The sequence below is a fragment of the Drosophila nasuta genome, chromosome 2R, assembly GCF_023558535.2.
Source record: "Drosophila nasuta strain 15112-1781.00 chromosome 2R, ASM2355853v1, whole genome shotgun sequence".
Lineage (NCBI taxonomy): Eukaryota > Metazoa > Arthropoda > Insecta > Diptera > Drosophilidae > Drosophila > Drosophila nasuta.
Window position 1 is genome coordinate 32196211 of NC_083456.1, and position 70492 is coordinate 32266702.

Here is a 70492-nt window from a genome sequence, read left to right on the forward strand (position 1 = left end):
AACTTATTAATTTTTTTGCTTAAGTATGGCTTCAAATTATTTCTCTAAATATTTTTATTGAATTTGATTGCATATTTTACTGATAGGGTCTAAGAACTAGCCTTCACCTCAGTTACAGTTATGGATGTTAATATTTGTACTCAATTGGTTGAACAATAAATTCATTTATTTTTCCTATTCTTTTTATTACCTTTTAAATACACAAATAAATTTGTTGATGTCTTTTGTTTTCTTGTTCAAGTATCAAGCTTGAAGTAGTAAATATTGATTTTAAATTTGTTTGCAAATATGAATTCAACAATTTAGTAGTTCTTTTTCTTATAGAGTAAAAGATCAAGTAGATCTATGAAGCTCCAAATATTTTATATAAATATTTGTTCTAAATTTGTTGATACTTTTGCTTAACTTATTTATTATGAGTAAATATGAATTGGGTAATTGAGCAGTTCTTTTGTTTAAGTGTTTAATAGATAAGCTAGTATATCTATATAGCTTAAAATATGTTATGTAAATATTTATATTAAATTTTGAATGTGTTCTTTATTATTATTTTTCAATAAAAGTCAATATGCATTTGATAATTTGGCTTCAAATATTTTATGTAAATATTTGTACTTTTTGTATATACTTCATTATCTGACAGTTCTTTTATGCCTTATTTATTTTTGATTGATTCATTGATTTTTATTATTGTACAAGGAATTCAAATATATTTTAAATGTGAAATACTTTACATATTTTTTTGTTAGCACTTTTTAACTTCATTGTAAAATATTTCTCATATTTTTTTTTGTTTGTACTTTTCAATTGTCTAAATAACTTGCATAATTTCAGCTGTTCTTGTTCTTATATAGTAAATAAATAAGTTTAATTTTGATTGTAAAATGTATTCTTTTTTTATTAATTATCAAAAGTACGCGCTTCGTAATCTGGCAGTTGTTTTCTTTAATGAATTTTGATTGATTAATTCAGTTGTTAACTATTTCACATAATTTTTTTTTTGTTTGCACTTTTCAATAGTCTAAATAACTTGCATTATTCATTTGTTAAATTATTGCAAATATTTATTAAGTGGGTTAAATTTTGTGGCGCTTTCGCAGTGCTGAGCTGAGCTGCGCGATGTGATGTGGAGTGCGTTCAACCGTTTGGGGCAAATGGGATTATGAGCTTTCAACACTTCACTTCACAATGTGCAACAAAGACATTATTATGGCTACTTTGCTGCTTTTATTTCATTTTTTTTCCAGCGCTCACTTCGTAAATACTCGCACTTCTTTCATTTTCTTTCGGCGCGATTTTTCTTTACGTTTTCTTTTTTTTTCAGCAATTTTCCCACAATTTCCACCATTGTGCAGTGGTGTCCCTTTTTTTTCCCTCGTCTTATGCTTTGCATGAACACGCAGAGGAGGGAGAGAGGGAAGCGAGGGAAAGGTTGGTCTGCTGCGGCACGCTGCTCTTTATCTATTAAAACGCCTTCCAATTTGCATATTTCTGCAGCTGTAACAGCTGTCAACGCTGGACAGCAAAGCTGACTGCGAAGCTGACAGCGACGTCGACGCCGGCAGCGACGTCGACGCAGGACTTATTGTAAGAGCAAACGAGAAGCGGCTCTTAAGATAATGTATCTGCTCGCATTCGCATTCACAGTCGCAGTTCGCATTTGCCACGCTGCTCGAATTCGGTCTCTGCCCAACTGATGAGTCCGAGCATTGCGCGCAAATTAAAGCCCTCGAAGCTGGAATTTCGGGCGTGGCAGATGGGCAGCTTTAAGTTGCGTCGCGACTGGCAGACACCTCTTAAATTGGCCCGAGTTTAGGGACGCTGTGAAAAAGAAAAGTTAAAGAAAAGCCTTTATAAAGAACATATTTAGGAGCATAGAGAGTAAAAGAAAACATTTGCTTAATAGATTATATTAGTTTTGTAAACCCATATAGAAAAACTAGATAATAAATAAATTTGTTTGTTGTTTGTTATGTGTTATTTAACCTCTGATCCAACTGTTCTACAAAGTTTACTCTTCGGTACTATATTTTTAGCTATACTTTTTATCGATATAAGCTATCGATAGTAGTCTCTACTTATGTTTCTCTTAAGTCAACCACCTCATAAAGTAGAGGTGTAAAACTATCGATAGTGGGCGTTATTAATTTTAAGCCACCGATAGTCGCCGGATATACAAATTTTGACGTATTTCCGATTGTTATGTATTCTTTTTGTCGTCTGACCTTTTGAAATACTTTCAGGGTTGTGCAACTTTACTCTTTTTTGTAGTACTCTGCCTCTCTAGTAAAGAATCCTTATCAGAGTCTGTGCTGGTGTAACCGCAGTCCTGCTTGTTTGTACTTGATGCATTAAGTGCGGCGGAAATTTGACGTTGTATCTTAAACTCGTCACATTATCGATAAAAATACTTGTGTATAATACATTAAACATACAATTTTAACAGAAAAGAACAATGCTATCTATGGCACCATAGTTGAGCCACTATCAAATATGTCTGCTGCTTTCGATTGTGGATGGATAGCGCCCAACCTTTGATAGTGTCGATAGTGCCATCCATTGCTCTCCATCTCTACCTTTAAGCGTTCATCTGATTATGAACTATAATCAGTATAATAAATAAACTGAAAAACATATTTTAAACGAAATGGAAACACAAGACTGTCTTCGCATATTATTAGAAAAGCGACTCCATTGACTCAAATCATTTACAGGATATAGACAAAACGAAAGAGGCGTTTGTCCAGTGCCATTATTGCATATTAGAGAATTGAAGCATATTAGCTATTAAGAAAAACTCCAGGAAAGTACAAAAAGTTGCCAAACTGAAGTTAAGGAAATTAACAAATTTAACCAACTTTAAGACACTTTTTGAAATGATTTATCGTGATAGAAATATACAAGTCTGGCTTTAGAGATTTAAGTCTTTAAAAGGGGAGTCAACTCAATACTTTAGGATAAAGAAAAATAAGTTAAATTACAAATAATTGCAAACGAAAGAGGAATTAAAACTGAGAAATTAACCAATGATGGGCTACAAGACTTGTATCTACAAATTTTCTCAGACAAAATTATATGCCACTAGATTTCAAACTTGGCAGAGCATTATCAATTCGTTGTTTACTTGGTTTAATTGTTCAACCTCTTGACTATTTTATTTCGTTTTATTTCGCTTTGTTTGGCCCGGCTTGTTACGCTGTCGCATTACCTACATCAACTGTCACTTTAAAACGCATTTTTCTTGCCGTCCTCGCTCGTTTGAAGTGTTACTCAAAGCTGTCGTCGCCTCCAATGCTCCATGGCTTATCTATAGAGTGAGAGAAAAAGAGAGTCTTTCATCGCATTGTGTTTAGTATTTTAAAATGAAATGGCAGCAAAATGGTCGCGTGGTGGCTTGTAAACAATTCCATGCACATTAAGTTCCAATTAAGTAACATTCAAGGCAAATCGTTGTTCGGTCGCTTGTTTGTTTGTTTGGTTTGGTTTGGCTCGCCAGATTGCTTTGTTAATATTAATTTGTCATTAATTTGAACGACAGCAGCTTACAAGCGGAGCTCGTTTAAAATGCATTGATAAGCCAAGTGGCTGCTGGAATCTCTCTCTCAGCTTACACACACACACACACACACCCAAACACACACTTCCACTCGCAGTCATCAGATAAATTTAATGCGCTTTAAACTGTTTGGGCTTGTGGCTGGCTTTTGTGTGAAGCGAGCAAAGTCTTAAGATCCTTTCAGCAAACTAAACACAACTGTTGCTCAAAGGCAGCAAAAGGGTTAGCTTGCAATCAGTTAAGCAGCTCTTTTCAAGTTCTTTACTAATTGTGTATATTGCAATTAATATACCCGCTACCCATGGGGGGTGAAGGGTATTATAAATGTAATAAATGTAAAAGGAGGTATCTTCGACCCTTTAAAGTACATATGATTTCGATCAGCGTCAACAGGCGAGGCGATATAGCCATGCCCATCTTTCCATCTGTCTGTCTGTTTGTCCGTCCGTCCATACACGTTCATACACGCCTACTTCCGCTCCCGTAAATCGAATAACAAGCCAGAGTCTCGTATTTTCATAATTAGTATATTTTGCACTCTGTGGTATATTTGTAATATACAACCTTTGGTATCTTTTGCACTGACTGGTATATTTTAAATGTATTACTGTGTCAGTATTCCCAATTTAGTACGCGATATAATTTTACTATTTTTGTAGTATATTAATTTGGTATAATTTAAGAATACCGTACGGACAAAGTGGTATATTGCACTCCATAGTACATTTTGGAGTGTACTGCTAACACAAATATACTAAATACAACAGTCGGTATATTTTTTTAGTACTTTTTGTAGTATATTTTAAGAATACCGTACAGACAAAGTGGTATATTTTGCACTCTATGGCACATTTTGGAGTGTAGTGCTACATAAATATACTAAACACAACAGTTGGTATATTTTTAGTATTTTGGTGATATGTTTTAAGAATACCGTACAGATACAGTGATATATACTGCACTCTAGGGTACATTTTTGAGTGTACTGCTAACACAAATATACTAAATACAACAAATGGTATATTTTTAGTATTTTTGTAGTATATTTATGTGGTATATTTTAAGAATACCGTCGGACAAAGTGGTATGTTTTGCACCCCATAGTATATTTTGGAATGTACTGCTAACACAAATATACTAAATACAACAGTTGGTATATTTTTAGTATTTTTGTGATACATTGATGTGGTATATTTTATGAATACCGTATGGACAAAGTATATTCAGCTACACAAATATACTAAATACATCAGATGGTATATTTTTAGTATTTTTTATATATTAATTTGGTATATTTTAATTATACCGTACTGAAAAAAACGGAATATTTTGCACATTCTGGAGTGTACTGCTACACAAATATACTAAATGCAACAGTTGGTATATTTTTAGTATTTTTGTGATATATTGATGTGGCATATCTTTAGAATACCGTACGGACAAGTTAGTATATTTTGCACTACATGGTAGATTTTGGAATATACTGCTTCACAAATATACTAAATACAACATTTGGTATATTTTTAATATTTTTGTAGTATATTAATTTGGTATAATTTAAGTATAATACAGAGCTGGTTTGCTTTAATTAAAAATGAGTAGCGAGTATCTCACAGTCGAGCACACTCGACTGTTTCTTACTTGCTTATCACTAGCTGTTGACGTACTACAACAGTTAACAGTAAATGGCTTAGTTATCGAGTGCCGGCGCGCTTTTCATTTAATGCAACTTCGAGCAAATTGTATAGGTAAACAAACACGTTACATCGAGGTGCAACAACTGAAGGAGCAAGAAGAGCGGCAAGAGGCGTCACTCGGAGGCCACAAAGCGTAAAAATGCATAAAGCTTATGTTGCCTAGCAGCTGGCTCTCTCTCTCTCTCTCTCGCTCTCAACTATTCAACCAGTCCAGTGAGAGTCACGCAATGCCAGCTTAGTTTTGCTTTTGCATTCAGCTTCTCGCCCGGAAATGCAATGCAAAAAAAAAAGCTAGAGTCGGATATATTTTCAATGGAATCACAGCTCATAGAGTGAGCGAAGGAGCGGGGAGCGGGGGCAGCTGCTGGTCTCTGAATAGAAAAAAAGGTGTTATCTGATTGCTATTTTAAACAGAGTGCGGCCGAGCCGAGTCAAACAGAGGCAGAGGTGAGGAGGGGGCAGAGCATTTGAAAGCTGTGAAAAACAAATACGTGCACATAAAAAGTTTAAACACATGAATAGGGCTATTCATGGCTTCTGGTCAGTTAAAGCAATGAGCTGATGGTTCCGAGAGAGGGGGAGAGGGGAGACGGGCAGTGCAAAACTTCTCAGAAAGTACATTAAGAAAAATGCAATTGATGTGGCAAACAGAAAACTAAAAAACAGAAAACAGAGAATAAAAAAGGAATTGAAGGCGCTTATGCTGGTCTGTTTTCAAAGCAGCGATCATTTTGATTGAATGATCGTTCTGTTCGCATTACATTTTTCTCTTTTTTGAGGTTTTACTTTGGTCGTTAAGGCACTAAAGCAGCTTCCATTGGTTTTATTAGGATGATTAAAGTGGCACAGTAAAATTTATTATGTTTCAAATGGTCACTTCATATAAAGTTCTGAAACTGCATTTATTTTTATCGATCTTATTTAACTATCAGACTTTAACTTTCGTTTCTGGCTTCATTTAATTTATGACTCTATTGGCTTTTAAATTTATGGGCACATTTCTTGTTTGCTCATCTTTATTTAACATTTGTTTTGATTCTTAATTTTTGCATATTTATTTCAATTTTAGCTATTTTATTGACTTCAATAAATGTTTAAACAAACTTTAACTTTGATTTCTTAAATTTCTAGGCCTATTTCTTATTTTCGCATGTGTTTTTAATTTTGCATTTTATTATTATTCGGATATTTTGCATATTCATTTTTATATATTTGGATATACGTAAACGCTGACCTATTTTCCTTTCCTTTTCTTTAAAGATTTTATACTTGATTTTAGCACTTATTTTCTTTTTGTGTAGGCATATTTCTGGCTTACTTATGTTTTGATTTAAAATTTTTACATTTCTTTGATTTCAATAAATTTTTTAACAAACTTTAGGTTCGTAAATTTCTGGGCCTATTTCTTATTTTCGCATCTGTTCTTTAATTTTGCATTTTATTTTCATTCTAGTATTTTGCATATTTAGTTTTGTATCTTTCATTTACGCAAACGCTGACCTTTCCGTTCCTTTTCTTTCCTTCATTCTTGTTTCAATTTTCAAATCTTGATTCAAGATTTTATACTTGATCTTAGCACGTTTTTTCTCTCTGTCGCTTTTGCTTTACTCATTTATATTTAAAATATGTTTTGTTATGAAATTTTTGCATTTCTTTGATTTCAATAAATTTATCTTTAGGTTCTTAAATTTCTAGGCCTTTTTCGTATTTTCGCATCTGTTTTAATTTTGTATTTTATTTTGATTCTGGAATTCTGCATATTTGTTCATATAGTTTATATTTGGCAATCTTTAATTTTAAGAACAACTCTGACCTCGTTTCGCATTTTATGATGCGTATTTCTGACTATAACTATCTCCATCTCTAGTTGTTTCACAAGTCTATATCTATGTTAATATCTCTGTTTTCACTCTCTGTTTCTTGGTTTCTCGCCATTTCTCTGTGCAGTTCCCATTTGGCCATTCAGTAGAGGCATCAAAGCATTACTAATACTCCCATCTCTCTCTCTCGCTCTCTTTCTATCTCTGTCTATCTCTGAGTCCGAGTTGTTTATCAAACGGTCTGACGCTTTGACCGACTCTGACTGTTTGCCAACACACAGGATGTGAGGAAGTGAGAGAAGTGCGAAGTGGTGCAACGGTGCGTATGAGTAATGCAGCTTGTCTACAGTCATACTAATTAAATGGCACTAAAACTTGGACTTGACTGGCTGCCGCTTTGCCGCAGTATCGGTAATTAAAATCTAAAAAGAATCCAGTTCAGTCTGTTTGTCTTTCTGTCTGTCTTTCAGACTGTTCTCAACTACTTTGTACTTGCCTCGTGGCATGCTCAGAGTGCTATTTGCTTAAGCTGTAGTTATCGCTCGATGTGTGTGCCACATCTCTCTCTGTGTGTGTGTGTGTGTGTGCACAACCGAGTGCACTTGTTAACGTTGAGGTAAGCAAATAATGAGGTGCGCCACACACACAGAAACACTGAGATACAGACTGAAGCTTTTAATGAACGAAAGCGATAATCGTTGTGAATTGCACTGCAATTAAGCGTGTCAAAGGAAACAAGATTCTCTCCATGAGCACGAACTCGCATAGCTATAAAGAAAGCACACACTGGACGCACACTGTTTATACCCGCTACCCATAGGGTAGAAGGGTATTATAACTTTGTGCCGGCAGGAAATGTATGTAACAGGTAGAAGGAGGCATCTGCGACCCTATAAAGTATATATATTCTTGATCAGCGTCAACAGCTGAGGCGATCTAGCCATGTTCGTCTGTCCGTCTGTCCGTCCGTCCGTATGAAACACTGGATCTCAGAGACTATAAGAGATAAGGCTATCATTTTTTTTCGACAGCATTTGTTATGTTTGCACGCAGATCAAGTTTGTTTCAAATTTTTGCCACGCCCACTTCCGCCCCCGCAAAATCGAATAACAAGCCTAATTTTAAAGCTAGAGTTGCGAGCTTTGGTATATACAATAATTATTATAGTAGTTATGATTCCTGAAAATTTGGTTGCGATCAAATAAAAGTTGTCGAAGTTATTAAAGAAATACTTTTGTATGGGCAAAAACGCATAGTTACTAGGTGTCTTAGTTGCTTTGGCTGACAATCTGGTATATTGTGCCGTCTATGGTATATTTTGAAAGCGGTACTATATCGATATATAAAATATACCATTTGGTATATTTTTAGTATTTCTGCAGTATTTTCGGTATATTTTGAAAATCATACCACAATATTTTGCCTTTATTCAAAATGGTTAGCGGGTATCTCACAGTCGAGTACACTCGACTGTAACTTTCTTACTTGTTAAATATGCGTTTGCCAAGTGAAACACCTTTAGCTTTATGTGTGTAACATTTATTTCGATTCGACATTTAAATGAGCGGATAACCGCCGTATCCATAAGCACGTCCATACAGTCCGCTGCCATAGGAGTAAGGATAACGCAGACCATATCCTGCATAGTTGCCATAGCCTCCGTATCCACCGTATCCTCCATAGCCTCCGTAGCCGCCATAGCCACCATATCCCAAGCCTCCTAGACCACCAATTCCTCCTATGCCTCCTACTCCGCCAATGCCTCCAACTCCTCCAATTCCTCCTATGCCTCCGATGCCTCCAATTCCTCCTATGCCTAGGCCTGTGCCATAGCCTCCCAGTCCGCTGCCGTAGCCCAGTCCAGGATAGCCACCAAAGCCAGCCAGTTGTCTTGAGACTCTTGCTCTTTGTGTCTGCAGCTGCTCCACGGTGGCATCGTCATCATCATCCTGCAGCGGCTTGCCAACTGTTGCTTGGCAGCAGCAGGCGGCGACGATTAGCAGCGCATATAATCCAAATAAGGCGCAGTTCCGCATCGTGTTGCGACTCCTTAAGTTGTTTACCTAGTTTACCTTTTGCTACCTGAAAGTCGAAGTCGCAGTTGGAATTGCGGTTGTGTTGGCGGTGTTATCGTTGTAGTTTTGTGTGGTTGTGACTCGCGGTGTCGTGCAGCCAACTGTGACCTGGCCAGCAAATGTTATGGCCATTTATAGCCTTAGAACTTTGCGCATTAAATAGAAACTTTTGTTTCTTTTTTCGCTGCTGCTTGTTAGCGAAATGAGACGCTAATGTAAACGTCATAAAACAAACTATTTAAATATGCGACGCAACGCAACGCAACTCGACTCCAAATGGAACAAAAAAGGCCAATTCATATCGCTGCCACGAAATGGGCAACTTTTCGTCGTTGGCCAGTTTACAGCCAATGCCATTAGGCCGCACGCTAAGTGGCGTTCATGAAATCGAATGGGCACTGTAACCAAAGGGAGGAGAGAGAGAGGAGGAAGTTTGTTTAAAGAGCTAAAACATTTCACTTTGCGCACAGGTTACTTTACACTGAAAGAAAACAATTGTACTAAAATCAAGAATGAAATCTTCAATCAAGATTAGACGATGTTAAAATTAAGGCAAGAAGCTTTATTCTCAAATCAAGATAGAAAATCTAAATTATATGATGTCAAAATTGAACCCAGAAGGTCTATCTTTAAACACTAAACAAAATTTTAGATTTTCAGTTCTTAAAATTCAATATTATAATCTTGAATGGAAAAAACTTAATGTTGAAAAAAATACAGTAAAATATTAAATCAAGATCAAAAAATCGGAAATTTTTATTGTTAAAAATAAAACAAATAAAAAAACGATTTCGTGTTTTTTTTTATACCAGAAATCTTGTCTAAAAATTGTTTTCAACCTAAAAATCTTGTTTCAAACATATTTATTAAAGCTCGAAGAGTTCTTAACTCAAGATTGGCAATCTTCTTTTCAATCTAGCATAAAACATTCTTTAAGCAAGATTTTAGACTTAACATAAGATGTTTTTAATCTTAAAATAAAAAAATAAAAATCTTGATTTAAGATTCTTTCAACCTTAAAATCTTATTTCAAGATTCAGTAAGAAGTAGAAGTAAGATATTAATCTTAAAAATAATCTTAAAATAAAATGTTTTCAATTCTTAAATTCAAAAATTTTCTAACCTAATAATTGTTTGTCTATTTTGGAGATCAAAAAAATCAACAATTAAAAATTGCAAAAATTTTCAATCTAGATTTTTTCTCTCAGTGTACTCTTCTCACTCTCTCTCTCTGTCGCTCTGTCTGCGGTCAGGTAAGCTGTGCAAATGTGCTAATTTCATTTGAAGGTTAGTTATGCTATTGACCAGGCCAAGACCCCTAAGGCCAAGCGCCAGGCGACCACAGCACACCGCTCACCACACCGCACCGCAGCACACACCGCACCGCAACGCACACGCACACGTCATAAGCATCAAGTTTGGGTGCGTAAGTGTGAATTGCTGTTTGTTGATTGTTGTTGTTCTCCACGATGTTGCTGCTGCTTCTGCTCTTGTTGTTGTTGTTTGGCTATTTACCAGTTTTGTTTGTTTGTTTGTTTGTCTTTGTTTGGCTGTTTAGCTGTTTGTTTTATGCGCGGCCTGACCATTAACAATGCTCGATGATGGCTCTATGCTGCATGCCGCATGTGGCAAGAACTACAAAAAAAAGAATTCTAAAACCCAAGTCAAAGCCAAGCCGCAGCGATATTTATTCATTTATGCAAAACGATCTTTCGCTTAGTCAAATTTTTAAGCACTTAAGCCAGTTCCCGAAAGTGGGTCAATTAATGCCGTCAACATCAAATCAGTCTGCACATCAGTCCAGACTATTTTCTCTGCTCTACGCGACACTGAATAAATTAACGCCTGCACAAACACACAAAACGAATGAATGAAAAGAACAACACAGGAAAAATGTGCTGCATAAATTTGCAACAACTGTGGCCATAATTTTCGCAGCCTAAGGGAAATAGTTATTGCAATTATTCCTAATTAATGGAAACTAGCATAAATAAAATACAAAGTAACTTCATTAAACATATTTTTAATTATCGTTTGTTGCTCAAATGAAATTACCTGCAATATGAAATATTACAAATTAAGTTAAATGTCGATAGAATAAGCAAGCATAAGCACATTATACAAATAAATGAAAGCTGATTAAATTTAACATTACTCATACGTCGCTTTGACATCATTAATGAAAGAAACAAAATCGAATAAGCTAATAGACAAATAATTATTATTTGGCAAACATAACGAAATAGCAAAATACCAGTTAATCAAGTAGGTGTGTGCTCGACTGTGAGATACCTGGTATTTATAATGAAAGCCAAACAGTGCGGTATTAATTTAAAAATATACCAAATTAATATACCACAAAAATACTAAAAGTATACCCATTGCTACATTTGTTATATTAAAATATAAATATATCAAATGAAATATTTAGTATATTGTTAGTATTTTCACGGTATATTAATTTGGTATATTTTGAAATTAATACCACGGTATACCAAAAGCTGGATTTGGTATATAACTATACCAACATACAAAATGAAGCACTCGGTATATTTTTAGTATATTTGCGGTACAAGATTTTGGTATATATTAAAATTAATACCCTACTATATATGCAAAATATACCATAGAAGAAAGAGCGTATCTCTATCTCATGTGGTCTCCGAGATCTAGGGATTGACATGGACGGACGGACGGACAGACAGACGGACATGACTATATAGTCTCGTCTGTTGACCCAGATCAAGAATATATATGCTTTATAGGGTTGGCAGTGCCTCTCTCTTCCTGTTTTATACATTTCCTGGAGGCACAAAGTCAAAATACCTTTCCACTCTAATGCTAACGGGTATAAAAATGCCAAAATACAAGTTAAATAAGTAATAAGTAGCATTTAAGCTCTAAATTTAAACAATTTGTTGGTAAAGACATTACGCATACGCGCCGCAGTCTGTTGAATGACATTCGTGTTGTACGAGACAAAGGTAATTTCAAGACACGACACAATTCAAACTAAACTGACAAATGCTTTGTCTGCACTTGGTTTGGGGTTGTCGAACCTTAAACCGGTTTCTCGGTAGTGTTTAGCGTTAAAATTCCTAAAAAGAACAACACAAAACATTTATCAATTGTATTTTAAAATGCACATTTTTAATTAATTTAATTGTATTGCCCGTTGCGCTTAGAATGATGTGCCCCAGTTTGGCATTTTACGGACAGCCACTTGACCAGCTGCCAGCTGGCTTTCAGTTTCCCTTGCTGTTGTCCTGGGACAGCCAGAAGAGGAGTTTGTCTTGTTGGCCAATAAGTTTGCGTTATTATTATAGACCAGGCTATTGTTGTTGTTGTTTACGCTTAGTTAGACAGTTAATACAAAACTCTCTCGCTCTCTATCCCGCCCCTCTCACATATAAAGTATCCATTTCATTTGGGAGTCGAAAGCCGAAAGCTGAAGGCTGAAAGCCGAAAGTTTAGTCCGGCCCTAACCAAAGCACTTCTAGTTTTATGGCTTGCTGGCGAATTCATATAAATTGGCTGCCCAAATAGCAGCAGCAACAGCAACTCAAACTTTGTGGCCATTAGAACTTGGTCGAAGCTGCTGCTATCGATTGCCAAAGTGGCAAGTGGCAAGGTGAAGATTTCTATAGTACTTAGTTGTTGCCAGAAGAGGCGTTGCCCGTGATTTTCATTGATACACAATACGCTTGCAGTTTTCAGTTTGGATGCTAAATCATTTCACTTGCTGGCTATCGATTACCATTTACCTTTGAATACGAGTATATTGTACTTATTTACCTCAAATGGATTTGAGACAATTACTCTTTCGAGCACATTCAAGGAAACAATTTAATAAATGTTGCGCTTTATAACAAAAAGGTTAATCGCATCAAGTGGCCGTATGTCGATAAAGATTAAACGCCAGCTATAAAATTGCTCGCTTTTGACAAGCCGATTGCATTGTTAAAAAATTAACTCGGCTTTAAATTTACGCCTTTTGTTATCCCTTGACCCATTATCGTACTCTTTCCACTTGGCCTAAAGTTTTGCAGCTTTCGCTTTAAAGGGGAGAGAAAATAAAAGCAGGAAGAAAAGAACGAAAGCAAAGGCATCTTTCTTCTTTCACAGGCTTTGAGCAATGCAAGTAACATTGGCGCAAGAAACTTTTTTGGCCTGAGCAAAAAATAAATGCCTGAAATACAGTTCAGCAAAATTCTTGAGCGACATTAAAAAGTTGATAACAAAGCCGTAAATAGCCAAAAGAGAGAAGAACGAAGAAGTAGAAGAAGGCAAAGGGTGTTGGAGCGTGGCCTTCACTTTGGTTTTGCCTTTGCGTTCATGCCATGACGCTACTTTATTTAGTCTTGTTATTTCTTATCGAATGCGTGTCCCAATAAATCTATAGCAGCACCCAACGTGTGTCATGGCAACGCCCCTAAGAAGGCAGCCAGCCAGCCAGCCAGCTGTTGGGGATGCTCTAACGGATTATCCTTGTTTGACCAAGCTGCTGTGCCAAGGAGCAACGACAGCAGCAGCAGCTGATTGATTTGTTATTGAAAATATTAGGCCTGCTAAGAGCTCAGACAAATGCGAGGGGCGTGCGGAGAGCGAGGGGCAGAAACGTGCTGCTGGATACGCTTGAAACTTTTATAACTTTATGAGGGCGTTGTAATTTGATATCGCAAAGTTTTTTATTGCCTTTTATAGGCTTATAATTTGGCCGCGATGCTGTTGTAGCTACTCTCCTGCTTCTGCTCCTGCTCCGCATCATCCAAGAGTGGCTTCGCCTACGGGGCGTATGCTTGTTGTGCCTGCCTTTTTGTTTACACGTTATTTATGGCTTATAAATACGAATACAAGTGCGACTTCTTCTCGTTGTTGTTGTTGTTGTTTGCGAATTGTGAAACAACAAGAGCAACTCACATGTGGCCTGAGCTAACGCAATCTCTTAATGAGCATTAGAATTGCCGTAATGCTGACAATGAAATTACGTATACGTACGCGAGTATATAATAGGATTAGCGGTCTATGTACTTTGCCGCTTCCACTTCCACTTGCTCGTGCTCTTGCTCTTGTTCCATCTTGACATAATTAGCAGCGACTCAGCTCCCTGAACAGGTTAGTTTTGCCATGCGGCAACGTTGTTATTGTTGATTCCCCCAGAAGCACCGCAGAGAAGCAACAACAACAACAACGAGAACTGCAACAACGACAATAAGCTGGAGGGGATTTTTCTTGGCCATTTGATTATGCTCAGGAAATTTAATTGCTCGAAAGGGTCAGTAGCTCGTTAAGAATTAACTGGCATTCTCTCGCTCTCCGCTCTCTCAGTTCTAGCTGGACTCTTATATAAAGACTGTTTTGGACTTCGTTATGACCAGAAACGTTTCATTCATAGTCAAGGGCAATGCACAGTGTTCTTCTGTACGTGTATCTAATAGTGCTAAGTGCTTGTGCTCTGCTCTCGAGCAGCACCCAACTGGGCGACCCCACAGCGGAAATGAAGCAACTGACTCTGGCGGATGTAAATCAGGCAACGGAGCAGCAGGAGCTAGCGGCTGTACGCTTGGCCAGACAGTTGGGTTTCGGTCGACGCTTTGGCAGATTTGGTCCTGGCGGAGGATTTGGAGGCGGCGGAGGAGGTGGAGGATTCGGTCCCGGTCCGGGCTTTGGTGGTGGAGGCTTTGGCGGTCGGCGATTTCTTGGCAGACGTCGCTTCGCCAACCCTGGTTTCTTTCCACAACCTCTGGGATTTTTCGGCTAAATGCCATCAATTTAATGTGAATGATAAAATCAAATCTAGAAGCGAACAAAAAATTAAACACAACACAATCTGCTCTTTCAATTAGCTTTTGCAATTAGTTCGAGAGTCGCTATATAAATGTCAGCGAATTGTTAGAATCGCGTTTAGTTAAAAACGGAAAGATGAACACTTTTGCTTGGCAGTGCCAAGCTCTCCTGCTGCTCAGCTCGCTGTTGCTGGGCTTTCTTTCTGTGGACGTCGGAGCTCAGGAGCCCGTTGATGTGGATAGTTCAGTGGATCGTCCCGCAGATGCTGAAGTTGATCGCACAGCACGTCAGACTACAGTTCAGAATACCAATGTAAATGCAATCGGTGGATGTCCTTTCAGTAACTGCGGTGGTCCTGGCGGCGGTGGTTCTTCCGGAGGTGGCTCTTCCGGAGGTGGTTCTTCCGGAGGTGGTTCTTCCGGAGGTGGATCTTCCGGAGGTGGCTCTTCAGGAGGTGGCTCCTCAGGTGGTGGATCCTCTGGAGGAAGCGGCTCTTCAGGTGGCGGAGGCGGCTTCGGTGGAGGTGGCGGCGGCTTCGGAGGAGGCGTCGGTGGTGGCGGCGGACTTGGACTGGGCCTTGGACTGGGTCTTGGACTGGGTTAGACAGTTGCCACGTCAAAACTTAAAGCAGAAACAAAGATACTATGCTGTAAAAAATGAAACATTAGCAAAGGAAATACGGGTTAAGGTTTTGGGATTAGAGGTTTTAGGATAAGGGATATGGAATTCGACATATTACGAATGTGCTTTAAGACATGAAGATATTAAAATATTATTACTTTCGATATTACTTAATATTTGGTTTTAGAAGTAGTAAAAGTTATAATAAATGAAATGAATAAACAAAATTTATTAACTGAAGAACGCTTTCATGTTATTATTCTACTTTAATATATACTTTTTATTGAAGAAGCTATATTTATCCATTTGTGCTATTTTTATACCCGCTACCCAAAGCGTAGAAGGGTATTATAACTTTGTGCCGACAGGAAATGTATAGAACGAGGCATCTTCGACCCTATAAAGTATGTATATTCTTGATCAGCATCAATAGCCGTGACGATCTAGCCATGTCCGTCTGTTCGTCTCTCTGTCTGTCCGTCTATCCGAATGAATCAGTGGATGTTAGAGACTATAAGAGATAGAGCTATAATTTTTTTCGACAGCAATTGTTATGTTTGCACGTAGATTAAGTTTGTTTCAAATTTTTGCCACGCCCCTTCCGCCCCCGCAAATCCTGGAGAAGGATTTGGAGGCGGTGGCGGCGGAGGAGGATTCGGTCCCGGTCCGGGTTTTGGTGGTGGAGGCTTTCGCAGTCGGCGATTTCTTGGCAGACGTCGCTTTGCCAGCCCTGGTTTCTTTCCACAATCTCTGGGATTTTTCGGCTAAATGCCATAAATCTAATGTAAATGATAAAATCAAATCTAAAAGCGAACAAAAACAAAAAAAAACACAACACACTACTCTTTCAATTAGCTCTTGTAATTAGTTCGAGAGTCGCTATATAAATGCCAGCGAACTGCATCGAGTTTAGTTAGAAACGGAAAGATGAACACTTTAGCTTGGCAGTGCCAAGCTCTCCTGCTGCTCAGCTCGCTGTTGCTGGGCGTTGTTTCGGTGGACGTCGGAGCTCAGGAACCCGTTGATGTGGATAGTTCAGTGGTTCGTCCAGCGGATCGTCCCGCAGATGCTGCAGTTGATCGCACAGCACGTCAGATTTCAGTTCAGAATACCAATGTAAATGCTATTGGTGGATGTCCTTTCCGTAACTGCGGAGGTCCTGGCGGCGGTGGTTCTTCCGGAGGTGGCTCTTCAGGAGGTGGTTCCTCAGGTGGAGGTTCCTCTGGTGGAGGTTCTTCAGGAGGTGGTTCCTCAGGTGGTGGCTCCTCAGGAGGTGGTTCCTCAGGTGGTGGCTCCTCAGGTGGAGGCTCTTCAGGAGGAGGCTCCTCAGGTGGTGGCTCCTCAGGTAGTGGATCCTCCGGAGGAAGCGGCTCTTCAGGTGGAGGCAGCTCTTCTGGAGGAAGTTCCTCTGGAGGAGGATCTTCTGGCGGTCGTGGAGGTGGCCGTAGAGGATGTCGTGGTGGCCGTGGATCACGCTGTCGGGGAGGCGGACGTGGAGGTGGCGGCGGTCGTGGAGGTGGCGGACGTGGTGGAGGTGGCCGTGGTGGAGGTGGTCGTGGAGGAGGAGGTGGACGACCTGGGCGTCCTGGCAGTGGCGGAGGCGGCTTCGGTGGAGGTGGCGGTGGCTTCGGAGGAGGCGTCGGTGGTGGCGGTGGATTTGGACTGGGCCTTGGACTGGGTCTTGGTTAGACAGTTGCCACGTCAAAACTTAAAGCAAAAACAAAGATACTATGCTGTAAAAAGTGAAACATTAGCAAAGGAATGACGGGTTAAGGTTTTGGGACTAAAGGTTTTAGGATTAGGGATACGGAATTCGACATATTGCGAATGTGCTTTAATACATAATGATATTAAACTAGTATTAATTTCGATATTACTTGATATTGGGTTTTAAAAGTAGTGAAAGTTGTCATAAATAAAGTGAATAAACAAAATATATTAACTGAAGAACGCTTTCATGTTATTACTCGACTTTAATACATATTTTTATATTGAAGAAGCTATATTTAGTCATTTGTGCTATTTTTATTACTATGCCATCTTCAAATCTTAAAGACAACTAAAAGGCAACCAATAATAAAGTGTGTCTTCGCAGTCTTCAGTTGTTATTGTGAATTTTGTGTAGGACGCTACCGGAAACAAGTGTTTCTTTTGATTTAGTTTTAAAACAATGGTAGCGCGTGCGCTTTTGTTCTCTTTTTTTTTTGAGTCTAATGCGAATATAGAGGCTATTTTTGGCACAGATGTTGTGTAAAATTGGCAGAGCGCATTGCCGAAAAGTCAGCAGTTGTGTAAATATTAAATGACTCTCTATTGAAGGGCAATTGCTCGAACTCTAACGACGCGTTCTGTGACGCAGGTTCTATGTAAGCTTCTAAACAAAAATATCATCGATGTTATTGTGACAGCTGCAGAGGAACTTTCCACTCACTATCAGAGATCTAACTGAGATATATTAGCCTATATAAAGAGTAGGTTCATCTGCAACTAATCATAGCTTGTCTTCCGACTCAGCTTAAACATGAGAGTTCTAACTTTGATTCTGGGCTGTGCCATCCTGACCATCTGCCTGGTGAAGAGGGCCGACGGTGTGGCATGCACCTCGACGGATCCCGACACTCCGACTGGTTGCACGGATTGCTCCCTGACGGCAAATGCCTCGGCTGCTGACTGCACAACCACGACGACCACAACCACGACAACAACAACTGAATCCAGCGCCTCAGGCTCCGATCCCACATCCACATCCACTACCGAATCTTCTAGCGCCACCACCAGCACAACTGCTAGCTCTAGCTCCTCCAGCTCCGGTTCTAGCTCTAGTTCCAGCTCGGATGCCGCAACTATTGCTAGGTTGAGGAGGAGGATAGCTCGTCTGAGGCGCCTGCAGCGTCTGAGGGCCGCCAGACAAAGGGAACTCCGTCGCAAGCGTGCGGCTGCTGCAAGGAGGAGGGCAGCCAGGAGAGCAGCTGCTTCCAGGAGAAACAGCAACAGGAGGAGGAATCGCAGAGGTTAGGGAAATTGTAAAGCAATAAACATAGAATATAGCAGCAGTTTGTTATCTAAAGTTCTTTATACTAGAGGGTGGAAGAGTATTAAAAATCTCTGTTAACTGGAGGTTCCAGAAGGAACCAACTTTCTTTATATTCTTGACTAGAAGAAAAGGGACATCAGTCTATCTCTATACGGACAGATCTCACGTCTAGATCTCATATACTATAAAAGATAAAGGATCAATTTGAAAAGAGCAAGATCAGTTTATTTTAAATTTTGTCCGTCCCCGCAAAACGAATGACAAGCATAATATTAAAGCTGTATTGTGCTACCCACAAAATAACTGATGTCTTTAAACTTGTAAGTTATCCCTAAAATTAAATCTTATATTGGAAGAAATCGATACAGCTGCCGATGTGTTCTTACGGTTATTATTTTGGTATTTTTTAATATATTGTTAAAATACATATTATGGTATATTTTAGTCTTTTTAGAAACAAACTTCATGATATTTGGTATATTTTTGTATATTGGCATACCTGAGTACTTTTTGCATATTGGCATAACTTAGCAATTCAACAGCCAATTCATTACTGACTTATGCCATTCTACAATTATATACAAAAATATACCAAATATTTATATTTAGTATTCTAGATCAGCACACAAAAGTGTACCACGAAGTTTGGTTCTACATTTTTCATCACATTGCATCCAAATTTTGTAAATCATTAGAATTTCAGAGATTATTGTGGGTATCAGAACATTGCTTTCAAATTACGCTTGTCATTCCTTTTGCGTGGGCTTGGAAAAATTTAAATCGCAACAATAACAAGTGTTATCATATATGATGTCATATCTTATATAGTCTTGAGGTGTTTATATGGACAGACAAAAAGACATCTCACGATTTGTCCCTTTTTATACCCGAGGCATCTCCGACCCTATAAAGTATATACATTCTTGATCAGCATCAATAGCCGTGACGATCTAGCCATGTCCGTCTGTCCGTCCGTATGAACACCTAGATCTCAGAGACTATAAGAGATAGAGCTATAATTTTTTTCGACAGCGTTTGTTATGTTTGCACGCAGATCAAGTTTGTTTCAAATTTTTGCCACGCCCCCTTTCGCCCCCGAAAATCAAAAAAATCGAATAACAAGCGTAATTTTAAAGTTGGAGCTTCGAATTTTGGTGTATACAATAATAACTATAGTATTTATGAGTCCTGAAAATTTGGTTGCGATCAGATAAAACACTTTTGTATGTGCAAAAACGCCTACTTACTAGGGGTTTTTGTTGCTTTGGCCGACAATCTGGTATATTGTGCCGTCTATTGTATATTTTGAATGTGGTACTATATCGATATACCAAACATACCATTTGGTATATTTTTAGTATTTTCGGTATATTTTGAAAATAATACCGCAATATTTAGCTTTTATTCAAAATGGGTAGCGGGTATCTCACGGTCGAGCACACTCGACTGTAGCTTTCTAACTTGTTAATTATTAAGAATATGTGTACATACTAATGTGTTTGTAAAGTCATAACAGAGTTTTATTAAATGTATAATAGAAGTTCTGCAAATAATTGGGGGGAAGATAAACAAATCCCATAATTTGATATAAAGAAGGTCTGAGCTAAACTTATTTGGAATTTAAAAAAAATTATACAACTTCCAAGAAAATTAGAATCAAGATCTAATTATAAGCAAAAATGCTAAACCTATTAAAATAGTAAGAATATATATTCTTATTTTCTTATTTTATTACTTCTGATCAATAAATGAAGGAGCTTAGGACTACCAATAGGCCTTCAGATATTCCTTTAGAATTCGTTAAAAGAAGATTACTAGATGAAAATAATATAATGGGAAAATATATATAAAACTTACTACAATATGCATTTTATATCTGATCACATGCTGAATAAATCGTATTGTTTTAATCTACTTTGCTAATTGTGTAAAAAACGAGACTTGTTGTAAAAAGTACAACAAGGATTAGGGTCGCCGAATTCAACAAATTGTGAATGTGCTTTAATACATAAAGACCTTAAACTATTATTATTTTCGATATTACTTGATATTTTGTTTCAGAAGAAGTGAAAGTTATCATAAATAAAATGAATAAACAAAATTTATTACCTGAAGAACGCTTTCATGTTATTACTCGACTTTAATACATATTTTTATATTGAAGAAGCTATATTTAGTCATTTGTGCTATTTTTATTACTATGCCATCTTCAAATCTTAAAGACAACTAAAAGGCAACCGATAATAAAGTGTGTCTTCACAGTCTTCAGTTGTTATTGTGAATTTTGTGTAGGACGCTACCGAAAACAAGTGTTTCTTTTGATTTAGTTTTAAAACAATGGTAGCGCGTGCGCTTTTGTTCTCTTTTTTTGAGTCTAATGCGAATATAGAGGCTATTCAGACTAACTATTTTTGGCACAGATGTTGTGTAAAATTGGAAGAGCGCTTTGCCCAAAAGTCAGCAGTTGTGTAAATATTAAATGACTCTCTATTGAAGGGCAATTGCTCGAACTCTTAACGACGCGTTCTGTGACGCAGGTTCTATGTAAGCTTCTAAACAAAAATATCATCGATGTTATTGTGACAGCTGCAGAGGAACTTTCCACTCACTATCAGAGATCTAACTGAGATATATTAGCCTATATAAAGAGTAGGTTCATCTGCAACTAATCATAGCTTGTCTTCCGACTCAGCTTAAACATGAGAGTTCTAACTTTGATTCTGGGCTGTGCCATCCTGACCATCTGCCTGGTGAAGAGGGCCGACGGTGTGGCATGCACCTCGACGGATCCCGACACTCCGACTGGTTGCACGGATTGCTCCCTGACGGCAAATGCCTCGGCTGCTGACTGCACAACCACGACGACCACAACCACGACAACAACAACTGAATCCAGCGCCTCAGGCTCCGATCCCACATCCACATCCACTACCGAATCTTCTAGCGCCACCACCAGCACAACTGCTAGCTCTAGCTCCTCCAGCTCCGGTTCTAGCTCTAGTTCCAGCTCGGATGCCGCAACTATTGCTAGGTTGAGGAGGAGGATAGCTCGTCTGAGGCGCCTACAGCGTCTGAGGGCCGCTAGACAAAGGGAACTCCGTCGCAAGCGTGCGGCTGCTGCAAGGAGGAGGGCAGCCAGGAGAGCAGCTGCTTCCAGGAGAAACAGCAACAGGAGGAGGAATCGCAGAGGTTAGGGAAATTGTAAAGCAATAAACATAGAATATAGCAGCAGTTTGTCATCTAGAGTTGTTTATACTGGAGGGTGGAAGGGTATTAAAAATCTCTATTAACCGGAGGATCCAGAAGGAGGCATCTCTCTCTTTATATTCTTGATTAATAGAAAAGGGACATCAGTCTGTTTGTTCGTATGAATGTTTAGATCTCATATACTATAAAAGATAGAGGATCAATTGAAGTGATCAAGATCAAGTTTATTTAAAACTTTGCCCGCCCACGCAAAACAAATAACAAGCATATTGTGCTACCCACAAAATTACGGATGCCTAGTGTTAAAAAACACCATTTGGTTTCAATGCGATAACAAACTTGTAAGTTATCCCTAAAATTATGTTATATTTGAAAAAGCCTATACGGCTGTCGATGTTTACTTACAGTTTTATTTGGTATTTTTTAGTATATTGTTAAAATACACATTATGGTATATTTAAGTCTTTTTAGAAACAGACTTTGTGATATTCATATATGTGCTGATCTAAAATACCAAATATAATTATTTGGTATATTTTTGTTCATCACTGACTTATACCATTCTACAAAAATATTAAAAAAATATACCAAATATTTATATTATTATTATTTTTGATCAGCACACAAAAGAGTGCCACGAAGTTTGGTTCTACATTTTCCATCTCATTGCAACCAAATGTTGATGAATCATAAAGATTTCAGGTATTATTGTGGATATCTGAACATAACTTTAAAATTATCATTATTATCATTCGTTTTGTGTGGGTGTGCAAAGTGATATAATATTATATATCTTATAGTCTTTGAGCTGTTCATGTGGATAGACATACAGACAGACTGAAATGGCCATATTATCTCACCATTCTATTCATCTATATTCTTGACCAGCGTCAACAGCCGAGAAGATCTAGCCATGTCCGTCTGTCTGTCTGTCCGTCCGTGTGAACACCTAGATCTCAGAGACTATAAGAGATAGAGCTATAATTTTTTTTTCGACAGCATTTATGTTTGCACGCAGATCAAGTTTGTTTCAAATTTTCGTAATTTTCAAGCTACAGCTGCGAATTTTGGTGTATACAATAATAACTATAGTATTTGATTGCGATCAGATAAAAATTGTGGAAGTTATAGAAGAAATACTTTTGTATGGGTTGCTTTGGCTGATAATCTGGTATATTTTGAATGCGGTATTCGATATACCAAATATACCATTTGGTATATTTTTAGTATATTTGTATATTCGGTATATTTTATTTTTATTCAAAATGGGTAGCGGGTATCTCACAGTCGAGCACACTCGACTGTAATTTTCTTACTTGTTACTTATTAAAAAAATACATTTTTAATGTGTTCGGATGAACTCCTTTCTGACTGCTACATATATTTTGACATGTCAGAAAGTCATACACTTATTAAAATAATAAGAATATATTTTCTTATCTTCTCATTTTATTATTTCTGATTAATAAATTATGGAGCTTAAGACTGCCGGTAGACCTTCAGCTATGAAGGGGTTATTTATGCATTTCAGATTCGTTCAAAGAAGATTACTAGATCAAAATAAAGTAATGGAAGAGTATATATAAAACTTACTTCAATATGAATTTCATATCTGATCACATGCTGAATAAATCGTATCGATTTTATCTACTTTGCTAATTGTGAGAACATCAGACTTTAACACGAAATTTTGCAGGGAACGTTGTTAATGTTCCCTAGTCGGTGCGTTTGATAAAATTCTTTTTTAAAGTTTTTTTTTTAGAATGAGTCCTTATTTCAGAAATATTTTTAGGACCACTTATAATGTTATTAAAATTTTTTTGATGTTATTTTGTCTACTTAAGCATAACTTATAGACGTATTTTAAATTATTTAAATTGGATTATTAAAACTTAGGCGGGGTTGCACTTTTATATAAATACCTCAATTTGTATACACTAGCTGCTCCTATATCTGTTCGTTATGCCATCGCCAAATCCTTCAGACAACTAACTTTTCAAGAAAAATAACAAGCTATTAAAATGCTGAAGTTTTGAGAAACACCTTTTGTGAAGAACATATGCTTTTTTCAACTGACGTACAAAGCGATATTTGCGTCTATACTTATTGTGAGCCTAATAAACCGGAACAAAAGCCTTACGTACTAACTTATTTTGGAAAACCCAATTTTGCTCTAAACAAAAATATGTAAAATATGCTGTAAGAAAATGTCAGCAACCCGTTGTGCATTGCCGAAAAGTTCTTTCACGGCCAACAGTTGAGTAAATATTAAATGATTCTATTACATATTGCGACAGCTGTCGAGACTTACAATTTAGTATGTGAGATGGGTATATAAAGATCAAGTCAGATTACAGCTAATCATACGTGGTCATCGATTCAGTGTGAACATGAAGGCCCTAACATTACTTCTGAGCTGTGTTATCCTGGCTGTTTGTCTGGTGCAGCAGACAGGAGGTACCAGCTCGTCAACAACTACGACGACGACAACAACAACAACAACGACGACAGAATCTTCTTCGGATACCACAACTACTACTGAATCTTCTAGTGACACCACCAGCACCACTTCAAGCTCCAGTTCCAGCTCTAGCTCTAGTTCTAGCGCTGCTGCCAAGGCTCTTCGTCGATTGAGAAGGCAGCTGAGACGTCTGAGGCGTTTGCAACGTCTGAGGGCCGCCAGAGAGAGAAGGAGAATCCGCAGGCTGAGGGCTCTCGTGAGGAGAAGGCGCACAAACAGAGGCTAGACGGTACTACCATGATTAAGATTGTGTTGAGAAGTAAACAAAATCATTTGTTCTTGTACCAATAAATATTGAATGCATCATTAATTTGTGAAGTTAATTTTTGTAGCCACTACTAGTTGAGCAAAAAGGAATTCTATTCTACTATTTTTTTTAGAGATGTATGCAGATCACGTCGTTCATGAAATGCTCTTACTTGAAAAAATAATAATTAAGTATTGACACGAGTAAAGTACGACTGTGAGATACCCGCAAACCATTTTGAGTAAAACCAAAATACTGCGGTGATATTCTCAAAATGTACCAAAATAATATGCCACAAAAATACTTAAAACTATGATAAATTGTATATTTGCTATATTATCTAATCGTAACTAAATTTTCAGGAATCACAATTACTATAGCTATTATTGTAACATACATATATACTAAAATTCGCGGCTCTAGCCTTAATATTACGATAGTTATTTGTTGATTTGCGGGGGCGGAAGTTGGCGTGGCAAAAATTTTAAACAAACTTGATCTGCATGCAAACATAACAAATGCTATCGAAAAAAATTAGATCTCTATCTCTTATAGTCTCTGAGATCCAGTGTTTCATACGAACAGACGGACAGACAGACAGACGGGCAGACGAACATGGCTAGATCGTCTCGGCTGTTCACGCTGATCAAGAACACAGATGATGCCTCATTCTACCTGTTACATACATTTCTTGCCGGTATAAAGTTTTATGTAATACTCTTCTACCTTCTATGGGTATCGGGTATGAAAACAGTTTCTGCTGTCGGGTTTTAGTTGTTTTGACAATTTATGGCATATTTTGATTAAAATGGTTTATAGATATATTAATTATAACCTTCTGTATTGTTAAGTATTTTCTCAGTATATTAATTTGATATATTTTTATACCAATTCCGGAATAATTAGATCTTATGGGAAATGGGTAACTGGTATTTCACAGTCACGCACACTCGACTATAGCTTTCTTATTTATTTTTAATTGACGTCCAAAGATATTTTGCGTCTACGCGTTGTAGCAAATTATTGTGATCCTAATAAACCGGAACAAAAACATTACGTACTAACTAATTTTGGAAAATCCAATTTTATTGAAAACAAAAATAAGTATGTAAAATAAGTTGTGAGAAAGACTGCTTCCCATTGTGCATTAACGAAAAATTCTTTCACGGCCAACAATTGAGTAAATACTAAATGATTCTATTACATATTGAGACAGCTGCCGAGAATTACAATCCAGTATGTGAGCTGTGTATATAAAGATCAGATAAATTAATAGCTAATCATACTTGGTCATCGATTCAGTGTGAACATGAAGGCCCTAACATTAATTCTGAGCTGTGTTATCCTGGCTGTTTGTCTGGTGCAGCAGACAGGAGGTACCAGCTCGTCAACAACTACGACGACGACAACAACAACAACCACGACGACAGAATCTTCTTCGGATACCACAACTACGACTGAATCGTCTAGTGACACCACCAGCACCACTTCAAGCTCCAGCTCCAGCTCTAGCTCTAGTTCTAGTGCTGCTGCCAAGGCTCTTCGTCGGTTGAGAAGGCAGCTGAGACGTCTGAGGCGTTTGCAACGTCTGAGGGCCGCCCGTGAGAGAAGGAGAATCCGCAGGCTGAGGGCTCTTGTGAGGAGAAGGCGCACAAACAGAGGCTAGACGGTACTAGCAGGAAAAGAATTGTGTTGAGAGCTAAACAAAATCACTTCTTCTTGTACCAATAAACAATGATTTCAGCATTAATTTGTTAACTTCAAATTCTTATATCAACTGGGGGTGTTAATTTTATATAAGAACAAGTAAGAAAGTTACAGTCGAGTGTGCTCGAATATGAGATACCCGCTACCCATTTTTAATAAAGGCAAAATATTGCGGTATTATTTTCAAAATATACCGAAAATACTAAAAATATACTCAGTGGTATATTTGGTATATCGATAAAGTACCGCATTCAAAATATACCATAGACGGCACAATACACGAGATTGTCAGCCAAACCAACTAAGACCCCTAGTAAGTAGGCGTTTTTGCCCATACAAAAGTATTTTTTTAATAACTTCGACAATTTTTATCTGATTGCAACCAAATTTTCAGGAATCATAGCTACTATAGTTATTATTGTATATACCAAAATCGCAAATCTAGCTTTAATCTAGCTTGATTTTTTTAATTTGCTTGGGCAGAAGTGGGCGTGGCAAAAATTTAAAACAAACTTGATCTGCGTGCAAACAGAACAAACGCTGTCGAAAAAAAATTATAGCTCTATCTCTTATAGTTTCTGAGATCCAGTGTTTCATACGGACAGACGGACAGACACACAGACGGACAAACACACAGACGGACAGACCGACATGGCTATATCGTCTCGGCTGTTGACGCTGATCAAGAATATATATACTTTATAGGGTCGGAGATGCCTCCTTCTACCTGTTACATACATTTCCTGCCGGCACAAAGTTATAATACCCTTCTACCCTATGGGTAGCGGGTATAAAAATATATAAAAGAGCAAGCGGAATTTTAAAGTTAGATTCGCAATTTATGGTACTTACAATCATAACTACAGTCCTCATGATTCAGATAAAAATTATATTATTATTGCAAAAAAAAAACGGCTGCTTCAGTCGGGTGTACTTTATAGATATACCAATTATTGCCTTCCGTGTATTTTGGTATTTTTTCGGCAAACCCATTTGTTCCTTGGCTTCGATGATAATCTAGTATATTTTGTACTCTATGTATTACTTTGAATGTAGTAGTATATAGATATACCAATTAAAGCATTGAAAATATATATAAGTATTTTTTGATAAATTTATTCGGTATTTTTTAGAATAATACCGCAATATGATGGCATCTGATGGCATCTCATTGGCGACTGTGCTCGACTATAGTCTTTTTAACATACTTAACAACAAGTAAGAACGGCTTTCAAAGCGGTGTTTAGACCGGAACACAAATCTTACGTAGTAACTTGATTTGGAAAACCCCATCTATGTAAAATAAGTTATGAGAAACTGACTTCTCATTGTTCATTCCCAAAAAGATCTTTCACGGCCGACAGTTGAGTAAATATTAAATGATTCTATTACATATTGAGACAGCTGTCGAGACTTACAATTTAGTATGTGAGCTGGGTATATAAAGATCAAGTCAGATTACAGCTAATCATACTTGGTCATCGATTCAGTGTGAACATGAAGGCCCTAACATTAATTCTGAGCTGTGTTATCCTGGCTGTTTGTCTGGTGCAGCAGACAGGAGGTACCAGCTCGTCAACAACTACGACGACGACAACAACAACAACCACGACGACAGAATCTTCTTCGGATACCACAACTACTACTGAATCTTCTAGTGACACCACCAGCACCACTTCAAGCTCCAGCTCCAGCTCTAGCTCTAGTTCTAGTGCTGCTGCCAAGGCTCTTCGGCGGTTGAGACGGCAGCTGAGACGTCTGAGGCGTTTGCAACGTCTGAGGGCTGCCCGAGAGAGAAGGAGAATCCGCAAACTGAGGGCTCTCTTGAGGAGAAGGCGCGCAAACAGAGGCTAGACGGTACTACCGGGAGAAGAATTGTGTTGAGAGCTAAACAAAATCACTTGTTCTTGTGCCAATAAACAATGATTTCAGCATTAATTTGTTAACTTGAAATGTTTATACTCGCAAGGAAGAGAGGAATATATTTTTATTTTTTCCTCTACAAGTTTTGTTAGTGTTGCTGATCGGATGATTCAGGAAATAATTTTATACTAGAAAAACTAGCTTAAATGCATGACAATTTCGTATCTTTGGCAAAACATAGAATATTTTTCATGTGGCAGTATTTATAGTATATTTCAGTATTTTTGCGGTATACTAATTTTAACAATAGACTTCCACTGATTTTTATTTCATACCCGTGACCCATAGGGTAGATAGGTATTAAAACTCTGCTCCTCAAGAAAATGTATGTAACCGGCAGAAGGAGTCATCTCTGACCCCATAAAATATATATATTTTCTTGATCAGTGTCTAGAGCTGAATCGACATGGCGTCATTTGTCATTTGTCCTATGAAACACTGGATCTCATCAACTATAAGCATTTGTTAATGTCGCTCGTAGATAAACGAAAATATAAAATAGCATTCATAATTTAATAGTTTGAATCGTGATTAGTAGTTACAGTCATAACTACAGTCTATATGATTCAGCTAATAACTTTGTGCCGACATGAAATGTATGTAACAGGTAGAAGAAGGCATCTCCGACCCTATAAAGTATATATATTCTTGATCAGCGTCAACAATCGAGACGATCTAGCCATGTCCGTCTGTCAGTCTGTCAGTCTGCCCGTCCGTCCGTATGAAACACTGAATCTCAGAGACTATAAGAGATAGAGCTATAATTTTTTTTTCGACAGCAATTGTTATGTTTGCACGTAGATGAAGTTCGTTTCAAATTTTTGCCACGCCCATTTCCGCCCCCGCAAATCAAAAAAATTGAATAACAAGCGTAATTTTAAAGATAGAGTTGGTATATTTTCTATATATAATAATTACTATAGTTGTTATGATTCCAGAAAATTTAATTGCGATCAGATAAAAATTGTCGAATTTATTAAGGAAATAATTTTTGTATGGGCAAAAACGCCTACTTACTAGGAGTCTTAGTTGCTTTGGCTGACAATCTCGTGTATTGTGCCGTCTATGGTATATTTTGAATGGGATACTATATCGATATACCAAATATACCATTTGGTATATTTTTAGTATTTGTGCAGTATATTCTGTATATTTTGAGAAAAATACCGCAAAATATATTTCTTTTATTAAAAATGGGTGGCGGGTATCTCACAGTCGAGTACACTCGACTGTAGCTCTTACTTGTTTGTACTCTTTGGAATACTTTGAATATAGTTATATATAGATATACCAAATATAGTCTTCCGTATATTTTAGTATATTGTTAAAAAAAATTCATTTAGTATATTTTTAGAATATTTTTTTCAATATTAGGTATGTTATAGTGGTTTATAGCAGGCTTTCTTACTTGTTTTTAGTTGGCATTCATAGCGATGTTTATGTCATTGCCCAAAAACAAATTTTATATACTAACGTGATTTGGAAAACACAATCTTCTTGCAGTCGAAAATAAGTCAAATAGATTGTGAGAAAATTATAGCTTCTCGTAGTAAATTGCCCAAAAGAAATTTCACGGCCAACAGTTGAGCAAATATTAATATTCTATTACATATTGCGACAGCTGTCGAGACTTACAATTTAGTATGTGAGCTGGGTATATAAAGATCAAGTCAGATTACAGATAATCATACTTGGTCATCGATTCAGTTTGAACATGAAGGCCCTAACATTAATTCTGAGCTGTGTTATCCTGGCTGTTTGTCTGGTGCAGCAGGCACAAGGTACCAGCTCGTCAACAACTACGACGACGACAACAACAACAACCACGACGACAGAATCTTCTTCGGATACCACAACTACTACTGAATCTTCTAGTGACACCACCAGCACCACTTCAAGCTCCAGCTCCAGCTCTAGCTCTAGTTCTAGTGCTGCTGCCAAGGCTCTTCGTCGGTTGAGAAGGCAGCTGAGACGTCTGAGGCGTTTGCAACGTCTGAGGGCCGCCCGTGAGAGAAGGAGAATACGCAAACTGAGGGCTCTCTTGAGGAGAAGGCGCGCAAACAGAGGCTAGACGGTACTACCAGGAGAAGGATTGTGTTGAAAGCTAAACAAAATCACTTGTTCTTGTACCAATAAACAACGAATGCAACATCAATTTAATTTGTTTACTTTAAATGTTTATAACTGATACCACTAGAGTATAAGGTTATTATTAGCCTCTACCCATCCGTCCGACTTTCTGTCTGTTCTGCTTCTGACCCCGCAAATCGAAAAGAATCCAATCGAATCGATACATATAATTATAACTACAGTATTTATGATTCCTGAAAATTTCGTTAAAATAAATAATAATCTTATATAGACAACGTCTGCTGCTGTCGGGTCTTAATTCCTTTGGAATACAATTTGCTAAGCTACATTTTGAATGTAGTAAAATAAAAATATATCAAGATACCCAATATATGCTTAGACATCTTTTATATGTTTCTCAGAAAATCAGTTTGGTAGTTTAAACCTTTTTTAGAACAAGATCTCGTTTCAATGTAATGAATGTTTTCTTTCTATGTAAACATATATTCAATTTTAATTAGGAGTTAAGTTGCAATAATTACCAAAATATAATTTCGCTCCCGTTTCACTTTGTTATAAATACCTTTATTTTTATATAGTTAATATTCTTTAACTATCTTTAGCTTTGCTTTTATGCCAACGCTAAAACCTTCAAGCAACTAAAATTTCAGGAAATATAACATGTTATTAAAATGAAAACATTATATGACTTCTAAGCCTTCTTCTATCTTTTTAAAAAAGTCACATGCTTTCACTTAAATGATGCTCATAATGAGGCCTTAATTACCATAACAAAAACCTTATTGCAAACGAAGCTTTGCAAAAATATATTATGTGAAAATGGCAACAAGAGGTTTTGCATTACCAAAAAGATCTTTCACGGCCGACAGTTGAGTAAATATTAAATGATTCTATTACATATTGAGACAGCTGTCGAGACTTACAATTTAGTATGTGAGCTGGGTATATAAAGATCAAGTCAGATTACAGCTAATCATACTTGGTCATCGATTCAGTGTGAACATGAAGGCCCTAACATTAATTCTGAGCTGTGTTATCCTGGCTGTTTGCCTGGTGCAGCAGACCGGAGGTACCAGCTCGTCAACAACTACGACGACAACGACAACAACAACAACGACGACAGAATCTTCTTCGGATACCACAACTACTACTGAATCTTCTAGTGACACCACCAGCACCACTTCAAGCTCCAGCTCCAGCTCTAGCTCTAGTTCTAGTGCTGCTGCCAAGGCTCTTCGGCGGTTGAGACGGCAGCTGAGACGTCTGAGGCGTTTGCAACGTTTGAGGGCTGCTAGAGAGAGAAGGAGAATCCGCAAGCTGAGGGCTCTCCTGAGGAGAAGGCGCGCAAACAGAGGTTAGACAGGTACTACCAGGAAAAAATTGTGTTGAGAGCTAAACAAAATCACTTGTTCTTGTACCAATAAATATTGAATGCAACATCATTTTAATTTGTTTACTTTAAATGTTTACAACCGATACCACTAGAGTATAAGGTTATTAATAGCCTCTACCCATCTGTCCGTCTTTCTGTCTGTACTGCAATATATCTGTCTGTCTGTCCGTCTGTTCGTATTGAACACTAGATTTCGATAAGTGAAAAAGCAAATAAATTGTTGATTGCAATAAACATTGCTTTTACGTTGCATTCATTATACCCGCTATCCGTAGTATATATATTCTTGATCAGCGTCAACAGCCGAGACGATCTAGCCATGTCCGTCTGTCCGTCCGTCCGTATGAAACACTGGATCTCAGAGACTATAAGAGATAGAGCTATATTTTTTTTTCGACAGCATTTGTTATGTTTGCACGCAGATCAAGTTTTTTCAAATTTTTGCCACGCCCACCTCTGCCCCCGCAAGTCAATAAATTCGAATAACAAGCGTAATTTTAATGCTAGAGTTGCGAATTTTGGTATATACAATAATAGCTATAGTAGTTATGATTCCTGAATTTGGTTGCGATCAGATAAAAATTGTCGAAGTTATTAAATAAATACTTTTGTATGGGCAAAAACGCCTACTTATTTGGGGTCTTAGTTGCTTTGGCTGGCAATCTGGTATATCGTGCCGTCTATGGTATATTTTAATGCGGTACTATATCGATATACCACATATACCATTTGGTATATTTTTAGAATTTGTGCAGTATATTTGGTATATTTCGAGATTAGACCCGCAAAATATATTGCTTTTACTCAAAATGGGTAGCGGGTATCTCACAGTCGAGTACACTCGACTGTAGCTTTCGTACTTGTTTTAAAGATAATACTGCACTGTTTTGCTTTTTACCCGTCACCCATAGGGTAGAAGGTTATTATATCTTTGTACCTCCATAAAATGTGCCTGTGTTTCTGGTGCGTAGAATCAGAACTGAAATCTTTACGATTTATATACAAATTTTAGAAGTTTTATTAATATGGCAAAAATAGTTGCTGCGGTCTGCTCTTTGGTCTTGTTGACGATGTGATATTTTTTGTACTTTATGGTTGCTTTAAAGGTCGTAGTATACTGATATTTTAATTATATGTTAGCCTTTGCTATATTTCAGTACCTTTTCGGTATATTAATTCAGTATATTTTGGAATAATACCCCAACATTTGGTATTGTGTAGTGGTATCTCACAGTCGAGTGTGCTCGACTGTAGTTGTCGTACTTTCTGTTAGTTGACTTTGAAAGCGGATCACAAATTTTACGTACTAACTTGATTTGGAAAATCCAATCTATTTGCTGACGAAAATATGTAAAATAAGTTATGAGAAACTGACTTCTCATTGTACATTACCAAAAAGATATTTCACGGCCAACAATTGAGTAAATACTAAATGATTCTATTACATATTGAGACAGCTGCCGAGAATTACAATCCAGTATGTGAGCTGGGTATATAAAGATCAAGTCAGATTACAGCTAATCATACTTGGTCATCGATTCAGTGTGAACATGAAGGCCCTAACATTAATTCTGAGCTGTGTTATCCTGGCTGTTTGTCTGGTGCAGCAGACCGGAGGTACCAGCTCGTCAACAACTACGACGACGACAACAACAACAACCACGACGACAGAATCTTCTTCGGATACCACAACTACTACTGAATCTTCTAGTGACACCACCAGCACCACTTCAAGCTCCAGCTCCAGCTCTAGCTCTAGTTCTAGTGCTGCTGCCAAGGCTCTTCGTCGGTTGAGAAGGCAGCTGAGACGTCTGAGGCGTTTGCAACGTCTGAGGGCCGCCCGTGAGAGAAGGAGAATACGCAAACTGAGGGCTCTCTTGAGGAGAAGGCGCGCAAACAGAGGCTAGACGGTACTACCAGGAGAAGGATTGTGTTGAGAGCTAAACAAAATCATTTTTTCCTGTACCAATAAACAATGATTGCAGCATTAATTTGTGAACTTGAAATCTTAATACCCGCAAGGGAGAGTGGAATATATTTTTATACCCACTACCCATAGGGTAGAAGGGTATTATAACATTGTGCCGGCAGGAAATGTATGTAACAGGTAGAAGGAGGCATCTCCGACCCAATAAAGTATATATATATTGTTGATCAGTGTCAGCAGCCGAGACGATCTAGCCATGTCCCGCTCCTTGAAATCAATAATAACAAAAGTAATATTAAAGCTAGATGTGCGAATTTTGGTATATACAATAATAAGTAGCTATGATTCCTGAAAAATTGGTTGCGATCAGAAAAAAATGTCGGAGTTATTAAGGAAATACTTTTGTATGGGCAAAAACGCCTACTTACTAGGGGTCTTAGTTGCTTTGGCTGACAATCTGGTATATTGTGCCGTCTTTGGTATATTTTGAATGCGGTACTATATCGATATACCAAATATACCATTTGGTATAATTTTAATATTATGCAGTATATTCGGTATATTTTGAGAATAACACCGCGAAACATATTGATTTTATTCAAAATGGGTAGCGGGTATCTCACAGTCGAGTACACTCGACTGTAGCTTTCTTACTTGTTTCGACAGCACTTGTTATTGTTGCTTGGATATCAAGTTTGTTTCAGATTTTTACCAGATTTTTACCACTTCTAACCCCGCAAATTATAAGGAATCGAATCTATACATACAACACAGTATTTATGATACTGAAAATTTGGTTGCAATTAGATAAAAGTTGTAAATGTTATTTAAAAAAATAACAATGTTTTGCAATACGCAAAATGCAGCTCGGCATTCGGGTCTTCGTTGCTTGAGCTGACAAACTGGTATATATTTTTCTCTATGGTATATTTTGAATATATTATAATAATTCATCGAGGGTACAAAAACAAGTTAAAAACTCTGTAATTTCGTTATTTCTGTCAACTACGAAACAATGAAATAATTTAAATTTTTAGAAGACATTCTGGTATAGTTTGTACCTCATGCTAGATTTTGAATGTAGTATTATATTTATATATATAATATAGCCTTTTAAATTTCTTATTATTTTATCAGAAAATCAAATTGATAGCTTCCTGTATTTTCTAACTTATTTAGAACAAGATCTTGTTTCAAGATTTATTTAAGATCCAAACGATTTCATTCTAGTTTTTATAATGGAAGTTTTCCTTATATGTATTTATTTATATTACATTTTAATTAGAAATCAAGTTATCATAATTACCAAACTATAATTTCGCCTGCGTTGCACTTTGGTATTAATACCATTATTTTTGTATACTTGATATTCTTTAACTGCTTCGTGTTTTGCTGTTATGCCAACACTAAATCCTTCAAACAACTAAAATTTCAAGAAAAATAACATGCTATTAAAATGGCAAAATTATTATATAATTATCTCAGCCTTCTTCTACCTTTGTAAAAAAGACACATGCTTTCATTTAAATGACGCTCAAAGCGCTTTGTTGCAAATTATAATGAGCCTTAAGTGCCATAACAAAAGCATAAATACTAACTTATTTTGGAAAAACCACGAAACTTTGCAAAAATATTATGTGAAAATGGCAACAACCCGTTTTGCATTGCCAAAAAGTTCTTTCACGGCCAACAGTTGGGCAAATATTAAATGACTCTTTTGAGGAGTTCTTAGAGATTATTATGACAGGTGCAGCGATTTTCAATTCCGTATGCGGTCTGCCTATATAAAGCTCAGGACAGATTGCAAAAATCATACCAGGTCATCGATTCAGTGTGAACATGAAAGCCCTAACATTAATTCTGAGTTGTGTTATCCTGGCTGTTTGTCTGGTGCAGCACGCAGGAGGCGCCAGCACGGCAGTATCTACGACGACAACGACAACAACAACAACAACAACCACGGAATCTTCCTCTTCATCTGACACCACAACTACTGAATCATCTAGTGACACCACCAGCACCACTTCAAGCTCCAGCTCTAGCTCTAGCTCCAGTTCTTCTAGCTCTTCCTCAGCACTTAAGCGGTTGAGAAGGAGGCTGAGACGTCTCAGGCGTTTGCAACGTCTGAGGTTGGCTAGACAGAGGAGGAGATACAACAGGCTTTTGGCTGCCGAAAGGAGAAGGCTAGCTAGGAGAACAACTGGTACCAGGAGCGGTTCTTCCAGGAGGAGCGGTACCTCTAGGAGGAGCGGTACCTCCAGGAGAAGCGGTACTACCAGGAGAAGGATTGTATTGTGAACTTAAGGATGTCGAACATTTAAATATGAAGCAATAAACATTGAATGCAGCATAAAATTATCATCTTGAAATGATTAAGCCAGCTACCCGTAGAAGGGTATTATATTATACTTCAGTCCAATCAATTAATGTAGGAACACCGCGATTTAGTGGACTGTTAAAGATAGAGATACATTTTTTTGACAACTCTTGTTATTATTGCACGCAAATAGAGTTTGTTTTTAGATTTAGTTTCTCTTTCTTCCGTCCACGCAAATAAGACTTCTGTTGCGGTTTTTAACGCAATAATAAGAACAATCTTGATACCTGAAAGTTTGGTTGCTTTTAGATAACCACCTAAGAGTTAAGTTATTCATGATATACTAAAAACTGGCTGCAGCTTAATACTTTTGGTTGAAAATCTAGTATATTTTTTTAATCCATGGTATATTTTGTTTGAATATCCTGTATATTTTATATTCCATGGTATATTTTGCATGGAATAGTATATTGGAAATATAGCTTATGGTATATTTTAGGATATTTTTTGGTATACTAAGTTTTGTTTTTATTAAGTAAAACACTGTTTCGCTTAATACTTGTGGTTGAAAATCTAGTATATTTTTTAATCCATGGTATTTTCTGTTATGGTATATTTCAGGATTTTTTTTTTTTGATATACTAAGTTTGGTATATTAGGTTAAACACTGTTTCGCTTTTTTGAAATGGGGTAGCGGGTATATCACAGGCGAGCCCCTACGACTTTGTCATTAATATTTGTTATTTTACTTTTTAGTATGTTATTATTCTTTTGTGATAAATATTTACATATATATAAAGTGTGCTTTTATTAACTAATTCTTTTCAAACGAGAACCTAGTGTGTCACTTTGTTATACAATGTACCATTATTTTTAAGATGTTTTTTTGGCGGCCTCTTATTTACGTTATGCCATTGCAAACTCCATCAAAGAAATATAATTTAAAAGAATAAGCCACTAAAATGACACAGTTCGTTTTGTGACGTCACAGTCTACCGCTAGTTTGGCGAACACATATGTTTTAGTTTAAAAATAGGTATAAAAAAAAATAATGTTTGCGTACTCGACTTGTGGCAAATTTTAACGAGCCTAATATGAGGGAACAAAAGATTTTTCATTCTAAATAATTTAGGAAAACCCAGAAACATCAAAATATGCAAAATACGGAATGGAAAATTGGCACTAACCGGTAGTCCAAAAGTTCTTTTACGGCCAACAGTTGAGTAAATATTAAATGGCTCTATTGAAGGCTACATTATTATGACAGCTGCAGAAATTTGAAATTTGAAATTTCGCAAGTGAGCTGGCTATATAAAGAACAGGTCAACTTGCAGCTAATCATACTTGGTCATCCACTAAGCGGGAATATGAGGGCTTTAACGTTAGTTCTGAGTTGTGTTATCCTGGCTGTTTGTTTGGTGCAGCACGCAGGAGGCGCCAGCACGGCAGTATCTACTACTACAACGACAACAACAACAACAACCACGGAATCCTCCTCCGACACCACAACTACTACTGAATCATCTAGTGACACTACCAGTACCACTTCAAGCTCCAGCTCTAGCTCTAGCTCCAGCTCTTCTAGCTCCTCTTCTGCAGCACTTAAACGGTTGAGAAGGAGGCTGAAGCGTCTCAGACGTTTGGAACGTCTGAGGGCTGCCAGAGAGAGAAGGAGAATCCGCAGGCTTTTGGCTGCCGAAAGGAGAAGGCTTGCTAGGAGATCAACTGGTACCAGGAGAGAAGGTACTACCAGGAGAAGGATTGTGTTGTGAACTTAAAGATATCGAACTTTTGAATATGAACCAATAAACATTAAGTGCAGCAATACTTAATTTGTCAGTTTTTATTGGTGTGTTACTGAAAGGAATAACAGAAGTCTGTACGAATTGCAAACTTGGCAGTTATTTACAAAATTATTTTGTGTTTAAATATGGTAAAACAGTTTTTAGGCGCAGGGGTGTAATGTCATTGGTATATTCCTGTAGCAATTATGCCTTTTGGTATATTTCAATGTATTTTGGTATATTGTGTTGATACTATATATACTATAGTATATATTATTATTTTTGGTATATTATTTTGTCACACATGCATCAAAAATATACCAAAAATACACTGAACGAATTGTTTGGTAACAATATACCAAAAATATATACCATATTTTAAATTTACATTTTAATGTAAATGTGATATCAATATACCAAATATTATATTTGGTATATTTTTCGTATATTTATGGTATCTCTCTTGATACTACATATATCTTGATACTATATATTGCTATACTATATATATTTATTTTTGGTATATTATTTTATAACACACGCATCAAAAAAATATACCAAAAATGTACTGAAATAATTGTTTGGTATATTGATTGAAAATTATACCATATTGAATATTTACATTTTAATGTAAATGCAATATCAATATACCAAATATTATATTTGGTATATTTTTCGTATATTTATGGTATCTTTCAATCGAGCACTCTAGACTGTAGCTTTCTAACTCAACTTGCTGTTTCTAAAAGAATTTGGGGAGAGGGCTTGTCAAAATGTCAAACTAATTTTATTATATATATCATAATATATAGCTAGCTTGTCTCACAGTTTCTAGTTTTTTACGTTTCGCCATTGTAAAATTTATAAAACTAATACCACATGCCAAAAACAACTTCCTTTTAAATGACGAAGTTCATTACGTCAGTAGACTATCCAGAACACGTACGTCATTGTTTTATTTACGTTGAAAATCTTGTTTACTTCAGTACTTTATGGCTGTATATTATATTTAGTATATTTAAAACCAAATGGTTCTATTTTTAGCCCAATTGCACATAAAATGTTGTTTGTGAAAATAACAGCTCTAAGCATTATTTTGCGATGCGCATTATTTGAAAGTTCTTTGACGTCCAACAGTTGAGTAAATATTGAAGGGCATTCACTCGACCTCGAAAGTTGCTTGAACTATGTAAAGCGAAGAATATTTTACCACTCAAATTATTTTATAATAATATGTTTGTTAATTGTATATTATTGTAACAGCTGCAGAAATTTTGATTTTTCGCTAGCTATATAAAGATGAGATTCAATTTCAGCAAATCACATCTGGTCATCGATTCAGCTTGAGTATGAGAGTCCTAACGATAATTCTGGGCTGTGTTATCCTGGCAGTTTGTCTGGTACATTACGTCGAAGGCGCCAGCACAACTACGACGACGACAACAACAACAACGACTGAAGCCACAACCTCCACAACCACGGACTCATCAGATACAACCAGCACCACTTCGAGCTCGGCTGCCGCTCAGGCCCAGCTGAGACAACAGCTAGTTAAACTGAAGCTATTGCTTAGTTTGAGGGCCGCTAAAAAGAAAGCAACTGCCAAGCGTAAGGCGGCTGCCAAGCGTAAAGCTGCTGCCAAGAAAAAGGCCGCCAGGAGAAGGGCAGCCAGGAGAAGGGCCGCCAGGAGAAGAGCATCTGCTTCCAGAAGATCGTCTTCTTCTACAAGATCAGGTGCAAGCAGGAGAAAGAATCGCAGAGGTTAAATAAAATGAATTCATTCTTAACTATGTTAACATTTGAACCAATTTACATTAATTGCCTTTTCAAATTCTTAAATTTTACTATCTGAAAGCAGCTTCATCGTTAAAATCTTTTCTTTAAATACAAAATTATATTGGACTTAACAAAACAGCATGAAGTACAAAATATACCACAGTGTACAAAATATACCATAGAGTACAAAATATACCATAGTGTACAAAATATACCAAGGTGTTTTATTTATATAAAATTGAAGTTTTCTAAGTTTTTTTATGCGATCGCAAGCAAACTTTTGCGTGTCATAAAAAACAGTCGTCTTTATAGCGAGTTTTGTGTTTCATCTTTAAAGTTACACTTTTCTTTATTCGTTTCTTGATTTGCTTCGACAGTAGGAACATATCTAAAACTATCTACCTACTTTTATTATGCGCATGATCCGACACATATGGTTTCGTTTAATTGACGTTCAAAGTCGTGATTACGTCTGCGAAATATAAAGAGAGACAAAGGCTTTTCATGTTAGCAAATTTTGAAAAGCTTAGCCTTGTTGTCAATCACATTTTGCCTTAACTTTAAAAGACGCTTGTAGTATGTGAGCGGCTATAAACAAAAGAACAAATCCTGGCCATTTGCCTGGTTAAGCATGCCGAAGGTACCTCTACGACTTCAACTACGTCAACCACAACCACAACAACGACTGAAGACACAACTTCCACAACCACGGACTCATCTGATACCACCAGCACCACTTCCAGCTCTGAAGCAGATTTGGCTCGGCTGAAAATAAAGCTAGCTCGACTGAAGCGATTGGCTCGTCTGAGGACTGCTAGAAGGAAAAGAATTGCTGCCAAGCGTAAGGCTGCTGCCAAGAAAAGAGCAGCCAGAAGAGAAGCTGCTTCCAAATACTTCCGGCAGATCAGGTGCTTCCAGAAGATCATCATCTTCTCGGAGATCGTCTGATTCTACGAGATTGACTGCAATCAGAAGAAGTAATCGCAGAGGCTAAACGGAATTCACTCATAAATAACTCATGAACCAAAGAACATTGAATATATTTTCAATTTGCCTAATTTTACTACCTGACAGCACCACTAATAATAATAAATAAAATATACCCACAAATAAAGAAATATAATATATGTATATAAATTATATTTAATTTAACAATATACCATTCCATAGAAAATATACCATATAGAATAAAATATACCAATCTTATTATTTCTACCCGCTTCTCATTTTGACCACATAGCGACAAAGCGTTGTATTAGTTTTAAAATATACCATTATTAAATGTAAAATCATATATTTTAAAATATACCAAATTCATATACCACAAAAATTTTAAAATATATTAACGGCTATTTTAAGTATATTGTTACAGTACTGCATTACTACATAGAGTGCAAAATATACCAGATTGTCAGCCAAAGCAACTAAGACCCGTAGGAAGTAATAACTCTAAGAACTCCTATAATTTTAATCTGATCGCAAACAAATATTCAGGAATCATAAAGACTATAGTTAATACTGTATGTACCAAAAAAAAAGCTTCAAAAGTACGTTTATTACTCGATTTTTATCGATTTTGCATAAATATTATAACAATGACTGCCAAAGAAAATGGTATCTCTATCTACTACAGTCTCTGAGGCCTAAGTGTTCATACGGGCGGACAGACAGACAGTCGAACAGAGGGACAGAGGGACATGGCTATACTGGCTGAGACGAGTTCAGAATATATGTATATAATCTATAGGGTCGGAGATGCCTCCTTCTTCCTGCTGGTACAAAGTTATAATACCCTTCTACCCTATGGGTAGCTCGTATAATAATTTTAGTGTATGAATAAAAATAAATTTCTCACAAATTAAACAAAATGGAGTTCTTTTCTGTTCTGTTGCATGCCCTCTAAATTTTTTTTAGAATTTTAACCTGAAATTTAGCATTTTACCTACTTTTATAATGTGTCTGAGCAGACACATCTGGTTTTGTTTAATTCACGTTCAAAGTCGTGATTGTGTCTGCGAAATATAAAGAGAGACAAAGGCTTTTCTTTTCTATCTAATTTTGCAAAGCTTAGCCTTGTTGTCAGTCACATTTTTCAATGAAAGTTGGGTAAAAATAGAAGCTCCTTGTTTCCTTTTTGTGTTGTGCATTGTCCCAAAGTTCTTTCACGGTCAGCAGTTGAGTAAATATTAAAACGTTCCATTGAAGGGCATTTGCTCAAACTTCTACGCTCACAATAGAAGTGTGACACATGATCTTGTATCTAAATTTAGTTGTTAGCTGTCTATCTATAAAAAGAACAGCTCAAATTTCAGTTAATCACACTTGGACATCAACTCAACTTGAACATGAGAATCCTAACGATAATTGTGGGCTGTGTTATCCTGGCCAGTTGCTTGGATAATGTCTCTTCGACGTCATCATCAGTATCAACGACGACATCGTCATCGACGACGACAACTACTGAATCTAGCACTTCCACTTCCACAGAATCGTCTGCAGATTCAGATTCAGATTCATCCACCAGCACCTCAACCAGTACCACAACCACAACCGCCTCTAGTTCTAGCTCTAGCTCCAGCTCCAGCTCCAGCGCTTTGGCTGCTGCTGTGGCAAGGTTGAAGAGCAGGCTTGCTAAACTGAAACTGCAACGTTTGAGGGCAGCCAGAAGGAAGAGGATAGCTGCCAAGAAAAGGGCTGCTGCCAGGAGAAGAGCTGCAGCCAACAGGAGGAGATCGGGTTAAAGAAATAGAAGAAGTTCCAGGAATCGCAGAGGTTAACTAAAGTGTGTTTTCAATTGTGAAAAAAATGAATATTATGATGTAGCTAACAGCCAAAAAAAAATGTAAGATATATTTGTACAAAATAAAAACCTAAATTGAAATCGAAATTCTTTAAAAAAATGCATGTTTTATATTTGAATTGATTTGTATTTGGAATTTGAAAATCATATTTAAGATAGTGAAGAAATGCTTCGAAGGTGAAAATCCTAGACTTCCATTTGGAGTTCAAAAATCATATTTAAGGACAGTGAACAAATGCTTCGAAAGTGGAAATCTTAGACTTATAATTGGAATTCAAAAATTATTTTTAAGGACAGTGAACAAATGCTTCTAAGGTGGCAAGCTTAGACTTATAATTGGAATTAAAAAATGCATATTTTAACAAATGCTCTGAAGGTGAAAATTCGAGACATATAATTGGAATTCAAAAATGATATTGAAAGACAGTTAACAAATAATGCGAAGTTGAAAATCGTAGACTTTTATTTGGAATTCAAAAATCATATAAAAAGCCAATGAACAAATGGTCCAAAAGTGGAAATCCTAGACTTTTAATTGGAATTTGAAAATCATATTTAAGAACACTGAGGAAAAGCACCAAGAGTTCGAAGCTGTGGGGAAATAACAATTCTCACAACATCGAGGAAGAGGCCGACTTGAATTGGGCATCTTTGTAAGGGTTTGGTATCAATGGTTAGAGAGGAGTCAAAAGTTGAAGCAAAGATAAAGACAACAAGCGGCATAAAGTAAAACATGAGTAAAAGTAACTGATGCACAAGCGGGTTAATGTTTTAGGGTTAGAGGTTTAAGGGTTAGGGATTGAGGACTCAGGATTCGGGATGCGAGTTTAGGGATTCAAGCTGAGCTGCGGGCGCTGTAAATTTTTATTTCAAATCACGTTGAGTGACACAGGACAAGAAACTTAATCAGCGATGTTAACGATGTGAGACGGAATGGCAGAATGTTAGAATGGTTGCCTGACTCTCTCTCTCTCTCACTCTCTGACTCTCTGATTCTGACTGTGTTCCCTATAAAAAGGGGAGTCTGGTGTGTTCCGGGTCGCGTTGCCGTATTTTTTCTAATTCATATGCGTTTCAAGTTTTAATTACGTGGTGCAAAAAAAGAGAGAGAGAGAGCGAGAATAGACGAGTAGCTGCCGGGCTGGCAGGACGTCTGCTGGAGTTGGCTTGACTGACAGCCGAGCAGAATGAAGCAGGCAGAAGGCGGCGGCGACGTTGCACCAACATGAAAATAACAAAATACGCCCAATCAGCGCAGCAAGAACGGAAGCACACACACACACAGTGAGCTGAAGATACAGATACAGAAGCAGATACAGATACAGATACAGCTCACAGATGGCACAGGCACAAAAAAGGCGAAAAAATTAAGTAGCGAAATCAGCGGGCGAAACAAAACAAAAAAAAAAGCAAACAAACAACAGCTTCAAGAATGACTGAGTGGAAGTTTTTGATGTGCCAAATACCCTGTAAGTGAAATGAACTTGAAGATGCAATTGCTTTAGAGTATCTTTGATTAAAATGAAAAATGCAAAAGGCAGCAAAAAATGCAATTCTAATTCTGAGCTGCCTGTTGCATTTCTCTTTCAAACTCTTTGCAGCATACCTTGCTGTGGCACTTTAATGATTAAACAGTATGAAAAAGTTACGAGTGGCATGAACTGGAAACGAAGAGAAGAGATGAGAGAGAAGAGAACACAAGTATAACAGGATAAAGGCGTTGCATGCCAAGGATTATCAGCAGCAAAGGATGGGTGGGTGGTATGGGGGAGGACAGAATGGAAAAAGAAAAATGGTAGCACGCAAAATTGTGAACTCACTTGACGTGGCTCATTCTGGTTGAGCTGCCAGAGAGGGAGAGAGACAAGAAGAAGACGTAGAAGAGAAGCTCACCCGATGCCAAACGGCATGACAACGTCGTTTGGCGATGACGGCAATGCTTCTGTTCGCTATGAGGAACAAATCAGCAACAGCAACAGGAACAAAACGCACAAGATTTTTCGCTAACAGCATAAATATGCACAAGGCAGATGGCAGCTGGCAGTCGAAAGATGGCAGATGGCGGCATCCCAATGATGATGGGGGCATCCCAAAGATGGCAACAGCAGCTGTTCCCACACACACACACACACACACACACACACACACACACACACATCTGCGATCGGCAAGCGTGCGTGTTGCCACAGTCCCTAAAAAAGAATGTGGCATACAAATTTGTTAGTAAGTAATTAACAATTACAATGATGCGATGGCAAAGCTTAACTGCTTGGTCAGAGTTTCAGCATGCTTGAATGCCCAACGCAGAACTTGATTGACCGTCAGCTGCTATCAAAATGAAACCTCTTGTTTCCTTATCTGTCTGCCTGTCTGTCTGTCTGCGGCTGTGGTTGGTTGTTGGTTGTGCAATGTGCGAATAGGCTCGTCAATTTATTTCCCTTTTTTATGCCCGAATAAATACTCAATTTGTGCTTTGCTTTTACCAACAATTTTCAATTTGCTGTAACTATTACGCCCATAATGGGGCCATCGATGCAAGCTGCCCTTATTTTACCAAATATTTCATCGATTGGCCAAGGTATTTTTACACATTTACTGTGTGAGGACTTAAAGTATTAGTCAGGCTTAAATTCGATTACAAATTTCATTCTAAAAGTGGAAATTATAACAAAAATAAAAGATTAATTAGAATTATTACACCTTGATATGTGTTAAAGACATTATCATGTGCCACAGTATATTTTTCTTCTTCTTAATCTTCTTCTTATTATTATTTGTATAATTCCCCAAAATTTCAGTTTGATTGCTCTATAAACACCTGAGTTACCATCTAAAGATCATCTCTTAGTCGCATACCCAAATTCATCTTCTCCATTTTTTGTGTAATTTTGTAATTTTCATAAAAATTTAATATTTTTCTAAATGGCTTTATCTCTCGCTCACCATCAGAAACAATTCTATTGTTAATTTGTTGAGTGTGTTGTAATATTTAATTATATTTGCGGCACAACGCAAGCAATGAAAGGGAGGCTGAGACAGAGAAGAAAAGAGACGCACGTAGCTCATACAAAAAAGTTTGCCATTGAAAAATCTTGGGGCAAAAAAATCCCTAATTAAACAGTTTGTCAGTAATGCAAATAAACTTTGTTAAACTTTTGCCGTACCGCCGCCAACTTGTCGCTTTGGCTCCAGCTTCGGCTCCGACTCCAGCACAATAAAGAAGAATTTTCGCCTTGCCTTCGCTTTGCTCCTCTCGCTGTTTGCCTTTGTTGCTTATTATTTTCACTTTTTGGTCAAACACACAAAAATGTAATTATTAAAAAAATTATGCTAAACACGCAATAAAAAAGTTGCTAAGTAAAAAATTAACAAAAAAATACAAAAAAAGCGAAAACGAGCAAACGGATGAAAAGCGAAAAAATGTATTTTTAAAAGGCAAACGGTCAGTCGTCAGGTTTATTCTTTTTTTTTTGTATTTCTGCGTTGCTCGCATAGACGCAGAAAAAAAAATGGAAAAGAAAACGACAACAAGAAGAGCGAAAAAAAGAACAAAAAATTAACAATTGTTAATTTGAAAATTGCACACAAATGCGTAATGTGAAAGTTTTTGCGTTCGCCGGACTTCGCAGTTGGACTTGGACTTGGACTTGGCTGCTTCCTTGGGCCACTTGTTAAGTGTTAATGAAATAATTATGCCAACTTTTGCCAGCCACCATTCTCTGGCAAAACGACTTCTATATAAATACATACATATAGATGTAAGTAGATCCACAAATATATATATGTATATGTATGTGTGTGTGTGAATAAATGTCCTGGGGGGGCAAGAACCCCTCGAGCCACTTCAGTTTTATTGTGGCGCACATGAAGTTTGAGTGAGTTTTGGGCAACGGGTATAATAAGCAGATAAGCATTTTGGTATATTTCAGTATTTTTTTAATATATTAATATATATTTTCGGTATATTTATTTGACATATTTTTAAAATTTAATAAATTCTGTCCATATGGAAGTATGGTATTAGCACCAGAAAAACTTTTTGGTACATTTCAGTATTTTTTTGGTATATTAATTTGGTATATTTAAATGACAATAGTTTTACATTTTAATAGTTTGTTAAGTTATAGCTATAGGAAGAAGTGCATTTATCACCGGATAGACATTTCGGTATATTTCAGTATTTTTTGGTATATTTGGTATATTTTTAAATTTTAATAATTTAAAAAACTCTTTCTTAGGGAAGAAGGGTATTACCACCATAAAAACATTTAGGTATATTTCAGTATTTTTTTTTGGTACATTGATTTGGTATAAATTTGATAGTTTGATCAATTTTTGTACCCTATAACCATAGGATAGAGGAGTATTATAAGTTTTATCACCATAAAAACATTTTGATATATTTCAGTATTTTTTTTGGTATATTGATTTGGTATATTTTAATGATAAAAGTTTTCAAATTTGAAGGTTTCATCAATTTTTATACCCGATACCCATAGGACACAGGAGCATTATAAGTAGCCATATGTTATGGCATATTTCAGTATTTTTTCGGTATTAAAATTTAGTATATTTAAGATAGTATAAACGCACTGTTTTCTTTTTATTGAGAATGCGTGACAGGTATCTCATAGTCGAGCACACACGACTGTAGCTTGCTTACTTCTGCTTCCCCTCACTGTTTTTTCTGTTTTCTTTATAATTCGATCAACTGCCCTCTAAAGACGCAAAGGACAACAATGAGGGCGACCTTGTGCTGAGGCTGCGCCTAAAAGCAGGCAATGCTTTTGTTGTTTGTTACTTGCGAGGCCGTCTAAGCCGCTTAATTACAATGAGTTGGGCCTAAGGGGCGACCCTGTTGTTGTTACTGTTGTGGGTTAGAGAGGCCTGCGTAGGCGTGTTTACTTAAGACGCGAAAATGTGATTAACAAGTGTGAAAAGCCGCGCTCCACTCTTGATTTTTTTTCATTTAATTTTATTATTCGCGTTTTCCTGTGTCTTCTTGTTGCAAGTTTTTGCCAGGCGGAAGTTTCGCTTTTGCTCGAATAACTTTAATTGATTTACTGTGTGCGAGTGTGTGTGCTAGTGTGTGTGTGTGTGTGGTGTGCGTGTATTCAATTACTTAAAAATGGCTTGCCAAAGTGTCGAGGAGTTTGACTTAAAAATTAGCGCAAGTTTTTGGGGCCCCACAATGCTGCATGGACAAAGTTGGGCTGACAACAAAGTTTTCTTCTTTAATTCATTTTTTTTTGTTGGTGGCGTGGCCGGAACACCACATGCATCATTATCAAGCCGAATGACAGGTGTGCGCATGCCAATTTGAGCAGCTCTAATTGAATTTAGTAAACTATATATACTTTATATATATATCTCTATCTCCCATTCGGCTTTTGTGTGTGTTTCCCTGCTGTCTGCACTCGATTGTCGACTGTGTCTTTGGCCAGGAAACTTTCACGCTGTCATTGTAATACACACCTTATCCAGACAGAGATAGAGAGACAGACTTGCCTTCAACGGCGGTTCATTGTTGAACCGTCGTGCAAATCCCAGGCAAGTTGTTGCCACGCCTCCCCCGCCACCCTCCTCTCTGTGGCAGGCTGATGCCGCCAAACAATTAACGTTAATGGATCATGGTAACTTTTTCGCCTTTTTCCACTGTGCAATCCCAGCGGTGCGTGTAAACTGGCAAAAGTAGCAAAAGCAACAAACTGGGGCAGCAGCATCACAGCTTTTGGTGGCATATGAGAGACGATGCTGCTTCCTCTCTTGCCTCTTGTTGCCACAGCTTTGCTGCAGAGCATCTTTCGACACCGTCGCATCGTTGCCAAGTTTTTCTGCTGTCTTTTGCTGTTTTGCGTGCTCCCTCTACAAGTTTTCTGGGGCACTTTTCGCTCTTCACTCTTCGCTTTTCGCATTTTCTTTGCTTTTCTTTCACTTTTCGATCAGCAGCAGAGGAGTGAAGAGAAGAGAAGCGGAGGGAAGGGGAGGGGAGACGCGGAGCGACGCAATGAGCGAACGAACGCGTTCAACTTTTAACACACTCAAGTGTCGTAATTTTGGCTGCTTTTTCGCACACAAAACAATATTAATGCTGGTAGTTTGCTCACTCCTCACACTCCCACTCCTTCCTCTACTATATAGTATGATTGTAGCCTTGCCTCAGGCTTTGGCCTGGCCCTAGACTCAGCAGCCACCCAAATAGAAGTTAAATGAAAAGTTTTGCTTGCGCTGCAAACACGTTGCTTCCTGTCGTCTGCCGCTTTTGCTATGCGTCGCTGATTTTGCTGACTGACTTTTAGGCTTTGAGTCGAGTTACAAACACACCAACACACACACTAATACACACAACGGTAGACGACAGTGCGTGGGCTAGGCAATAGCTGAATATGAATGTGTGTGAGCCAACTATTGAGCATGTTTTCAAGAGGTTTCTTTGGTTGCCCAAAACTCCCGCAGCGCAGCGAAATTAAGCTAAGACAAGAAGCAGGTCTTTTCGCCGTGGATAGACGAATATTTAATATACTAACTATTATATAATATACTAAATTTGTACTTAGTACTGTTGTACTTTTTTTAATATACTGACTATTACATATTATACTAAATTTGTACTTAGTACTCTTGTCCTTTCTTTAATATACTGAGTATTAAATAATAAGTTTATATTTGGTAATATACTGACTATTACATAATATACTAAAATTTGTATTTGGTTCTCTCAACTTTAGTTGACTAACTATTAAATAATATACTAATTTTATACTTAGTACTCTTTTACTTTATTTAATGTACTAATTATTGAATAATTTACTAAATTGTGATAAGAACTCGCGAACTTTATTTAATATACTAATTATTATATAATGTACTAAATTTGTACTTAGTTTAGTGTAAATAGTTTTCAGGAATATTTTTTTTAAATACTGACTAATATTTGCTAATTACAACTAATTGATAATGAAAATTGTTTGCCATGTTTTAAATAGAGAACTTTTTTTACATACTAACTATGTACATAGTTGACATATGAATAATAAAAACTTTTTAACAGCTTGGAATAGTAGCGAACTTTTCTAACTTTAATAAATGATTATTACATACTGAATACTTACTTAACAATTTGGTTGAAGAAAATATTTTATTAGATTCCAAATAACGCTTTTGCGTTGTGGATAGAGGAATATTTTATATACTAACTATTATATAATTGTACTAAATTGTACTTAGTTTAGTATATATAATTTTAAGGAGTATTTTATTTAAATACTGATTATCTGCTTACGAATGGATAAAGAAAATAGTATATCATGTTTTATAAGAGTTTTGCTTATAAAGAGCTTTAATAACTTTAAAGAATGGAAATGTGCAGAAATCATTATGATCCTTAAGCCAAACAAGCCAGAAGCTGAACTATCATCCTACCGTCCCATTAGTCTGTTGACAATATTCTCGAAAGTATTTGAAAAAATACTACTTAAGAGGATGTTGCCAATTTTGGACGAACTTGACATCATTCCAGAATATCAATTCGGATTTAGAAGAGGCCACGGCACCACTGAACAATGTCACAGGGTTATTAATGAAATTGTATATGCACTTGAGAACAAAAAATACTGTACTGCTACGTTTCTCGATGTTCAACAAGCGTTTGATCGTGTTTGGCACAATGGATTGCTCTTCAAGATAAAGAATTGGCTACCTGCCCCATACTATCTATTACTGAGATCCTACTTGTCGAAAAGATGCTTCTACGTTCAGCAGAGAAATGATACGTCAACACTATTTCTCATAAACGCAGGCGTTCCTCAAGGGAGTGTACTGGGACCAGTCCTCTACACTCTATACACGGCAGATATGCCAGCAACAAACAATTGCACCATTGCAACATATGCTGACGATACAGCCATTCTGGCAACAAGCTCTTCTCGAGACGAAGCATCTCAGCTGTTGCAAAGTGAGCTCAGTCTGATTGAAGCCTGGTTTCTTCGCTGGAAAATTAAAATAAATTCCCTGAAGTCTGTCCAAATAACTTTTGCACTAAGACCAGGAAGATGCCCAAATGTAACACTATACGGCTCAGCAATTCCAGAAGATACCTGTGTGAAGTATCTTGGCATGCACCCCGACCGCAGACTAACATGGAAACCGCACTTAAAAGCGAAATGTCAACAACTTAAAATAAAAACACTGAAAATGTCCTGGGTACTAAGTAGAAAATCAGCGGTTACTTTGGAAAACAAAATTCTCCTCTACAAAGCCATTTTGAAGCCTGTTTGGACATACGCTATTCAGCTCTGGGGAACAACTAGCAATTCAAATATTGAAATACTTCAGCGCTACCAATCAAAAACATTGCGACAAATTGTTAACGCTCCATTTTATGTAACCAATGCAAATATTCACAGAGATTTAAATATTCCAACTATAAAAGAAGAGATTAAGAAATATAGTAAAAAATACACAGACAGACTTCACAATCATGAAAATAATTTAGCCCTAGCTCTTTTAGACAATAGCTCAACTGTTAGAAGACTTAAAAGATTTCACATTCTTGATCTCCCTGATAGGTAAATTTTAAGTAAACAAGATGTTATATTTAATAGCAGGTTTCACTGGAAATCTGCTATTCCTGTTATGTAAATATTAGTCATAAAATTTTCTTATTGTCTTAAGACAGATTGTAAATAAAAAATTAAACGAAAAAAAAAAAAAAGAATGTTTTTACATTCAAACTCTTTGCTAAATTCGACTAATGAGTAAATACATTTTTTTACTCTTTCGTATAATAAACATATTTTATTTTAATTCAAAATTGGAATTGAAATTTTGGCGAAACTCAAAAATTTCAAACTAAGGTTAGCAGTTATGTAAGTAAGTTTGTTGAATATTTTTTTTGGTAATACAAAGTTGCTCATATCAGCATTTAGTTAGTTGTAAAATATGTAAATAACAAGTTTTGTACAACTAAAGTTTTGCCGAGTTACCACAAGGAATACTCGTATTTTCAAACAATAGACTTCAGCAAGTTTGTTAACTTTGAAGAATATTTAACATGTTAAAATTGACTAAAGTTTAATGTTAAATATGTACAACTTTATACCAAAAAGAACATTGTTATTTAGAGCTTAAATTACGAATTAAGTTAAGTAATGTTTAATGCTAACTTTTAATTATATAATGTCGAGTTTCCACCTCAACTTATTGTGTTATAATAAACACATGAGATACACTAATTGTTAAATAATTATTTTTAAATGTTTCTGTACATTTTTGTATTAATTTAAATACAAATTTGATGTTCATGGAAATACAAAGTTATGAAAGCTGAAGTTGTAAATCTGAAGTTTGTTGTGAAATTTAAATCTGTCGGTTTTATGTACTTTTTTTTTAGATATGTTGTTGAAAAGAAAATACACTTTATAAAAAATTTTACTTAGACAATAAAAAGTGACAAAATTGTGTTATTTTTAAAGCTATTTTTAAGTAAATGTTCATTGAATTATTTTTAGTTCTTTTCAAGTGCTTAATTTCAAAATTATACATTTAATATGAACTTTATTCGTGAATAAAAAACTTGGGTGGAATGCGTTGCTTTATAAGTTGTATTTTCAAGCAAGAAACTTAAGAATTTCCCACGCATTTGGCAACTTTTAAAGCAATCTGATTTCACTCAGAGTTGTGCTATAAAAAGCTGAAGCAGCTCTGTTAAATTTCAATTGCTAAAGAATTTCGAAGAAAAGAAGCAGGTGGACAGACAGTGGAAGACGTCTGAAAGGACTCAGCTGTTGACCTTGTGAGCGGAAAGCGGAAGGCGGGAGGGAGTGTGGCACGCCCCCTGCAATGGTAATGGCATAACACATTTCGTGACAAAACTATAATACCCCGTTGCAGAGGGTATAATGAATGGCAAATGGGCCAAAGCGGAAGTTGCGTCGTCAGGCACGAAGGAGCCGCAGAGGTAGAGAGAGGTATAGAGAAAGAGATGTGGCATGCAGCAAAAAGGGGGGAGAGGCAGGCAAAAAAAGTTTTTGGGCGCAGCTTAAAAGTTATTAGCGTGGTATTTCCCCTCTCTGTCTCCCACTCTCTCTCTCTCTCTCTGTTGGTCGCTGAGGTGAGACGAGGAATTCCCGGACCGGAGTTGCCTTCTGCTATTCATATTTGTGTGCTGAGGCTTAGTACGTTATTAAGTTGTTACGTTTTTGGCCTGTTACAAGAGCAAAACCAACTACCAATAGCACTGAAAAGCAAAGTCGAAAGCAACAGCGAACAGTCGAGTGTGCTCGACAGTGAGATACCCGCTACCCATTTTTAGTAAAGGCGAAATATTGCGGTATTATTTTCAAAATATACCGAAAATACTAAAAATACTAAAAATATACCAAAAGGTATGTTTGGTATATCGATATAGTACACCATTCAAAATATACCATTGACGGCACAAAACACCAGATTGTTAGCCAAAGCAACTAAGAGTAAGTAGGCGTTTTTGCTCGATTTATTTTAATTGCGGGGGCGGAAGTGGGCGTGGCAAAAATTTGAAACAAACTTGATCTGCGTGCAAACATAACAAATGCTGTCGAAAAAAAATTATAGCTCTATCTCTTATAGTCTCTGAGATCCAGTGTTTCTTACGGACGGACGGACAGACGGACAGACGGACATGGCTAGATCGACTTGGCTGTTGACGCTGCTCAAGAATATATATACTTTATAGGGTTGGAGATGCCTCGTTCTACCTGTTACATATATTTCCTGCCGGCACAAAGTTATAATATCCTTCTACCCTATGGGTACCGGGTATAAACAGCGAAACATCGACATCGCGTGGAGCAAACGTTGCTGTTGCTGTTGCTGCTGCTGTGGTTGCTCTCTCAAAGGTATTGCGTGATATTTCAATTTGTTTTTAGTTGTAAGTGGCTTAAAATGATTTAATAACTCATCAAGGGATTTACTTGTTGTTGTTGTTGGTTATTTGCTTTAGTTTCTTCCCTTTCCCTTGCCAATTCTCATTTAGCTACTATTTGCTTAGAGCGTTCTTACCTCAGCATGTCAAACTTTTTAAGTAGTTTTGATGTTGCCATATTAAAGAAGTTTTCTATTAGTTTTTGCGCATTTGCGAGGCATCATTAATACATTCAGTAAACTTACGAGTATGCATATATTTACACAGTCCTCTCCCTCCTCTTCTAGGTGTATTTAACATTCATAATGAGCAATATTCGAAGGGGGGGCGAGCGCATACTTTTTGCGTGTGCTGTGTAAATATTTTAAATGCCATTTTAGGGCTATACGATAAATGCGCCCCAGGGATGCTCAGCCAGCCGCCAAAACTATTTGTGTGTTAACACACACACCCACACACACCCATACACACCCACACACACACTTCAACACACTCCCACACACACTCACACACCCTCGAAAACTGTTTAAAATTTGCACAAATTAAGCGAAATCAATTTTTGGGGCACATTTTGATGGAATTTCGATTTAGTTTTGTTATTGTGCCACATCACGCATAACCCTAGAGGAATAACATCCCCCCAACCGTCCCCTCTCTCCACCTACTTCATTTCAGAAAACAGTGTGACCAGTCACGTAGCACAAATGTATCGAGTGGGGCTGCAAATGTGGCATTAAACTGTTGACCAGTTGCCTGTTTGACCCCGAAAACAAAACCCCAACAAACTGTGGCAGCTTGTGGTGTAAGCATAGGGGAGGGGAAAGCGGGGGAGGGAAGATGTGTTGCAATGTGAAATTTGACAACTTGGGAAATTCTCTGACAGCCCGAGTTAAGCGCAGCAAACAAACTTGTTTGGCATTTTCTTTCTTGGCATTGGCCAAAAAACATTCAATACGGCTAATTACACAGCATCGTGAGCGGTCAACAGTGTTTGGCACAGTGGGGCAAAATCAGCTTAAAACTACTCACAAAATATTTGAATGGTTGCACATTTTATGGACTGACTTCATAAACAAATTTATGCCTATTTACGCTGGCCAAATGTTTGCGAAATTTAAACGATTTGTTTGTCAACTAACACGTTAAAATATATGGTAAATAAATACCGAATGAATTTATGCATTATTTCTGTGCATTGGAAATGGAGATGGACTGAAGTCTCTCAGAGCGAGAGAGAGAGAGAAACAAAGTGTTATATATGTGGAAATGAAATTTGAATTTATGTCGCATTTTGTTAGCCTAATTCTCAGATCGTTATAGCTCTTTCAAGCTAATGGCTTTCGTTTTGGCACCCATTGTTTTAAATTTGTCTGGACTTTGCTGCCAGTTCTCTAAGTATGTGTGTGTGTGTGTTCTATGTGTGTGTGTGTGTGTAGTGCAAGTTTCTGTCGTCGTCTTCATTGTAGTCGTCACAAAAGTTTCGACGCCATGTGCCTGCTGGCGGCATGTGTTCAAGAGTTAAGTTGCGCCAAGTGTGCGGGTTCTCTCTGTGCTGCACAGCAACTTCGTTCTCTATGCTCCATCTATGCACTGAGAGAAAATCCCAGTACTTTCGTCCTTGAATTAAGTATTGAAAGATTGCAAATTCTTCATTGGAGATCGAGAGTAGATGAAAGATTCATAATTTCTGATTTAAGATGAAAATTACCTACTTATTTTCTCAGGATGTACATACAATAGAGATTGAGGTTTGAGGTGTGTATTGAAAGATTAAAAATTCTTGATTCAAGAAGAAATTTCTACTTCCAAAAGTTGTTAAAATTCTATTTTATGTGGAAAAGATACTTGTTTGAATTGAGTCTTAGTTGCTAAGGTTTCAATCTGGCATATTTTGTATGGTATGTATTCTGGTACATTGTCTGGTATATTTTCTGGTATGGATATACCACATATAGTCTTCGGTATATATTAGTATTTTTATCATTTTATTAATTCTTTATTATCGGTATAATAATTGGACAATTTGGTATAATTTGAGCTCTATGGTATATTTTGGGCGTAATAGTATATGAATATACCAAATTAGGTATATTAATTAGTTACATTTTCGGAATAACACAGCACTGTTATGCTTTTATTGAAAATGGTTAACGAGCATAATCAACCGCAACGTTCCCCACTTGATTTTAATAATAGTTACAAAGACATTTCAGATTTATCGTCTAACATTTATAGGAAGAGAATTTCTAGAGCAATCGCTCTGTCTAGATTGTAAAATTTGTAGAAAGTCATTTTATCTTTCTTATTTCTTTTGGTTATAAAGTAATTTCACTTAATCTAAGAATCCATCGTTATTAAGTTTATCATAATTTATCTAAAAAGAAGTATTAATAGATAATTCTTTATAAATAGATAATTTTTTATTGAAGAAGTTTGATCTCATGATAAAGCTTATAACTGATGATTTACTTTTATGAATATAAGAAGAGAGCAGAGTTGTAATTTTTTTTTGTTTCTTTTGTAGAATAAATTTCACTTCTTTTCTCTGAGTGTATCTACACATATAAGTATGTGGTACTCATATTCGGTAGAAATTTAAAGCTATGTAGCACACACAAGATGTTGGCGCTGCCTTTTTTGTTTTTATTTTTTTTCTTATGACTTTTTGCAGCAAGCTGATTACTTTGGCATTTGTTTTCGGTGTCACGTCACATGGAGGCTAAGACCTGAGCAAAAATCAATGCTTGGCAAGAGGCTAAGAAATTGTTTGCTTTATTGCCATAAAGAAATCATAAAAACGTATCATTATTGGGGAAGTCCCGACCACTCCACAAACTTGTGACTGTTGACGCATTAGCCACCAAAGTCCTTGGCCATGACAGTGAGAGACTGAGAGACTGAAAGACTGAAAGACTGTGAGACAGTGACAATGACAACGTAAAGTGCCCTGTCATAATAACAACAAAAACAACTGTAATAATAATTAAGCGATATCAAATTGAAAAAGTAACTTTTTCTCCAGCATTGACTGTTGTTGTTTGTGGGGATTGTTTACACGCTAACGATGACTTGCCATAAAGCGTTATAGATTGTAGATAATAATTTCGTATATACACAATCACATATATCATACATTCATATTCATATACTATATGAAATGCCTTCGCACTTAGCTGCGCTGCGAACACAAATTAACGTTAATTAAATAAAAATTTGCTGTCACGCTGCATGGGCGGAGGCAAGAGGGGCAGTAAGAGGGAGAGAGAGTAAGTGCTAGAGAGAGAGAGAGAGAAAGACAGAAAGTAAGAGAAAGAGAGAGTGAAAGAGTGAGCTAGAGAGAGACAGAGAGACGTGGCGACTTTGTCAACTTCTGCATAAATAACAATTATGCGGCATCCAATGAAAATACAAGTTGAAAACTTTTGTCGTCATTTGTTTTGCCTGGTATTATTATACCCGCTACCCATAGGCTAGAAGGGTATTATAATTTGTGACCGCTGGAAGCAACTACGACACCTTGAAGTATATTCTTGATCAACGTCAATGAGACAAGCTGGCAAACTGGTATATTTTGTGTTGTGTGGTATATTTTGAATGCAGTTGTATATTGACATACCAAACGTAACCTTGGGTATATTTTAGTATTTTGTACTCTATGGTATATATTGAACTTAGAAATATATCGATGTACCAAATATAACCTTTGGTATATCTTATTAAGTCTTCACTACATTATTGTGGTATATTTTAAGAATATACTTTTATTGAATATTGTGGTATAATATAATAATTTGGTCTATTTTGAACTCTATGATATATTTGCAGTGCAGAAGTATGTTGATATACAAAAAAAACCTTTGGTATATTTTAGTATATGTTGAATTCAGAAATATATCGATGTACCATATATATCTTATTAAATCTTCACTATATTTTGGTTCACTATATTTTGGTACACTATATATTTGGTATATTTTAAGAATATACTTTTATTGAATATTGTGTGACAATATGGTATATTTTAGTATTTTGTACTCTATGGTATATTTGGAATGTAGAAGTATGTTAATATACCAAATATAACCTTTGGTATATGACAGTATTTTGCACTCTAACAAATATAACATATGGTATATTTTAGTATTTTGTATCCTATGGTATATTTTGAATGTAGGAGTATATTACGTATGCTACCTAGATAGAGCTTAGTATTTTTTGGTACATTACTTTGGTATATTTTTATAAAATGCTTTTATTGACAATGTGTAGCGTGTATTCCACAGTACCATGTATACCATTTAGTATATTTAGTATTTTTTCCGTATACGACTTTGATGAAAACAGCTTGCGGGTATCTCACAGTCGAGCACACTCGACAGTAGCTTTCTTACTTATTTTATTATTATTTTTATTTGCTGTCATCGGCAAAATAAATGCGTTTTTAATAAAGCGCGACATTGTACGATTATGCGATACGCTTAATAGGTAAATAAGCATTCATTCAAATTATGAAATAATTGCACAAACATAAAAACATATGCGACAATTGTTTGATGAAATGCCAGAGATTTAACCACTCAATAAACTATGGCAACTATTATGAAAGTATTTTCGGCATTTGATAAACAATCTGTTAAGCAAATTTCGGTCATTTTTGTTATGTATTGTGATAACCTGATCTGTGTGTCCAGCCGCAAGTTGAGAGCGTATAGTTTATGTTTGAGTTGGCAACATTTAATTAACTGAACTCAAGTCTTCGACTCCGACTCCGAAGTTAACTCTCAAACTTGGCCGAAATGAATACATTTGTCTTGTTTACTTTGGCTTATTGGCCTTTCCCTTTACCAAGCTTCTTTTTTTTCCTTCGTTCCTTTGGTTTTTTGGCAAGTGGCGAGACCACAACTATGGCAAGATGGGTTCGTTATATCTTTGTTTGGCCATCAGAGAGAGAAGGAGAGAGAGAGAGAGAGAGTTGCCTACTCGCAACCCTTATCAACTTGCGCCACTGCACTTTTGCTTAACTTTGCTTATAAATTTCATTCGAGCCATTTGTTGACACACACACAAATACAGTCTTGAAGTCGCGAAAGTTTTACCAAAATGCGACGCAGTTGATTGTTGTTATCGGCTGGCAAAAAAAAAAGAAAGAGAAACGAAGTCAAAGTCGCATTCGAATTCGCAAATAGAATTAAAACGCAAATGAAGGTTGGGGGATTTTTTCTTTCCCTCAATATTCAACAGCAGCGACTTGCTAATGGGGAAAAGGCACAAAAGAGTCGCCGTCATAACTTTGAATGACAAATATATTCATTTCATGCTTGTTCAAACCAGTAAATCGCGTGACGCGCTGACAGCGCAAATTGTTCTTGTTCTTGTTGTTGTTGTTGACCCTGCTGCCTGCCACTGTTGCTTGCAACATTGACAGCGCGTCGAGTGGCAAGTGTAAAAAAAACAAGTAAGAAAGTCGAAGTGGTCGACTATGAGATACTCGCTACCCATTTTCGATGATAGCATATTCTGAAAATATACCAAAATAATATACCGAAAAAATACTAAAATATGCCAAATGTTATATTCGGTATATCAATATACTTCTACACTCCAAATGAACCATCGTGTACAAAATACTAAAATATACCGAAGGTTGTGTTTGGTATATCGATATACTTATGCGTTAAAAATATACTAAAATACAAAATACTAAAATATACCGAAGGATTTACTTAGTATATTAATATACATCTACTTTCCAAATATGTTATATAGTAGTGTAAAATATACCGAATGATATATTTGATATATCGATATACTTACACATTCGAAATGAACAAAATACTAAAATATACCGAAGGTTGTGTTTGGTATATCGATATACTCCTGCGTTAAAAATATACCAAAGAGTACAAAGTACTAAAATATACCGAAGGATTTACTTGGTATATTAATATACTTCTACTTTCTAAATATATCATAGTGTAAAATATACCGAATTTTAGTATTTTGTTCATTTGGAATGTGTAAGTATATCGATATACCAAATATTAATATACTTACACATTCCAAATGAAAAAAATACTAAAATATACCGATGGTTGTGTTTGGTATATCAATATACTTCTGCGTTAAAAATATACTAAAATACAAAATACTTAATATATACCGAAGGGTTTACTTGGTATATCAATATACTTCTACTTTCCAAATATTATATACCATAAGAAAAAAAAACTGTAAAAATATACCATTTAGTCAGCCAACGTTTCTAAGACGCAATATATCGTCTCGACTATTAACGCTGATCAAGAATATATATACTTTATAGGGGATGCCTGCAAACTTATAATACCCTTCTACCCTTCTTGTGTATCGGGTATAAAAAGGGAGAAACAAAAAAAAAAAAGCAGCCCAACTATTGTCTTCATTTTTCTTGCAAATCATGCAACGCAATCAAAGCCGTTGACACATCGTCGTCTCGTGTTCTCATGTGTCGCAGCTGCCACTTGACACTGTCATTCAAGTTCAAGGTTCACACCCGTCCCTTCCCCCTTGCCCCTTCTTCTTCGCCCTTTGCCCTTTCCGTTTTTCTCAATTGGCAATTGCCAAGTCGGCGCTTTGTCTCTTGCTCATCAGCAACAACAAATGAGAACACAGAGAAAAAATTACAATAATTGTTATTTACGCATATTTGAACATCAAATGTGTCAATTGGCAACCGACGAGCAAACGACAGCGACAGCGACAACGACATCGAGTCGTTCAACGCTGCGTATGCGTAATGTGTAATGTGTAAAATGTTTCATTCTGTGCATTCGTGTGTGCACAGCAGATACATGTTTGGCCATGGCTTAGTAATTTTTTTCCACCCGCAACACACTTTTTCTACATTATCTATATTTACATTAAGCAAACGAGCTTTAACTGTTCCCAAAAAAAAACAAAAAATACAAAATTGAATGCCACAAAAATTTGTTAGAAAAAAACATTGAATTTTTTTTGTAGATTGTTGTTGATATAATCTACAAACCATTTAAGCTATATTGTAGTTAAGAAATTATTTGAAACGTTATTGAAAAAGCGAACATAATCCAATGAGTTTATTGGCTATTCAATTGCGTAGTTTATAAATTTTATTTGAGCTCTTTTAATGTGCAAATCTTATTGATTGATTTATGATACAGTAAAAAAAACTTTGAATTCCGTTTTTTTTGTAGGGAATATTGCTTACTTGTTGTATAATTACATTAAATATAGTTTTACATTTCACAAAATTAAGGCGTTAATAATATGTATTGATTGTTAACCCTATTAAATAAGTGTTATTTTATCTATAACAAGTAGGAAAGCTGCAGTCGAGTGTGTTTTAATTTTAATTTTAAAATATACCAAACTAATATACCCGAAAAATACTAAAAATATACCAAATGCTACCTTTGGTATATTGACTAAGTAATACAAATTTTATAATATATCATAGAGTACAAAATATACCAAAGGCTATATTTGATATACTGTCAAATGTAGCCTTTAGTATATTTTTAGTATTTTTGGGGAATATTATTTTGGTATATTTTAAGATGAATACCGCCCTTTTTTTCGTTTTAAATGGGCAGCGGGTATTTTTATTTTTTATTCGTTTTTCCTTAACTTGCTTAATTCAGATTTTCTTTTTATTTTATTCAATTTTAAATTTTACACGCAAACTTAGATCTTTTTTTCAGTTTTCTGATTTCTTGTCGAATTTAAATGAAATTGATTTAATCATTTTTGCATTTTGAATTTTTTAATAGCTTATCATAATAAATTGGTCTGCTCTTCCAAGTTCGCTTTACAAATTTTTCCGTTTCGGTTTTTATAAATAACTATTTATATTTATATTTTATATTTTGGTAAACATAATTTTATTATATCTTATAGGAGTACAATTTCACTAGAATTCCATTCACAGAACTAGATTGCTTATAGAACTTCTTGATATCTTAAATTATTAAATTCAAATGCATTTATTTATTTCGTTTTGCCTTGAGTAAAATTTAGTCATTTAGTCATGTTCTATTTATGTTATCTATTTACAAATTCGCGGAGTTTTACACACAAAATTAGATAGTTTATAAAATTTACTGATTTCTTATCAAATTTAAAAAAAAATCATTCAATCATCATTTTTGCATTTTGCATTCTCTAATAGCTTATCATGTTAAATTGGTCTGCTCTTCATTTTTAAAACTAACTATTTAAGTTCATTTTTCTGGTTTTGCTTTCTATAATATACTTTACGTTTTTTCTTGATTTTCTTTGTCTATTTTACCCTGCACTTTATCAAAGGCAACATCACAGTTTCGTTTTCAATAATTTACTTTATCACTTTTTCTAGTTAGAGCATCTGCTTTTCGCTTTAATGAGTTCACAACTCGGTTGTGTTAAAGGTTCTTTTTGGTGTTGCTGTTAATATCAGTTAGCACAGACAATTGTTGTTGCCTCGGTGTTGTTTTTATTTCTGATTAAAGCAATTTGCGCTGATTCAAATTAGCAGAGCATCATCAAAAGAGAATCCGAGTTGAGCTTTCGCTCCATATAAATATGAAATATTTGCGGCCTTTGGGCTGACAGTCGAGCGTGCGTTAAGCAGCGAGTTGGCTGAGTTATCATCGTCGTGGTTTGTTACAATTGCTGTAAAAGAATTGAAAAAAAAAAACATACTCTGAGTATTATTTAAATATGCGTGGAATGTGCTTGAACATGCCGCTGGCAACGATGTTGCTGTTGTTGTTGCTCTCGATGCTGCTGCTGGGCACGCACTTGACTGAAGCGACTGTCAACGACGTCGACGTCGCTGCAGCTGTTGACAAGGATGTGGCACCAGCTGGTGGCGTTGTTAAAACGGATCTGCTGTCATTGGAGCAGGAAATTGGCGGCAATCCGGCGGCGACACAAGGCGCTCGACGAGCTCGTTTCTTGCTGGGATTGGGCGTGGGAATTGGACCAGGACTTGGACTGGGAATTGGACCTGGCTATGGCTATGGCTATGGAGGATATGGTGCTGGCTATGGCTGGGGTTATCCTTCATATGGTGGCTACTACAGTTCACCTTACTACGGTGCAGGATATTATCCTTATAAGCAAATTATCATTGGCTGAAAAAAGTTCTCCAGCTTCCCAAGTTCAATGTGAGATTATAAATAATGTGTTGTTGTTATTATAAGACAGTTTTAAATTAATTTGCCGGACATAAAAAGTTGAAGAAAAAAACATGAAATTGCACAATTTATATTCATTTTTTTTTTCTTTTTTTTTTGTTGGTTAGGGCACAGATTTTGCATAAATCATTTCACAGCCACCAAAATGAAACGCGTAACATAATTTTTAACCCTTGATAAATTTTTATGACAAGCATTTTCGTTATTTTCCCCTTTGTTGTTGCTGTTCTTTTCTTTTTTTGTTGTTGTTGTTGTTGTTGTTTTGCCGTTTCCATTTTTCTGTTTGTGTTTGCGCCACAGTGAAATGCAAATAAAGCGGATCAAAAGTTTGCTGTTAAAAGAAGATTAATTGCAATTTGGTGGCAGGTCCGCGACCCTCTTCCCCCCACCCCCCTCCTCTCTCCTCCTTCCCCTGCTGTCCACTGACCCTCATGTCCGACCCACTTTGTGCCATTCCAACGAAGCAATCGGGATTTTTTTTGTTGTTTGAAGGGGGCGCGGCCAGAGGCGGGTAATTAAATATTTTTAAGCTGTTAATGGTTTCCATTTGCTTGTTGTTGTTTTAAGTAGTTGTTTCAATTATTTATTTATTCTTCTCTGCGTCTGTTTTTTTGTTGTTATTGTATTATTATTATTTTTCCTGCTCTTCTTGCATTGATTTTTTGATTTGTTTTTTAATCAATTAATACAATAGCCAGAACAATTCGACAGGTAGCTACAGTTTGCGATGGCATTACATTTTCCACTTTTCCACTTTTCTACTTTTCCACTTTGCCATTTTCACAATTTTCAATTGCACTTGGCAGTTAGTTGTTGCTGTCGCTTATTGTTTCTATTATTTTCGAGTGCATACTTTGCAAGCTTTTATTCATATTGAACAGCGGTCGATTTTTGTTTATAATCATGCAAATGATACCAGGAATTCATAAATTAAATATTTAATTCGACACATTCCAATTTGTTGTGTGTTTTATTCAGCATATTAAATAAACATAACTGAAATTTCCATCGTTTTTTTGATCAACTAACTGCGAGTAACTCAACTGCTTGATTTTACACTGCTTGGGTGTAAAAGTTCTATTGATATCAACTGCTTATCGACCACTATGTAAACACCATGTCAAGTTCAATTGAACTGCTTGCGTTTACAAGTTTAGACTATCTTTTACTTTGTCCTATGCTTTCTAAGGATTTATTCAATCATCAGTAGTTGATTTTTGTTTATAATAATGCAAATGATACCAGGAGTTCATATATTAAATATTTAATTTCAACGCATTCCAATTTGTTGTGTGCCTTATTCAGCACATTAAATAAACATAACTTAAATTTCCATTGCATTTTTACTGTGAGTAAATCAACTGCTTGCTATGATACTGCTTGTGTGTAAAAGTTCTATTGATATCAACTGCTTATCGATCACCATGTCAAGTTCAAGTGAACTGCTTGCGTTTACAAGTTTAGACTATCACTTACTTTGTCCTATGCTTTCTGAGGATTTATTCAATCATCAGTAGTTGATTTTTGTTTATAATAATGCAAATGATACCAGGAATTCATATATTAAATATTTAATTCAACGCATTCCAATTTGTTCTGTGTTTTATTCAGTATATTAAATAAATATAACTTAAATTTCCATTGCATTTTTGTTCAACTGCGAGTAACTCAACTGCTTGCTGTGGCACTGCTTGTGTGTTCAAGTTATCTTTTAAACTACTTTGTCCCATGTCAAGCCCTATTTCACTGCTTGCTTGTAATAGTTATCGATATCGATACCGTTTAAACTGTCACCAACTTTGTCCCATGCTCGAGTGACAATCTCATTGCTCATAATTTAAACAAGGTCAACATTGCTGTTGGAAGCTCATTAAAAATTGAATTATTTAATTTTCATTTGATTTAATTAAGTTATTTGTTGGTCAATTAACCCTTTTTTGCGGTTTGATATTTCATTGTATGAACATGTATTTTTAAATTCCCTTAGCTCTTGTTGCGCCAACTGTTTGAGTGTGTGTGTGTGTGCGTTGTCGACTTGCGCTTTATTTGTTTGTTCTGCATTTTATAATGTAATTGTTCCAGCCGTGCCCACGGCCATCGTTTGCTGTTGATGTAAGCCTATAAAAAAAAATTAAAACAATTTAATGCCTACTTGTAATTATGTGGGGTCAAGTGTTGACATTTTATTAATTAAAAATAGTTTTCAATTAAAGTTAATGCGCTCAATATGCATGTAATTCTATTATGTAACTCCGATTAAATAGTTGTGCAAATATGTAAGAGGAAATAATGTACAAAATAGCAAACAATATTTTGCACTTGACTCTTCTGAGCGGGGGCACTTGTAACTGTTTCCAGTTTTGATTCAAGCAAATGAGTGAGATGGGAACACTGCTTACACTATTTAATTTCGTTGCAGAGAAAACGTTCGCATCAAACTGCTCCCACCGTAGATCTATGCAAATGAGTGAGATACTTGCACTGCTTGATTCTTCTGACAGCTGAAGTGCTTGAGCAAACTGTTCCCACTTTTGAATTGCGCACATAAGATAGATGTGTACACTGCTTGCACTGCTTTATTACTCTGGCACTTCAGATCTATGTAATTAAGATAGCACTGCTTGCGTGCAGCTGTCTATGCAACTATGATGGCGGCACTGCTTGAGTGCAATTGTTAAATCTTAAGCTGAGCAGTTTGCGCAGGACAATTGCACAGTGCGGACGTCGGGGCGTTGAGCCTGTGCTTTAAATCGCGAAATTAGCTTAATTAATTAAAATTGTTGCAATAACAACGTGAAAAGTGTAGCGCGACGATCGGGATAGCGCGTAAATGTGTTGGTTTCTTATTTTATGTTTTTTTATAAGTGCAGTGTCAAGTGCGGCAATTTTGGCCACAGGTGTCTCACATATTGGTCCAGGATGCCATGTCAAATCGTGCCTTATACAAGTTATTTGGCTGTTTCTAATTATGTTTGTAGTGTTTCTTGTAAATAAGTGCATATTATTATGCAATTTAATTGTGCAAAGTTAAAGTTTAGTAAATTTTCGCTATAAAAAAATGCATAAAGTGAGGTTGGAGTGAAAAAAGTGCGCGTCGGTGTTGCGAGTTACTTTCGTTTTTCATTTTCTCTGTCTGTCTCCCTGTCCTCAATCGCTTTTTCTGTATATGTATGTAAGTAAGATGGCAGCACTGCTTGAATGAACCTCTCTATGCAAATAAGATGGTGGCACTGCTTGAATGCAGTTGTCAAATCTTAAGCTGAGTAGTTTGCGCAGGACAATTGCACAGTGCGGACGTCGGGGCGTTGAACCTGTGCTTAAATTCGCGATATTAGCTAAATTAATTAAAATTGTATGAGTTTTAACGCGAAAAGTGTAGCGCGACGATCGGGATAACGCGAAAATGTGTTCGATTCTTAGTTTTTGTTTTTTTTTTTATAAGTGCAGTGTCAAGTGCAGAAAATTTGGCCACAGGTGTCTCACATGTTGGTCCAAAATGCAATGCTAATTTATGCATAAAAAAAGTTATTTGGCTGTTTCTAATTATGTTATTAGTGTTTCTTGTAAATAAGTGCATATCATTATGCAATTTAATAGTGCAATGTTAAAGTTTAGTAAATTTTCCCCGTGAAAAAATGCACAAAGTGAGGTTGGGGTGAAAAAAGTGCGCGTCGGTTTTGCGAGTGCTCGCGTTTTTCATTTTCTTTGTCTGTCTCTCTGTCCTCCTTTACTTTTGCTGTATATGTATGTAAATAAGATGGCAGCACTGCTTGAATGAAGCTGTCCATGCAAATGAGATGGTGGCACTGCTTGAATGCAGTTGTCAAATCTTAAGCTAAGTAGTTTGCGCAGGACAATTGCACAGTGCGGACGTCGGGGCGTTGAACCTGTGCTTAAATTCGCGATATTAGCTTAATTAATTAAAATTGTTCGAGTTTTAACGCGGAAAGTGTAGCGCGACGATCGGGATAACGCGTAAATGTGTTCGATTCTTATTTTTTGTTTTTTTAAGTGCAGTGTCAAGTGCAACAAATTTGGTCGCAGGTGTCTCACATGTTGGTCCAAAATGCAATGCTAATTTATTCAGTAAAAAAGTTATTTGGTTGCTTCTAATTGTGTTTTTATTGTTTCTTGCATATAAGCGCATCTTATTATGCAATTTAATAGTGCAAAGTTAAAGTTTAGTAAATTTTCGCTGTGAAAAAAAGTGAGGTTGGGGTGAAAAAAGTGCGCGTCGGTGTTGCGAGTGCTTGCGTTCTTCATTTTCTCTGTCTCCTCCTTCGCTTTTGCAGCTGCAGAAAAATGGAGATAAAAGTGGCCAGCGCGTCATAGTGTTTGTGTTAGTATTTTTTTTTTTTGTATTTTTTTGTGAGTGACAGTGAAAATAAACGCAAATAAAATGCGTTAGTGCTAAATAAATTGCTAATGCTTTATACACAATGCAGGCGCTAATGTTGCTGAAAGGACAGTGGGTAAGTGCACACAATATTAAATTCGTTTCCCATTGTAGTTGCTTTAATTCGTTGCCTACTATTAGGTACACTGTGCGTAGAAATATTTTGTGGAATAGTTTTCTGTGTTCTTTGCTTCGTTGTGCTTCTGTGTGCGCGTTAATGATCATTAGCCGCATTGCTAATTTGCGTTGCGTACACAGCATGAAGATAATGATGAATGTCTCTTTTTGCGTATAATTTGTTTGGTATTTTTTTGTGTGCACATTTGCTATGCTTTGATTATTAGCTTGGCTGGTCACAATTTAGTCTTTTGTGACGTCACACATTCTTCGTTGCTTTATTAGCTCAGCTTTAAACCACATGTGAGGGAATTTATGTGTGCTTTAACCCTGAGTGGGTTTCTGTATGGAATTAAGCACATTGATTATTGTTTAAATATATTAATAAAAAAGATGATTAATTAAATAATTTTTACATTTATAATAAAGATGATTACCTAAATTATTATATGTTTATACCAATTTAGTATATTGAAGTATACATTTAATAATATTAGCAGTTAAAGTTGACGAAGTAATCTTAGTAAATTTCTAAAAGTGGAATTTAATAGTTATTAGAGTGAATTGCTCAAATGTGTGTAGTTTGAAATTATTGCGGCATTATATAAACGGATTTGGTTGACTCAAATAAGCCGCAGTCTTTTGCAATATAAACAGACCCTGACAATGAGCATAGATATACCAGTTATACTATATAAGTACTCAGTATAGGTGTGTGTGTGTATATTATGGCATAGCGTCGTGTCCTTCGCCGCTGAGGCTAACAGAAATGAAGTGTCATTGTGATAGAGCCGCGGCAATGCAGTTGTGCAGCAATGCAGCAGCAGGCAACACTCCAAAGGACCCAAGGGACACATTTATACGCACTGTTGGCCGGGTGACTGCAGCAGTCAGCGCTGCTCACGTACTCAGCATTGTGACAAATGGATTTTCGCCTGAAATCCCCAGGATTTCTTCAAGTGTAATTGCGCACGCTAAAAGCAAAAACGCGATGAAATGCAATGCAATGCGATATCTGCAACTGGCCACAAGCCGAAAAACCAAAAGTGCGCCAAAAGAGCATTAAATTTCATGAGGTTGCCTTTATTGCTGCTCACTAGATAATTTGTAGCTGCAAAAGCACTTCCAGGTGTGCAAAAATAAGAAATAAGCATAAAGAATAGAAAAATGTGATAACTGAAGGCTAGACAAATTCCAGCACAACAGAGAATACACAGCACAAGATCAAGAAGAATCAATTGAATCACCTCCACATGCAAATACGAAGCACACTCAAAGGGAGGGGAGGTAAGAAAGGTGTCACAGACTGCACAGGAATTCAAAGTTCATGTCATCAACAACGTGTCTCCGACTCAGTCAGTACAAAGGACTCGTATTGTATGAGATTCCTATAAAGAGAAAATAAAGTACGAGTAAAAGTTGTAGCTCGGATCTTAACTGCCAACTTGGCTTTTTATATTCGAATTCAGTTGGCAACTTTGACAAATTTTTGTTGTGTGCACACAATGTGACTTGTCGAGGTGTCGTTCAGCACAACAACAGAAAGAAAAAAAAAACGTAGAAGAAGAAAAAAGAAGTTGTACGTGTAAGCAGATAAAGCAGATAAAATAAAAAGTTTATATTACCAACATTACGACGATTGCGAGCCAACACAATCACGCCCATGATATTTGCACTGAATTGAAATTGATCAATTTGCGTAGTTCAGGGAATTGTTTTCTGCTCCTCTAATGGATGAATCTGTGCCAGAAAGAGACAGCTACACAGGGAGTGTGTGGGGGGGGGGATGTAATGAAATTAATGTGGCCCTGTAGGAATATCCGAGAGTTCGCACTCACATTCTCGAAAATATGAAAGTGCGTAAATATGTTTTACGCTTTAACGCAACTAAACATTATTTTGTGTTGTGCTTTTGCGCGTTTTCAAATGTTTTGAGTATCACAAAGAGGGCTAAATAAATGGAATACATTTTTCGAATTTAATACTGTTGTGAATTCATGTTGATGGAATGCGTTTCATGCGCTTCACTGAACCCCTAAAACTTTCAGAGTGTGTTGATGTAACGAATTGAAGTTTGAACTTTAACAGTCACTTTAAAGCGATTTAGTCCAATTTATCAGACATCCAACTGTAGTGGCATTACTTAGTCATATCTTAATGCGTTTATTGTCTCGTTAATAAGTTCAAGTGGGCAAATGCAGCTCGATTGTTTGAGCATTAAGTGCTAAACACTTGAGCAAGCATGTGCATTCCTCTCCGGAGGGTTTTGTAGCAAGCAGCTTATTGTTGCGCTGTCGAATCCTTAGAATTCTCTTTGAATTGCACTTGGCAGAGATGCATACAACGGAATCTGCCTAATTTAAGCGGATAGAGAATAAACGACGAAGAAGACGTTTAAATAGAGAAAATCTATGGCAAAGAGAAAGCGTAATGACAAAACTCTGGATTAAGAATGCGGCGCATACAAGTTGCACTCTCTTGTCTTTGTCTTTTGCTTGCTTGGCACTTTATGTGCAGTGTATCCTATGTCTATATAAAGTATATATGTGTATATAGAGAGAGAGACGTATATTTTAAGCATGGCTTATCTTATCAAGTGACATAAAAGACGCCTTTCAGCGACTGTCCAACGACAATTGTACCAAGTGGGTTTTGGGATTGCTTTCGTCTGGTTTGGTTTGGTTTCGTTTGGTTTAGTTTATTTCGGGCTATGGCCGGTTCCTCTCGTTCTCACGCTTCTTGCTCGATCCCCGCGGGGGCTGAGAGACTGAGGCGGTGCACACAGCTGGACATTCATTACAAAAACGGAAACACTCGTACAGTGACAGAAGATAAATGGAGCTGCACTTGTACGTGTGCCACAACCATTCTCCATCTAATTCTCTATGTGTGTGTCTGTATGTGTTGGGTTTTTATTTAGTTGCTTGCTTTATCTCAACATCTAGAAAATCTTTGATGCTCTACAAAATGAAAAGCAGCTTATATTTACTCACTCGCACTGCGTTGTACCTAAGCAAAAGCTTCCTCTTAACAAATACTCAAATGTTGCCATTTATATATTTATATTTGTTCAGTTTTGGTTTAGATTTTTAATCTGAGCAACGTGTTTTTTTTTTGCTTGCCTTTCTTTCTTTGTTTTATCAATGACGGAACGACGAACAACGTAGAACAATAACAAATGGGGAAATGGAAAATAGAAAACAACGCTTCATATTCATTTGGGTTTCTTATTTGTCTATTTGTCGCTGTCATATTTGCCTGCAGCTTGGTGTCTTTGCTTTTTACGCTTTTTTTACCCGATACCCAAAGGGTAGAAGGGTATTACAACTTTGTGATAGGCAGACAGAGGCACCACTGACCCTATAAAATATATATACTTGATCAACATCAATAGCTGAGACGATATATACTGCAATTAGGTAGCTTTGGCTGACAATCTGGTATATTTTGTTGTCTATGGTATATTTTGAATGTAGAAGTATATCGATATACTTTCGGTATATTTTAGTATTTCGTAGTCTATGGTATATTTTGAATGTATAAGTATATTAAAATACCAAATATTGCCTATGACTATTTTTAGTATTACTTCGGTATAT

The 70492-nt window shown here is 36.5% G+C and overlaps 14 protein-coding genes across 14 annotated transcripts; 13 read left to right on the top strand and 1 right to left on the bottom strand.

Annotated features, from left to right (window-relative positions):
- Positions 1–8488: 8488 nt before the first annotated feature.
- On the bottom strand, positions 8489–9260 carry LOC132786591 (keratin-associated protein 19-2). The gene has a single exon (XM_060793152.1). The coding sequence runs from the start codon at positions 9107–9109 to the stop codon at positions 8630–8632; it is 480 nt and encodes a 159-aa protein (XP_060649135.1). The 5' UTR covers positions 9110–9260; the 3' UTR covers positions 8489–8629.
- Positions 9261–14536: 5276 nt separating this feature from the next.
- LOC132787137 (keratin, type II cytoskeletal 2 epidermal) lies at positions 14537–14977 on the top strand. Its single transcript, XM_060794039.1, has one exon. It carries the CDS (start codon positions 14553–14555, stop codon positions 14907–14909), a length of 357 nt encoding a protein of 118 aa, XP_060650022.1. The 5' UTR covers positions 14537–14552; the 3' UTR covers positions 14910–14977.
- A 79-nt stretch (positions 14978–15056) lies between these two features.
- On the top strand, positions 15057–15720 carry LOC132786427 (uncharacterized). Its single transcript, XM_060792947.1, has 2 exons — positions 15057–15284; positions 15330–15720. Exons 1-2 carry the CDS (start codon positions 15071–15073, stop codon positions 15536–15538), a joined length of 423 nt encoding a protein of 140 aa, XP_060648930.1. The 5' UTR covers positions 15057–15070; the 3' UTR covers positions 15539–15720.
- A 2357-nt stretch (positions 15721–18077) lies between these two features.
- Positions 18078–18572, top strand: LOC132785219 (osteocalcin 2-like). Its single transcript, XM_060791213.1, has one exon. It carries the CDS (start codon positions 18078–18080, stop codon positions 18570–18572), a length of 495 nt encoding a protein of 164 aa, XP_060647196.1.
- Positions 18573–21289: 2717 nt separating this feature from the next.
- On the top strand, positions 21290–21784 carry LOC132785220 (osteocalcin 2-like). Its single transcript, XM_060791214.1, has one exon. The coding sequence runs from the start codon at positions 21290–21292 to the stop codon at positions 21782–21784; it is 495 nt and encodes a 164-aa protein (XP_060647197.1).
- Positions 21785–24187: 2403 nt separating this feature from the next.
- Positions 24188–24544, top strand: LOC132785221 (protein new-glue 3-like). Its single transcript, XM_060791215.1, has one exon. The coding sequence runs from the start codon at positions 24188–24190 to the stop codon at positions 24542–24544; it is 357 nt and encodes a 118-aa protein (XP_060647198.1).
- Positions 24545–25874: 1330 nt separating this feature from the next.
- On the top strand, positions 25875–26231 carry LOC132785222 (protein new-glue 3-like). The gene has a single exon (XM_060791216.1). The coding sequence runs from the start codon at positions 25875–25877 to the stop codon at positions 26229–26231; it is 357 nt and encodes a 118-aa protein (XP_060647199.1).
- A 1538-nt stretch (positions 26232–27769) lies between these two features.
- On the top strand, positions 27770–28126 carry LOC132785223 (protein new-glue 3-like). The gene has a single exon (XM_060791217.1). The coding sequence runs from the start codon at positions 27770–27772 to the stop codon at positions 28124–28126; it is 357 nt and encodes a 118-aa protein (XP_060647200.1).
- A 1783-nt stretch (positions 28127–29909) lies between these two features.
- On the top strand, positions 29910–30266 carry LOC132785225 (protein new-glue 3-like). The gene has a single exon (XM_060791218.1). It carries the CDS (start codon positions 29910–29912, stop codon positions 30264–30266), a length of 357 nt encoding a protein of 118 aa, XP_060647201.1.
- A 1022-nt stretch (positions 30267–31288) lies between these two features.
- Positions 31289–31645, top strand: LOC132785226 (protein new-glue 3-like). The gene has a single exon (XM_060791219.1). It carries the CDS (start codon positions 31289–31291, stop codon positions 31643–31645), a length of 357 nt encoding a protein of 118 aa, XP_060647202.1.
- A 1584-nt stretch (positions 31646–33229) lies between these two features.
- Positions 33230–33586, top strand: LOC132785227 (protein new-glue 3-like). Its single transcript, XM_060791220.1, has one exon. It carries the CDS (start codon positions 33230–33232, stop codon positions 33584–33586), a length of 357 nt encoding a protein of 118 aa, XP_060647203.1.
- A 1845-nt stretch (positions 33587–35431) lies between these two features.
- Positions 35432–35953, top strand: LOC132786776 (protein new-glue 3-like). Its single transcript, XM_060793428.1, has one exon. It carries the CDS (start codon positions 35446–35448, stop codon positions 35902–35904), a length of 459 nt encoding a protein of 152 aa, XP_060649411.1. The 5' UTR covers positions 35432–35445; the 3' UTR covers positions 35905–35953.
- Positions 35954–37290: 1337 nt separating this feature from the next.
- Positions 37291–40431, top strand: LOC132785228 (uncharacterized protein DDB_G0271670-like). Its single transcript, XM_060791222.1, has 3 exons — positions 37291–37666; positions 39100–39441; positions 40085–40431. The coding sequence occupies exons 1-3, from the start codon at positions 37291–37293 to the stop codon at positions 40429–40431; spliced, it is 1065 nt and encodes a 354-aa protein (XP_060647205.1).
- Positions 40432–61784: 21353 nt separating this feature from the next.
- On the top strand, positions 61785–62447 carry LOC132785838 (heterogeneous nuclear ribonucleoprotein A0). Its single transcript, XM_060792130.1, has one exon. It carries the CDS (start codon positions 61902–61904, stop codon positions 62319–62321), a length of 420 nt encoding a protein of 139 aa, XP_060648113.1. The 5' UTR covers positions 61785–61901; the 3' UTR covers positions 62322–62447.
- The last annotated feature ends 8045 nt before the right edge of the window (positions 62448–70492 follow it).

What these genes read in the sequence shown, in the direction of transcription:
- LOC132786591 (XM_060793152.1), bottom strand. Translation starts at nt 9,109, where the DNA reads ATGCGGAACTGCGCCTTATTTGGATTATATGCGCTGCTAATCGTCGCC.
- LOC132787137 (XM_060794039.1), top strand. Translation starts at nt 14,553, where the DNA reads ATGCACAGTGTTCTTCTGTACGTGTATCTAATAGTGCTAAGTGCTTGT.
- LOC132786427 (XM_060792947.1), top strand. Translation starts at nt 15,071, where the DNA reads ATGAACACTTTTGCTTGGCAGTGCCAAGCTCTCCTGCTGCTCAGCTCG. An exon ending in ATGTCCTTTCAGTAACTGCG is followed by an intron (nt 15,285 to 15,329) that starts GTGGTCCTGGCG and finishes GCTCTTCCGGAG; the next exon opens with GTGGTTCTTCCGGAGGTGGT.
- LOC132785219 (XM_060791213.1), top strand. Translation starts at nt 18,078, where the DNA reads ATGAGAGTTCTAACTTTGATTCTGGGCTGTGCCATCCTGACCATCTGC.
- LOC132785220 (XM_060791214.1), top strand. Translation starts at nt 21,290, where the DNA reads ATGAGAGTTCTAACTTTGATTCTGGGCTGTGCCATCCTGACCATCTGC.
- LOC132785221 (XM_060791215.1), top strand. Translation starts at nt 24,188, where the DNA reads ATGAAGGCCCTAACATTACTTCTGAGCTGTGTTATCCTGGCTGTTTGT.
- LOC132785222 (XM_060791216.1), top strand. Translation starts at nt 25,875, where the DNA reads ATGAAGGCCCTAACATTAATTCTGAGCTGTGTTATCCTGGCTGTTTGT.
- LOC132785223 (XM_060791217.1), top strand. Translation starts at nt 27,770, where the DNA reads ATGAAGGCCCTAACATTAATTCTGAGCTGTGTTATCCTGGCTGTTTGT.
- LOC132785225 (XM_060791218.1), top strand. Translation starts at nt 29,910, where the DNA reads ATGAAGGCCCTAACATTAATTCTGAGCTGTGTTATCCTGGCTGTTTGT.
- LOC132785226 (XM_060791219.1), top strand. Translation starts at nt 31,289, where the DNA reads ATGAAGGCCCTAACATTAATTCTGAGCTGTGTTATCCTGGCTGTTTGC.
- LOC132785227 (XM_060791220.1), top strand. Translation starts at nt 33,230, where the DNA reads ATGAAGGCCCTAACATTAATTCTGAGCTGTGTTATCCTGGCTGTTTGT.
- LOC132786776 (XM_060793428.1), top strand. Translation starts at nt 35,446, where the DNA reads ATGAAAGCCCTAACATTAATTCTGAGTTGTGTTATCCTGGCTGTTTGT.
- LOC132785228 (XM_060791222.1), top strand. Translation starts at nt 37,291, where the DNA reads ATGAGGGCTTTAACGTTAGTTCTGAGTTGTGTTATCCTGGCTGTTTGT. An exon ending in AACTGGTACCAGGAGAGAAG is followed by an intron (nt 37,667 to 39,099) that starts GTACTACCAGGA and finishes TTATCCTGGCAG; the next exon opens with TTTGTCTGGTACATTACGTC. An exon ending in GTCTTCTTCTACAAGATCAG is followed by an intron (nt 39,442 to 40,084) that starts GTGCAAGCAGGA and finishes TATAAACAAAAG; the next exon opens with AACAAATCCTGGCCATTTGC.
- LOC132785838 (XM_060792130.1), top strand. Translation starts at nt 61,902, where the DNA reads ATGCGTGGAATGTGCTTGAACATGCCGCTGGCAACGATGTTGCTGTTG.